We start from the raw sequence: 72,089 nt of genomic DNA, 5'->3' as shown, positions 1-72,089 counted from the left end.
CCTGTCTTGTGTCGGTGTCCTCTGACAGACACATAAAACCTGCTGAAGCCCTCTTTAGGACAATAAGTGTGCAGTGAGGTGAGACTGCAGGAGGAAAGGCATTTATCCCAGTGGAGCAGTGCTGATGACCCTCCCTGCTGACTCTCTCTTGGTCTCTTTTTCCCTAGGGTCGAATACAGGAAGCGTTTTGTCAGTTGGACAGTCGTGGGGTGGGGGGTGATTCAGGGCTTGCAGGAGGTGGACCACTGTCACACCACATGCAGCTATTTTAGGTCACAGGCTGTACTTCTGACATGTGTCTGCTGACACTACTCCCCCCTCTCCACTGGCTGGGTTGTCTCCTTGTCTCACAGGGGTAATGGCGTGTGAGACAAGTCGAGAGATGGAGAGAAAATCTGCTTTATCTGTATGTGACAGAGAGAAAACTGAGAAAGAGAGCAAACAGGAGAAAAATCGCTTTTCACTTCTGCATTTCTAGGAATTTGCAGTTTTTATGACGATGGTGTCACACACAACCAAATCCATGGGGTACTGTATTGTTTACATTTATGTTTACAAATGTTTTAATACATAGATTTTTCTGCATGTCTGGGGATGTGGACATTGTCATGTCATCAAACTGGAAACTAACTGTAAAGATGACATACAGTGCCTTGCGAAAGTATTTGCCCCCCAAGAACTTTCTGAAATTTTGCTACATTTCAGTCTTCAAACTTATAAATAAAAAACTGAAAATATTTTTCAAGAATCAACAACATGTGAGACACAATCATGAAGTGGAACCAAATTTATTTAACATTTTATATTGTGTTAACAAATAAAAAACTGAAAAGTAGGACGTGCAAAAGTATTGCCTCCCTTTGAGTTAACACTTTGTACAACCTCCTTTTGCTGCGATCACAGCCGCAAGTCTTTTTGGGTATATCTCTATAAGTTTTGCGCATCTTGAGACAAATATTTGCCCATTCCTCCTTACCAAACAACTCAAGTTCCTTAAGGTTAGATGGAGATCGTTTGTGCACAGCAATTTTCAGATCTTTCCACAGATGCTCTATTGGATTGAGGTCTGGACTTTTGCTTGGCCATCGTAACACCTTTATATAGTTAGTTTTAAACCATTCCATTGTAGATTTGAATCTATGTTTAGGATTATTGTCCTTTTGGAAGGCGAACCTCCACCCCATCCTCAGGTCTTTTGCAGACTCCAACAGATTTTCTGCCAGAATCGCCCTGTATTTGGCTCCATCCATCTTCCCATCAACTCTAAAGATCTCCCCAGTCCCTGCTGAAGAAAAGCAACCCCAGAGCATGATGCTGCCACCAACATGTTTGACAGAAGAGATGGTGTTTTCAGGGTGATGTGCAGTATTACTCTTACACAAAACGTAACATTTCGCATTCAGCCTAAAAAGTTCAATTTTGGTCTCATCTGACCAGAGCAGTTTGTTCCACATGTCATCTGTGTCTCCCATGTGGCTTCTGCAAACTCCAAATTGACCTTTTTATGGTTTTCTTTCAGAAATGGCTTTCTTCTTGCCACTCTTCCATACAGGCCAGATTTATGCAGAGTACGGCTAATAGTTGTCTTATGGACAGATTGTCCCACCTCAGCTGTGTATGTCTGCAGGTCATCCAGCTTGATCATGGACCTCTTGGTTGCTTCTCTGCTTAGTTTCTTCCTTGTTTGGGCTGAAAGTTTAGAGGGACGGCCAGGTCTTGGTAGGTTTGCAGTGGTTTTATGCTCTCTCCATTTTGATATTATTGCTCACACAGTGCTCCGGGAGATGTTTAAATATTGTGAAATCTTCTTGTATCCCAGTCCTGCTTTGAACTTTTCCACAACTGTATCCCGGACCTCCAGTGTTTGTTCTCCAGTGTTCCTTTCACAGACCTCTGAGACCATCACAGAGCAGGTGCATTGAAACTGAGACCAAATGACACACAAGTGCACTGTTTGTCATTGTTTGTCATTTAGGTCAACATTGGATCATTCAGAAGTCATCAGGGAACTTCTGGAGTCAGTTAGCTGAGCTGAGAGAACAGGGGGCCAATACTTTTGCACGTCCTACTTTTCAGTTTTTTATCTGTAAACACAATATAAAATGTTGAATAAATGCGGTTCCACTTCATGATTGTGTCTCACATGTTGTTGATTCTTGAAAAATATTTTCAGTTTTTTATCTTTAAGCGTGAAGCCTGAAATGTAGCAAAATGTCAAAAAGTTTTTGAGGGCCCAATACTTTCGCAAGGCACTGTAAATGATGATGATGTGTGACTCCACAATGAAGAACAAACACTGAAGTGGTTAAGTGGACATTCATGACGTGATATTGCAGCATGTGGCAGAAACCAGAGATGGACAGAGTACTTGACCCCAGTACTTGAGTAAGAGTACAAATACTTCTGGTCAAAATTTACTCCACTACAAGTAAGAGTAGCCGAGTCAATACATTACTTGAGTAAGAGTAAAAAAGTACTTTCTTTTAAATGTACTTAAGTATTCAAGAGTAAATGCTGTTAAATGTACTTAAAATAAAAGTAAGAGTAAGAGTAAATTCCAATTTTTTTTAATCTTTGATGAGAATGGACCTGACTGAATTACTGTCATTTTACAATTTTATATATAGTACCTTGTATCTCTTGTTTCAGAGAAAACTCTTTTAAACCACCTGCACTGATGTGCTTGCCTGTAGAACCATTATGTTATACTGTACCAAGCCTTCCCCAACATCTATAAAAATGGAAATAAAATTAATACAATCATCAAAGAGGACTATTATCTCCTTTTCACATTTTATTAAACAATTCCCCCCTTCCATACACACACAAGACCAAATGGAGCCATACAGGCCCAACCAACCTGTTTAACTGGGGACCAACTGGAACCCCTAAAGGACTCACTGGTGGACTGCTGGTTGAGAACCACTGCTTTACAACAAACTAAATCTCTGCCTTCAACAACTCAATGTTTACAGGAAGGACATTTCCCAGTACCACAATATTTGTCTCCCCCAGACTGTCTCTCCCTCCACCTGTCTGTCTGTCTGTCTGTCTGTCTTCCCCCAAATCTGTGTGTCTCCCCCTGCCCCCCAGTCTGTGTGTCTCTGTGGCCGTTTGTCCGCCAGTCTCTGTCAGTCTGTAAAATTAAGTGACAAGAGGTCTCTAGGTGTGACTTTTGTCAGTTTTTCTTCGGCAAACACAATAAGCATTTGAAAATGTACTTTTTCTTGTCTGAGTCCGCGTTGTCCTTTTTCACTTCTACAAACATATCTTTAAGATGAGGCCATGGGTTTTCTTCCTCCGCCTCATAAAACTGCTGCTCATCATGTTCATCAGATTCAACAGAGGCTTCTTCGGCAGTCGCCATTGCCACCGCGGTCTTGTTTTGAGCTGATTGAGTAGGGGATGACGTATTTCCACTTTTACGTAAATCCCAGCTGCGAACGTGTACTTCTTTGACGAACACTGCATGTGGCCAATTGCATTGGGGGGGGACAAAAAAACAACAACAGGCAAACTAAAAGTAACAAGTATTCATGAGCCTTCTCAGAAATTAACTCGAGAAAGAGTAAAAATCTTTGCCTCGGAAATGTATTCGAGTAAGAGTAATAAATATGAAAGTATTCTAGTATTTGAGTAAAGTAAAAATCCTCAGAATCTGTACTTAAGTACAGTACTTAAGTAAATTTACTCCCTTACTGTCCACCCTGGCAGAAACACATAAAGAAAATCACCGACAGATTAAAGAAATACTGAGTCTCACAAGACTTGTTGGCTTTTGAGATAAAAAAGTGTTTCATATTTTTGTATCAATCATGTGCAATGCATTCTTCAACGCCAAACAGTACCAAATACTGATGAACAACATTTCAGGTAAAATTTTGTTTCTCAATATTTAATTTTCACAGTAAATGTATATTAACCTATAGCTTTTAATAATCTGTTTACAGTCTACAGTTTTTTTTCTGATACCATCAGTAGAGTGAAAACAGTGAGCTACATCAGGCATTGCGCAGCAGTTGTGCTGCTGTTCACACACTATTCATGAGAGGCCTCGTTCTCCTCCAACTAACTCGGATTCATAAACTATTTAAGAGGCAACAATTTCCCTATCACTTCTTTTGCCCGTCAGCGCTGCTGATGCCCTGAAAGCATAGCAGACCCACCACCTAGCATCCACCTGTAGGCTCCATGAGGCCTCTGTGCAAACATACCTGTGTGATTAAGGTCAGATCCTAGACGCCAACTGCTGTATATCCTACTGCTGTGATAATAAACACTGATGGAATTTTCTTAAATCAATAGTATGAGCACTACATTGAGTCCCCCTCAGGCTCATTTTACCTGTGATCTGTACAAGACATTCTTGATCTTGCAAAATAACTTACCGGTAATTAAAATAGACACTTCCATTTAGCTTACTGTTTGCTGAGAGCTGTTCCTGCATGTTTTTTTAGACTTGCACACTCCTCACATTAAATGGAGAGCTATAATGTTTCTGTTATTGAACAACTCAAGACATTTACATAATAACAGGGTTAGTGGTGTTGGATTTAAACATGTATGAACAATGTGGCCCAACATGTGGGTTTCATTGCCTTCAACATCGACTGGCAGCATTTGTTTTCATTTTGCACCAATTATTATCGATGATAATCAATTATCAGTCATAATTACAACTTTGATGTTGATGTGATGCTTTTTTTCCAGTGTGAGGTTTGTAATTACGCTGGCACTAAATGTTGCATTACTCAAGCACATTCTCGGTGTGTGGTGGTCTCTGCTTGGGTTGTACCTTTTCTGTGATTCTCACTACTCAGTGAGATCCTGAGCCATGTTCAGTTGGATGACCTGAGGGCGCATCTTTCCTTTGTGTCGGTAAAGCTGATGTCTAAGAGGACTGTAGTCGCAGCATGAGCTTGAGTGTTTTTGCTGAGTGCTTACGAAGGATGAGGGTGATGAACTCCAACAACACATTATGGTTCTCTGCTGAAAAACGCACATATGGTCACATATGGTTTATGTGATTTGTTGCCACAAGTAACAGGGAATCAAATGTTTCACGGGTTTTGGGGTTAAGATTGAAAACATCACAGACCAATGGTTTGATTTGATCTGTTTACCTGTTGTTAGTGGCTCTGATATTCATAGATCTCTTTACTTTCCTTCACATGGTGTCCTGTTTCAGCTGTAGAGGTGAGGGAAGGAGCTCAGACATCAGGATCAGCTGACGTAGGATATCTTCTTGTTGCTTCTTTTTGGAGGTATACATTTTATCTATAGAGGGAAGAAAATATTTCTACTAGAGGAAAACCATGGAAGTATTCATATCAAACGTCAATACAATCATCCTTTACTAAATAAACGGCATTAATCATCAGTGGAGGAGTACTGAATACGTCCTGTGTTGCGATGCTTTGAATTCCTCTTGGTTGGAGTCTCCATCTGCTCGGCCACACTGAATGAGCCATTTCCCCTTTCACCTCCCGCTTTGCATAAAGCCTATAGAAATCCCAGGAACAGGCTTACACACATTTGCCTGTCACATTAAGTTGGCACCTCACTTCCCTTTGGCCCTTCAACCACTGTGACCCACCCAAACAAACGACTTGTTCATACAGCACAAAGGGCTCTGGTTCTCTGTAAGCCTTCCGGCATCATTTCACTTCTCTCTCTCTCCACTGTGACCTCCGCTAACCTTTACTTCCTCCTCTTTCTTTCCTTTTAAAAGTTACTTCATTTGTGCTGGTATTTTAGTTAAAACCAACGAATTATGTTGAATGAGAAGGTTTTTATCTTTATTTGAATTTGATAAACTTGCTATTTCAATGAATACTCTGTAACCACATCCAATGTAGTGAGGTTCTGGTTGTAAAATTTAATTAATGTCAAGAAACATAATGAAATCCTTGTTTAAAAAAAAGGGGGGGGGTCGGATGAAACAACACAATTTTTCTTTCTTAGCACCTGCATGTGAAGACTTTTCCAGAGGACTATAAAATGTAAGTGTCTTCACAGGCAAATGGTGAATCCAGTTATTCCAGCCCAGGCTCAGTTCACTGTCATCCACAGTTTCATCTCTGTATTCTCTGTTACTATCCAAAATGCAAGATGTGAAAGGTTCTAAAATCATTGGTTAGATCAAAATATGTGACAGTAATATGTAATAATATAGCTGATCTACAAGGACAGGCATATGTACCATATGTCACAGTAGGACTGTCCACACAGATACGAGAGCCTGGCCTGTTACTAAGTGGAGTTTCAAAATGATCAATAATCTTTTTCTTCTCCTTTCGGCTTTTTCCTTCAGGGGTCGCAACAGCAAATCAGTTGCCTCCATCTAACCCTGTCTTCTGCGTCCTCTTCTCTCACACCAACTACCTTCATGCCCTCTTTTACTACATCAGTAAACCTCCTTATTGGTCTTCCACTGTCTCTAGACCAAACAACATCGCTGGTCTCGCCACAATTTTGTACACCTTTCCTTTCATTTTAGATAAAACTCTTCTATCACACATCACACCTGACACTTTTCTCCACCCGTTCCATCCTGCCTGTACACGCTTCTTGACCTCTTTTCCACACTCTCCATTGCTCTGGACTGTTGATCCTAAGTACTTAAAATCCTCCACCTACTTGATCTCTTCTCCCTGTAACCTCACTCTTCCACTTGGGTCCTTCTCATTCACACACATGCACTCTGTCTTACTGTGGCTACCCTTCATTCCTCTCCTTTCCAGGACAAACCTCCACCTCTCTAGCTTCTCCTCCACCTGTTCCCTGCTCTCGCTGCAGATCACAATGTCATCAGCAAACATCAAAGTCCATGGTGATTCCTGTCTAACCTCGTCTGTCAGCCTGTCCATCACCATAGTGAACAAGAAGGGGCTCAGAGCTGATCCTTGATGCAGTCCCACCTCCACCATAAACTCCTCTGTCACACCTACAGCACATCTCACCACTGTCTTACAGTCCTCATACATGTCCTGCACTGCTCTAACATACTTCTCTGCCACTCCAGACTTCCTCATACAATACCACAGTTCATCTCTGGGCACCCTGTCATAAGCTTTCTCCAGACCTACAAAAACACAATGCAGCTCCCTCTGGCCTTCTCTGTGCTTCTCTATCAACATACTGCGTCTTTAGTACTCTTTTTTGGCATGAAACCATACTGCTGCTCATAAATGCTCAGTTCTGCCCTTAGTCTAGCTTCCACTACTCTTTCCCATAACTTCATTGTATGGCTCATCAGCTTTAGTCCTCTATAGTTGCCACAACTCAGCACATCTCCCTTGTTCTTAAAAATGGGCACCAGCACACTTCTCCTCCATTCCTCAGGCATCTTCTCAGTATTTAAGATCCTGTTGAACAACCCAGTCAGAAACTCTACCGCCACCTCTCCTAGACACTTGCATACCTCCACAGGTATATCATCAGGACCAAGTGCCTTTCCACTAGTCATCCTCTTCAATGCCCTCCTCACTTCCACCTGACTAATCTTTGCTACTTCCTGGTCCACAACAGTCACCTCTTCTAATCTTTGTTCTCTCTCATTTTCCTCGTTCACCAACTCTTCAAAGTACTCTTTCCATCTTCCCGTCACACTACTGTCACCTGTCAATAGACTTCCATCCCTATCCTTAATCACCCTAACCTGCTGCACGTCCTTCCCATCTCTGTCTCTCTGTCTTGCCAACCTGTATAGATCAGTCTCTCCCTCCTTACTGTCCAACCTAGCATACAAGTCATCGTAAGCCTTGTTTGGCCTTTGCTACCTCTACTTTCAACTTACGCTGCATCTCCCTGTACTCCTGTCTGCTCTCCTCAGTCCTCCCTGTGTCCCACTTCTTCTTAGCTAACCTCTTTCTCTGTATACACTCCTGTACCTCCTCATTCCACCACCAAGTCTCCTTATCTACTTTCCTTCCAGATGACACACCAAATACTCTCCTACCTGTCTCCCTGATCACATTAGCTGCAGTTGTCCAGTCATCTGGAAGCACCTCCCGACCACCCACAGCCTGTTTTAATTCCTCCCTAAAAGTCATGTAACAATCTTCCTTCTTCAGCTTCCACCATTTCGTCCTCTGCTCTGTCTTTGTCCTCTTCATCTTCCTCACCACCAGAGCCATCCTACACACCACCATCCTTTGCTGTTTGGCTACATTCTCGCCTACCACTAGTTTACAGTCACTGATCTCCTTCAGGTTACACCGTCTACACAAGATGTAGTCTACCTGTGTGCTCCTACCTCCACTCTTATAGGTCACCCTATGTTCTTCCCTCTTCTGGAAGAAAGTATTCACTATGGCTGTTTCGATCCTTTTTGCAAAGTCAACCACCATCTGTCCTTCTGCGTTCCTCTCCTGGATACCAAACCTGCCCATCACCTCCTCATCACTATTGTTTCCTGCACCAACATGTCTGTTGCAGTCTGCACCAATGACAACTCCCTCACTTTCAGGTATGCTCTGCATCACTTCATCAAAGTCCAACCAGAATTTCTCCGTCTCCTCCAGCTCACATCCTACCTGTGGAGCATACCCACTAACAACATTGAACATCAAATATTCGATTTCTAGCTTCAGACTCATCACTCTATCTGACAGTCTTTTTACTTCCAGGACATTTCTAGGAAACTCCTTCAAGATAACTCCTACTCCATTTCTCTTCCTATCTACACCATGATAGAACAACTTGAACCCTGCTCCTAAACTTCTAACCTTGCTACTTTTCCACCTGGTCTCCTGGATACACAGAAAGTCTAACTTCCTCTTCTGCATAATGTCAACGAACTCTATCTTTTCTTGTCATAGTTCCAACATTCAACGTCCCTACTCTCAGTCCTATACTGTTGGCGTTCATCTTCTCTCTCTTCCTACGATCACACTTTCCTTCTCTCCTTCTTCGACCAACAGTAGTCCAATTTCCACCGGCATTTGGTGAACAGCACCGCTGGTAGTCACTGTTAACCTGTGCTTCGACTGATTCGGTATGGAAGTCATAGATTTGGTTTGTATGTTTGATTTGGCAAAACTTTTACGTCAGATGCCCTTCCTGACACAACCCTCTGTATTTATCAAGGCTTGGGACCAGCACAATAAGACATTGGCTAGTGCCCTCTAGATAGATAGATAGATAGATAGATAGATAGATAGATAGATAGATAGATAGATAGATAGATAGATAGATAGATAGATAGATAGATAGATAGATAGATAGATAGATAGATAGATAGATAGATAGATAGATAGATAGATAGATACTTTATTAATCCCAGAGGAAATTGTATTATACATTTACATATACATTACAAAACTACATTCAAATGATCAATAATGATTGTAATAATGATTACCGTGTGATGAAATGTATTGTTCATTGCATAGTAGTCTTGGTTATTAAACTTTAAGTGTGTTTCTTGAACATTAATTCTTTCAAATTCAACAGTCACGATTTAATGTCGTGAGAATCATAAATCATTTTATTTAGATCAATAATAATGGTACAATGCCGTCATGAAATTATAATGACTGGCAATATACGTATGTTTGAATATACATGCATTGGGTTTGAAGTGCAAAACAAAAGATTATGAGTCATAGTATTCAACACTGAATACTGTGGAATCAATCACAATGTTTGTTTACATTAGCTTCAGGATAAAAACACGTATGTCACTTGGCTGGAAAATGATTTAATCTTCTTATTACCCATCATTTTAAAGTTTACATATCTCACCATCACTACTGTTGCTTGGAGATCAAATGTGGATGATGGTCCAGGGTAAGGAAAATGATTTGACTTCACAAAAATATGAGTTTGAGTTGGCATATCTTCTCAATACAAATGAAATGCTATGTTCTTAGTTTCTGTTCTTAAAGGTCAAATGATTAGGGGAGGAATTCATGTTATGGTGTCAGATTTAGGTCAAAAGTTGTGTATTAATAAAGTATCACCCCCTAAATAATTCATTTAGCTGGAGTTGTTTCATGTTTTGTACTCTTTTCTTTCTGTATTGGTCTCCTCCTCCAGTTTGAAGATCCCATTTCTGAAAGGCAATAAAAACACAACACCAGGTTTTTTTAGTGAGTTGTTTTCCAACACGCACTTCTGAACCCATGTGGCAATATCCTTTACACAATCATATGTTTCCAAAGTGGTGAACCTCACAACATCCTTGATTGAGTGGATTAGTCTAATCAGGTGCTTTTGAGACTTTCACAAGTTTTTTGTGTCCCCTGTCCCAACTTGTTTGAAACATGACACTGAATTAAATATTGAAAATATAGTCAAGCAAATTTAAGAATCCCGTGTGGTTCTTAAAGAACATAAGAATTGTATAACTTCTTTTTGTTAATGATACAAGAACAACAGCATGTGGATCAAATTTTGTTGATGTCCCGTTGTCTGCAGGCGGGCTCCTGCAATAGCTTCACATTGACTTGTGGATGTCTTCAGGCTGAGGTGTGACAAACATTGGGCCATGGACAACTTCCTGTTTCATGGTGAATCATCAAATTTTGCCAGGCCTCCCTGTTCTCACCTCTCTAGTTATACAACAACCTGTGATGTATTCTCATCAGTAAGGTGTTGAAATTGGCCAAATTCCTAGTTGATCAGCTACAATCCGTAGGAGGAGTTCTTCCATCTTCAAATGGTGAAACACACACACAAATTGCATAAAATGAAAGACTTTCTGTTGGGTTTAGATCATGCCCACAGAAAATGTGTTTTAATGTATTGTATCTTACATTTATCAGAATATTTCTTGCTTCTATATGAAAAAATGCAGAAAGGGCTGCTTAATTAAAATTTTCTGGAGACAGACATGGAGTCATTTTGCCAGAGTGACCCCTTACCCATATTAAATCATAATGTTTACTTTTACTGATGAGTAAAATAGTTTTCATTTTCTGAGCATTATTTGTCTGTAAACACCAGCTGTCTGTTTTAGGGTGAAAATGAAGTGTTAATGAAACAACAGATTAAAACTCACAATATTCATAATAAAGCATCATCACAGTATTACACATCCTTTGACCCAATTTGAGTTCACTGTGGCCAACAGGCCAGTGAGAGTGCATTAAATGATGAAGTATTACATTGAGACATGTTATATCTAACAATGTGCAAATCGTCATGTTTGGGGTTGATTGGTCTGTGGACAGTAGATATATAAGGCCTTCTGGTTCTATGGAAAAACATTGCAATTTGAAAATCCAAAAATTATCATCTGCTACCTTCCCTTAAGGACCACAATCCACAAATTAACATTGAAATAATTGAAAATATTTTGAGTTATCCTGGCTAAAATAATATAATACATATACACATGAAGCAAAGTGACCTAGGGTAAGTCGCGGCATTTTGCAGTCTCTGACTGTGTTGTTCTATCTGCAACAGTTGGGAAGATATTCGGTGGACGGACGGATTGACTGACGGATGAACACACAAACACTGACAATTACAATACATCACTGCTTCGGGGGATGTAATTAATAAATGTAACAAATGATAAAGTGTGAAAATAAAAGCAAAAATATCAAGCATACAGGAGCAACGTCTTTACACCATGGACAAGAACGAGATGCGGTCTCAGATGATGTTGTATCCTTCCACCAACTAGCAGTGGTGTCCTGAAGCACGACTCATAACAAGGATTTCCGCTCATATCTCAAACAAAAATATGGACCGAGCGACGTTTCGTAACTCGGGTCACTCATATGTCAAGGTACTACTGTAGCTGGAAAACCAACAGAAAATGAGTCAGACAGCATTAACGTGAAAATTATTTTGATGTAGTTTGGACTAAGGTACATGGGGATGCCTTTGAAACAATCACGTGATTTGTCAGTCAGTCATTTTCTAACCTGCTCAATCTGCTAATGCAGGTCGCGGGGGAGCCGGTGCCTATCCCGGCAGTCTCAGGGAGCGAGGCGGGGGACACGCCCGGCACGACGCCAGTGTACTATGGAGCCACATAGAGACAAACAATCATTCACACACACACTCACTGCAATTTGGGACCGGCCAATCAACCTGAAGCGCATGCTTTTGGAGGTGGGAGGAAGCCGGAGAACCCGGAGAGAACCCACGCAGACACGGGGAGAGCATGTGAACTCCGCACAGAGCAGGACTCGAACCCGGGTCCGCCGTGTTGTGAGGTGGCAGCACTAACAACTGCGCCACCGTGCGCCCCACGTGATTTGTATTTGTTCAAATGTTTTGGTAAACTGCTGGAGGATTTCCTTGTGAGCTGTTCTGAAGTGCTACTTCTGCCCTGTTGTCCTAATTATCTCTGAGGACATCCTTGTTACTGCTCCAAATGATGGAGGAGGACGGATGGAAGTTTATAATCATGTTCAATTAGGGCTCCTTCACCATTTAACTGAGCCATTACGCTGTGCTAATTATTTATTTGTACCAATTATTTGCTTTGCTGCGCTTGTTAACCCCCGCCGTCACCTTGGTGGTTAAAGCGATTGCTGTGAGGATTGTTTCAACAGTTTCACTTTAACCTATTTAATGAAAAAGGATGTTTTTTCTGTTTTCATCTGTTCTGCTCTACATCAGGTCATAACTGTGTATCACGTAATGCATTCCTTTTTCCAAGAAATGTGTTTACATCTGTTGACACTAATATTTGCTGCTTTTGGTCAAAAACACAAGAAATCTCCCAAACCTATCAGACATGATGGAAAAATTTAGCTTTAAATTACAGTAATCAGGATTGGGTGGGGCAAATGGCCCTACAGCACATCCTTCCATCCATCCATTAATCCATCCATCCGTCCATCCATCCATCCAGCCATCCATCCATCCATCCATCCATCCATCCATCTTCTCAGAGACAAGTCGACCGTACATAACACATCTAAACATTCTGAAAAGTTGTCGGATTACATCTGATGTAAACTCGTGAAGTTTGCTCCACATGTTGAGCTGTAAAGGTAAAAAAAAAAAAATTAATATCATGCTCAAAAGCCTGCTCATTGAGAGAAATGGCATCTGATATTATGATGCCCAGAATCAATAAGACTGAAATCAAATTTAACAAATAATACGATTTACCATGACCAGTGTGTAGATTTGGAGGTTAATGAAGCAGAGAGACTTAGCATTAAAGCAGTTCTCAATTATGAATCACCGCAAGACAAAAGAAAACTTCAGGAATTGCAAAACAGAGTAGAGAAGCACTGAGACAACGAAGCTGGCTGTTTTATTAAACTAAAACCTGTTTAGACTCTCTCGTCTTCCCTGTGCCAACTCCCATCTTGTATGGTTACCTATCTGTATACTTCTTTTCCTCTCTGTCATATTCTCTGCTTGACTCATGGCATGCCTTCTCTTTTACAGTTTTTTTCAGTCGCTAGCAAGCGCTTATCCATACTTCAAATACTTTTTCTAAACTCTTAACACACACTCACACCTAGAAAGCACAATTAACCAAGTGGTTAATTTTCTTCTGAAAAACACATTTTGTTAAATAAACACTAACTCTTCATTTCAAACTAGAATACATCTTTGTCTGTACACACACTTTACCAAAACACTGGATATTCCACTCAAAATGAAATTTCTGTGTCAAACAATAATGCTTGTTTTCACTTCATAAGGTACATGCAGTCAATCAAAGTACACCAGGTTTCAAAGTACTGGGTATTGTTGACATTATAAAGTTTGCATAGACTTTTATATTTCAGTTTTACTGGTATTTACATGCAAAATGTACACAAAATTTCTTGGTTGGGAATTTTATGTCCACATGCAATTTTCAGATTCAAAAGCATTCTAGTAAAGAGCAAATCAGTTTTTTTCCTTTACAGTTTATTACAGGAGGTACCGAAAAAATACTGTTTACAATATGATAGAAAAGAAAAAGCTTACAGTGAACAAAATAGCCATGAAACACACAAGAGCATTCTGAACAAAAAAACCCACAAAATTACTGTCTCTAATCTCTACGATCTCTGATATCATCCGAGGCGATGCCCCTGGGATAGAACCTCTTGGTATGCCGGATCCACCCTTGGTAATGATCAGCTGTGTGTCAATGGGGGGGCAGTGACTCAGTGGTAGAGCGGGTCGTCCAATGTTCCAAGATTGGTGGTTCGATTCCCCCTCCCACCCAAAAATACCCGGAGTGTGAGCTGACAGTGGGAGGTGTCAGCTCACCTCCAGAGCACTGCCGACGTGCCCTTGAGCAAGGCGCCGTCACCCCTTACAAGTTGCTAATTTGGGCGCAACATAAAGGAGCTGCCCACCACTCTACCCCGTACAGGACCCCTGTGTGTTTGACTGTGTGTTCAGGGCCTGTTCACACTAATATATGCACGTATGAATTACTAACACTTGAGTGGACCACTAATTTCCCTTTCAGGAATAATTGAGAATATAAAATTTTAAAAATACAAAAAAAAATTTTTTAAAAATTCAATTGTTTGTTTATCAGCTGTGATATATTGTTTTTGAACTGATATCGTTGCAGAAGCAGAGGTTTTTATACCGTATGTAAGGTTTAGAATATTGTTGTTGCTTTTGTGGGATGTTGTGTGTTGACAATCGTAAATAATAAAAAAAAAAATCCATAATTTTGTTGGGAGGTATAGCTTGTCTGTTAAGAAAATGAAAGCATTGTGGAAATATGTTCACTGACTGCATATTGAGTGAAAACAACATGAAATGTGTGAATGGTATGGCCACGAAAGAGCGATGCTGTGCTCATTGTGTTTAGAGTTTTGAAAATGTGACTGCTGTTTGGACCAGCGCTTGTTAGCGACTGGAAAAAACTGTAAATGCTCCTCATTATTTCCTTTATTTAGTCTTCATGTTTCCTTTGTTGTCCGTAGTATCCAAGTGATTTTTTTACATGTTGTTTCTGTGCTTTGAAGTGAACTGAATTGAACTGGATCGAATCGAATTGAGTTGAACTGAATTAAATTGATTTGAATTGCTATGCTAGCGGATGAAGCTGCTTAATTCCCATAAGTCTGCTGGGACAGGCTCCAGCAACCCCTGTGACCCGCGGAAGACGTGGAAATGAAGGTGAATGAATGAATGACTGAATTGAGTCATGGACAAACTGACCCAGTTTCCAGATTGCTTTGTAAAATTATTGTTCATGCTGGACCGTACCGCCAAAACACCAGCGGACCCTTTGGCTTTCTTCTACCAGGTTGAGAGACAGAAATGGTCTGGGGTGCAAATTATCTAACCAGAAATTCCTATCAGTGACAGTCAGAAAAAGAACTGAGTCGTACACTGGCAACTGCAAATTTCAGCTCAGCTTCAGAAAGCATGTGGAAAAATATGCACACTTACGCATGTATAGCTTGGCCATACGTACAGAGCCTTCAGCCCACACGGTTAGGTGAAATGCATGGCAAAGAAATTGCCCCATATTGCATGCCTGACCACCCCATCTCACTCCTCTGTCACACACAGTCAGAAATCTCAGCCTTACAGCTAGCACCCCCACAAAAGTGAAAATGAATACACTCACCACCTGTGGTGAGAGCAGAACAAGCGAGTGGGAAAGGGTGTGGGTGGGGAAGAAAAAGAAGAAGAAGGAAAAGACATGGCATCTGATCAGGGCGATGAGTCGGTAAAATTGGATTCACAGACTCTGGCATGAATTGTTGAGTAATTGTATGGAGTCCTGCACATGACAAAATACATACACCAAAAATGTGAAAGCTGCAATGTCACAATCACATCCTTGTTGTTATTGGCATGTTCGTTTATGGAACATTTTATGACAGGACCCTGTTTCACAATCATGACTGATACCAGCACAATGCCACAAATGTCCAAACTAGTTTGTCTTTTTCTCAGGTGTGTGTGGGAGTGTGTGAAATGTGAAATGTGAAAAATGAGTGTGACTGAATGTGACTGTTTCAAGTGAGGCAACTGGGTGTGTGTGTGTGTGTGTGTGTGTGTGTGTGTGTGTGTGTGTGTGTGTGTGTGTGTGTGTGTGTGTGTGTGTGTGTGTGTGTGTGTGTGTGTATGAGTGGTTTGCCAATCCATACAAATCGTGCACTGTGTCATCCCTCCCACCACTACTCCTGTTAGCAGGCCTGAAAACACAAACCACCCCGTCTGGAAACAAAGCCATTAACTCACAATGTCTCTGTCTCCTTCACACCTCTCTCCTTGGGTTTAGATCTCCCCTCCACCACATTTCACTCTTTTCATACCAGGATTTGTACTGACAAATTATTAGAAGTCTGTGTGACATAACAATCTGAGTGAGCTTTTTATCAAAAATTACACCCAATGTAACAATTTCACATATTTTACAGCAGTGACTTTTATCCTTTTTTCCCGTAACAATCCAGTTTGACTGTTTGCCAACGCAAACTAGCATCATCATGGATCCAGAACAACCAGGTTTGTATTATTGTTAAACATATTTTTAAAATATACATTTAAGGATCCCTTCAATTCATGATCACTTCCACTGTCTATAATGTACAGTGGCTAAAAAAAGTTTGGGCACCCCTGATAATTTTCCAGATTTTTCTTTATAAATCACTGGTTGTTCAGATCAGCAATTTCAGTTAAATATATTATATAGCAGACAAACACAGTGGTGTTTGAGAAGTGAAATAAAGTTTATAGGATTTACAGAAAGTGTGCAATAATTATTTAAACAAAAGTAGGCAAGTGCATAAATTTGGGCACCCTTGTTGCTTTATTGATTTGAATAACTTTAGCACTAATTATTGGAACACAAAATTTGTTTAGTAAGCTCATTAACCCATGACCTACATACAAAGGTAAAGCCAATCACGAGAAAGGGTATTTACGGTGGCCAATCGTAAGTTGTTGTCCTCTTTGCATTTTCTATGAAGAGTGGCAACAACGGAGCCTCAAAACAACTGTCAGATGACCTGAAAATAAAGATTGTTCAACATTATGGTGTAGGGGAAGGATGCATAAAACCATCTCAAAGATTTCAGCTGTCAGTTTCCACTGAGAGGAACGTAGTGAGGAAATTGTAGAACAAAGGCACAGTTCTAGTTAGGGCCTGGAGTGGCAAGCCAAGAAAAATGCCAGATAAGCGGAGGCGACGGATGGTGAAAACAGGCAAAGCAAAGTCATCCAATAGATCAGCTCCGAAGACCTACAACACGATCTTGCTGCAGATGATGCCACTGTGCATTGTTCAACTATTCAGCACACTTCGCACAAAGGGATGCTCAATGGGAGAGCGATGCAGAAGAAACTTTGTCCGTGCACATGCCACAAACAGAGTCGCTTGAGGTATGCTAAAGCACATTTGGACAAGCCAGCTTCAATTTGGAATGAGGTGCTCTGGACTGGTGAAACTAAAATTGAATGATGTGGACACAACATTGGGCGGTACGCATGACAGATGAAGAAAACAGCATTCCAAAACAAACACATGCTACTCGCAGTAAAATTTGGTAGTGTTCCTATCATGCTGTGGGGCTGTGTGTCCAATGCAGGTACTGGCAATCTTGCTAAAGCTAAAGGTTGCATGGATTCCAGTCTGTATCGGCAGATTCCTGCAAACAATGTTTAAGAATCGGAGACAAAGTTGAAGGTGGGGCTGGATACGTCATGAGGATAGCGACCCTAAGCGCTGTTCAAATTCTACTAAGGCATTCATGCAAAGGAACAAGTACAATGTTCTGGAATAGCCATCTCACTCCCGGACCTGAATATTGTCAAAAATTTGGTGGTGTGATTTAAAGCGGGCTGACCATGCTGGCAACCATCAAACCAACTGAACTGGAGTGTTATGAAGACAGAGTCAAAAATACCTTCTACTTAAATGTAGACCCTCATTGGAAGCTATATAAAAAGCATTTAGAGGCTGTTATTTCTGCAAAAACAGGCTCTACCAAATATAGATGGAATTTTTGTCTTGGGCTTGCACAAATTTATGCACCTGCCTACTTTTGTTTAAATAATTATCGCACTTTTTGTAAATCCTATAAACTTAATTTCACTTGTCAAACACCACTGTGTTCATCTGCTATATGATATATTTAACTGGAATTGTTGATCCAAACAACCAGTGGTTTATAAAGGAAAATCTGGAAAGCTATCAGGGCTGCCCAAACATTTTCACTGTACAAAAAGTTTGGGCACTGTACTTTTATAATCGCAGGCTTCCAACATTTTCAGATTGTGGAGAAAGAAAATGAAGTGCAGATGTTTCAGACAACAAACATAATTTTCAGCGAGGTCTCCATTTTAACATTTCTTTAACTCACAAAACCCACATTGTCAGACAGACCCACATTCATTGTGTTAACAATGCAACTAAAGCTAGTAGAGATTGTTCAGTGAACTTGTTAGGATTAGCTCAGTAGAGCTATCTTAACTTCAACCAATAGTGAAATGGTTACCATGCCATACCACGCATGCTTTTGTAAACAGGTCAGAACAAATTAGAAAATTGTAACTCGCTGAATTTGACTCTTTGTTCAAACATTTATATGCAAAGCAGGAGCAGACCAGACCTCCATAATCTGTAAATCCACTTCCTTAAAGGTAGATGGAGGAGAGCCAACAGAAATCAGCTCGTGGTCACGCTGAGACACGTAAAAACCTTCCAATGCCAAACCGCGTTGGCTTCCTTACACCTCCAGGCCTTCAGTGACAAACGGGAGCGGCCCAGCCTTGGTATGCTGAGAATGAAGTTTGTTATAGTTTTAAACCTTGTCTGTTTGTTAGGCACACATTAGATAAGTGTTGCTCAGGGACATTGGCCAAGATTTTAGTAGCACTGATGTAATGAGTCCATTAGCTGTACCCTACCACCAACCCTCAGAAATCTGAAGAGGTTTGAAATTCTTCTCTAATCCTCAGATATATTTTTCAGGGAGCGGCGACTTTCTGTTGCATTTAGTGCTGTAAGGCAATTAAAAAAAATAATGTAATAAATTATGGGATTTGTAATTAATTCATCAAATTAATCGCATTTTAATCTGACACAGTGGTACCTCTACTTACGAATGTCTCTACTTACGAAATTTTCTACTTACAAAATTTCTCAGCAGGAAAATATTGCCCCTAGTTACGAAAGAAATTTTGACTTACGTAAGGTAAAAATACAGTATCGGCTGATATTCGCAGCTCCCACAGGTTCCTGAATGCACCATTCTCATAGCTGCTCTGCCATTGGCTGTTACTTAGTATCTTCCTGGCATCCCATTGGCTAAGAGGGACCTCTGTGTGGAGCTAGATCGGTGTTTATGCAGGGTCCTCGTCATTCGGCCCTCGACCAGTGAGGTGTTCTGATAGTTTTATGTAAATATATTGACTTCTGAGTATTTGCTATGGACCCCAAGAAAGAGACGGAGAATAGAGGAAAAGAAAAGACGCAGAAAATAGTTTTTTTGTCCGTACAAAGTTCGTAAGGAGAGGTACCACTGTACCTGCTAAAGGTCCCCAAATAAAGAATTTGAATTATAGGACATTACAAAATGGTAGTGCATGACTATTCAATAGAAGAAGAAATTATATTTCACGCTCTGATGATGTCATGGCGGGAGCGGGACTCGAGCCACCAATGACTGGGTGATCTGTCTTCAAGACGATTGCTCTACCACTGAGCCAATGCTGCCACAATAGTGCCGTGTTTGTTCTTCTTATAAACTTTCCACCCAAAGGTCCGAGTGGGCTTGCCTCGCACTCCTGTGTCACGTCCATCTCTATTGTCAGTCACCCTGCTTTTGACTAGTGGCGTAGGTAGGAAGTGACGTGTCGCTGCAGCCTACGGGTCCCCCGATGGGCCAAATTTAAAATGATTGCGCACTGACTTGCCACTTACGATCAATTGCGTTAATTTTTACAGCGCGTTAATTTGCAGCATAATGAATTAACACGTTAAACTGACAGCCGTAGTTGCATTGCGTTGCTAAGCTCTCTGCTTCTTGTGTTTCCAGTCAAATCGTTCTTCTCATCTAATTCTCTGCAAAAACAACGACAACAAAAAAACAAAACAATAAAAGCAAACAAGAGTATTTACTTAAAGCTACTAACACAGCAAGTCATTTCTGGCAGTTTTGTAGGCAACACCTGCTGAAACACTGCCAGTCATCAATAACAAAGAAATGGGCCATTTTACAAAAACTGTTTTATTGATTTATTAACAACTGTACATTTCTTGTCAGTGCTGACAGCATTTGCTACATACTTTGGCGTGATTCAGAGAGGCTAGCACATCTCGCCCCCTTTTCTGGTGGGCGACAGACGCTGACAGGTCGTGACCACAGTGTACAAACTCAAATTATCCACTGTTGTCTTAAAGTTAACAGTTTGAGACATCTGATCTTCTAATTTGTGTTTTTCTGTTGTCACTCCCTCCTTCCTCAGGAGCACCGAGACTTCTCTCTGCCTCTCCCATCTCCCATCACGGACAAACATATTCCAGGAATATTGATATAGAGGGATTCAAACAGCTCAGCGTGGACTCTTTGAATTTAGTCTGTAGCCAAGAATTCAGTGGTGAAATTCAACATCCATGTTAAGTCAAGTTAGCAAAAAGCACATTGTTTCTCAGTCTGTACACGCTGCAGTGCTTCGGCTGCCAACTAAGGTCCATGGGTTAGGCTAAACAATAAACATTTCCAATCTCCCATATTCTAACAAGGTAAAACAGAGGAAGAGGAAGATCGCACAGACGAGAACGTACACTTTTAAAAAGGTCTTTCTGTATTCATATGAATTAAATTTACAACCTTCCTGAATGATAGCGTCCTGTTCTGTCCCAAAGTGGTCCAAACCAGCCGAGGCTCTCTGAGTCAGAGAACGAAAACGTTTTCATAGTCTGATAAGAGCACTGTGACAAAAGGCCATTTAAAAATCTCCACAAAACATCCTATTTACAAATTTCATGCTCCTCGGTTTGATTTCTCAGAAAAACAAACAAAAGCCTGAAGAATGTGCTTCAAGAAAATCAAAATGGTAAAATTGTTGAAAAAGTTTTCATCTACGTTCTGCTCTCCAGTCAAATATCAAGGCAAAGGACAGAGTGGGCCAAAAACAAATCTTCACAAGAACACCCAGGACAGGAAAATATATATATTTTTATATTTTGTATAGTATGTCTTATTTAATCCGATATGTACACTTTTCACAAGCTGACTGGGACAGAACTTTCTCTGAAACGAAGCACCGCTTCGTTGGGATCCACTCGAACACTCTAAAAGAAAGTAAAAGGCACAAAAAAATGCACCCCCCTCCCCAAAAAAAATAAAAAACAAAAACAAAAATGAAAGTCTCTCCAGAACAAACATCCTTGGAAAAGCTTCTCCAACTGATTTCCACCAGTTAAGTTTCCCGTGTCTGTAGCCGATCTCATCCTGCTGTATTCCCCAGATGGATATTTGTGAGAAAGGCAGAAGTGCTGAAGCAGAGCAGGAGCCTCTTCGTCTCTAATAGATGACCTCGTAGACGGTTGCTTTCTTGTCACCAGATCCTGTCACAATGTATTTGTCATCCGCTGAGATGTCGCAGCTCAGGACGGAGGACGACTCCTTCGACTGTGGTAAAAACACAACATGAGTCTCCATTAAATCTTCTGTGTTTCTATTACTTCTCAAGTTACAGGAGCGTAAGCTTTTATTTACTTCTGGTCATTACAGATGAATTTTGTCATGAAGGATGCTTGGAAATTAGTCGATTGGTCAATCGCTGCTTTTTGAAATCCAACACAGTTTGCATAACTACTGCTATCCAAACTGTGATGGTCTATTAAGTCGAACAGCTTCTGTGTATCTGCTTACCTGGAATATGCTGGCGCCATACGGAGTCCTCCATGCATTCAGCAGATTGTCCTTCCCTGTGCTCACAAACCATTTACCTGCAAACACAGCAGACATGGAGACTCAAACCATTTCCACTCTGGTAATTAATTAAACCACCCTCTGGTTAATTACCCATTGACTAGTTGGCCACTGATTTAATAAGTGACAGTATAAGCTAAGAAGCTGTGAGCATCAGCTGTATGTACCGGTTCTGTGGTGGCAGTGATACAAAACTGTTGAGGGGAGTCTTGTGGAGGAAATAAATACTGACAGTTGTTTCAAAATAAGTGAGATAGTAAAGCCTCATTTATCTGAGCCTTAAACTCAAACCAGCTGCTCTCCCTGGCAGGCAGAATGGTCTAAACTGTGCAAGTAATGACAACGTTTCCTCACGAGCCTTAATGTGATTACAGATACAAGCCGCTGCATGCTTTAAACTGTAAAGAGAAATCTGTCATTCTGACACAATTCAGTGCAGCAAACAAAATAGTCAAGTATTCATCAAACTCACTAGAAATTCTGAGGTAAAATAAATATCAAGAATTTCAAGCTGCTGATGTTTCAGTTTCCACAGAAACAAAATCAAATTTTTTAAGCGTTTTACACAAGAGACCAAGCCGAACTCGTCTCAACTGTGAAAATCAAGTCATCAGACAGGAACTGAAGACCTGGCTGTCGAGACAATCCTGGTTGTAACACAATGATTATCTGGAAAATAAAAGAACTGCAAAACAGACTTAACCTCAGACACCGGTGATATGGGTGGAACTGTGCAGAGTACATTTCTCTTTACCTCCTTGTCCTCGTTGGCAGCAACGGTAATGAAATAATCATTGCAGTCTGAAGATGTGTCTGACCATGACCCAGAGAGACATCTACACCGTGACACATTACTCTCTGACCATCGACAATTTAAATAGCAGTAAAGGACTAAAATATTTCTACTTTAAAAACATATTTTCCCTGTTAAATTCCTGTCCACTCTTAAAGCCTAAGAGCTGTGCTCATGCTGGTGCACACTAAGGAGCCTTTTTGCCTGGGACTTACCACAGTAGGCAAACTTGAGTGAGAGGACGCAGCTTTCATGCAGGTGCAGCTGGTACTTGTCAGGCTTGGTGTGGTGAAGAACCTCCACATTGCTGCTCTCCATACCGACAGCCAGCCATTCTCCAGTGGGACAGTAGCCCAGTGAGAAGATCTGCAACACGGATAAAGCCACACCGTCAGCTCAGGCATCATCGGCAAAAAGTGTGTATTAGTAACAAAATTGTTTCTATGATCGCTTTAAAATTAGTTTCAAAGATCGCTTTAAAAATAAGGTTGTGACCGATTTCCCCTACCTGTGAGGTAAAGTCGTGTTGCTGGAGCTGTCGTCCCTCTCTCAAATCCCAGGAGCGGACGGTGTTATCGAGCCCTCCGGTCCATAATTTGGTCCCGTCGTGGGAAATGTCGATGCAGCTGGCTCCATCTGTGTGACCCTGGAACTGCCTGGAACAAGACAAGACACCAAACATGAAGTGGAGAGCTGTGCCCGAGGAATTCAATCCGAGTGAATTAAGTTTACATTCACTCAGAATCCACCCCCACCCCCCAAAGGACTGACCTAACGAGGGTCTGGTTATGGAGGTCCCACACAGCGATGTTTCCATCTGAGCAGCAAGAGAAGCAGACCTTGGCGTCGGGGCTTATAGCCAGCGCGTAGCAGGCTGGTGCAGAGGAAGTGAGTTCGGCTTTTATGCGGGGTGTCTGCGAGGCCAGGTCCCAGATGGTGAGCGTGCTGGCCTCGCCCCCCACAATCAGGGTTCGGCCATCAGGCAGCAGCTTGCAGGAACGAATGTAGTTGTCCCTGTTCTGAAAAAAAAAAAGAAGAAAATAAAAGTTATGACACTGTCACAAGCTTGATGATTTATCATAATTTATATGTAAATTTAAAAAGATGCTAAACAGTTTAATAACAACAAATACTTTAGAAGGAAAAATTATTTAATTCCATTGTACCCGAGATTTATCGACAAAATAAAATGTTTATCAGCTGTTTATAACACAAAGTACCGTATTGGCCCGAATATAAGACGACCCTGATTATAAGACGACCCCCACTTTTTCAAGACTCAAGTTAGAAAAAAAGACTTTTTGAACACCAAATTTAATTTTTATACAAAAAATAATTACAGTACATCTCCGTACATTGCATTCTGTGACACCGTATTTCACAGCCACTTTGCAATTGTTTGAAGACTCTGCCTCATTTATCCCCACCATCTTGAAGTTTGCATCATAACTTCACCTCGGCTGCTGGTTAACCTGGCCGATCTTCAACCCACTTTTCTCCAGATTGTCGCAACGTTTCTCAATCTTCTGTTTATCTCTTCGGTTATTTTCTACTGTTTTCTTTCTTACCGCTATTTTTATTTTTCTTCTTCGTGACAGGGGTTCGCTTTGGCCTGCGGGTTAAGTTCAGCATTCACTTTAAAGACATCTGGCGCCATCTAGCGTTTTAAATGGGTATAATGGCTAGACCCCAAATGTAAGACGACCCCCACTTTTTCAGTCTTTTTCAATGCAAAAAACACCGTCTTATATTCGGGCCAATACGGTACTACTTTCTGCAGGCTATCAGTTATTCAACTCTTTAATGACAAACTTGTCAATAAAAATCAGGCTTCTAATCATGTAATTTAGCAAAATGATGACTGATCCGGTTACGGAACAGAGGATGGTGAATCAGAGAAAGATTGAGAAGTTGCAGCAGCTTACAATGAAAAAAAAATGTTTGCAAATGTCAGCTCTCACCTGAGAGCAAATATGGTGTTGCTCTGAACGAAACATCTTACAATCACACAAGAACGGAGGGAAAACAATTAATTGTCTGGAGCGTCAGAGAAAGTCCCCCAAAGGAGATCAATTTCTACAAAGCACTGGCAGTGAATGAGTTAACAGTAGCATCCTGTGTCAAACATACAACTTAAAATCTGCTGCATTGATTTTTTTTTAAAGGGCTTGTGTGATTTGGCTGTTGCATTGATAAGCGGCTGCTAATAAACATGATAAACAATGTGGATGAAAATTTTGTTCCAACTGAACAAAAGAAAGATTGGAAGCACACACCCTAATAGAGCTGTGAAGACTGAAGGATTGACTCTGTTTCATGTTATAGTGAACATGTCAGTGTTAACAAGGGCCTTTTGGAAAAAGTGGGGATGCAGCTGCTGGTCAGGCTCCAAAAGAACAGGAAGGCAGATCAATAGGAGTGAGGAAGCTCACGGTCAAATGAAAACAGCACCTGGGTGGTTTTATAAGATGCAATTGCACTCCAGACGCACCTTAAGGGTGTTGGAGACCGGATGAAACGAACGGCACCGAGTCAGAGTATCAAAATGAGAAATGGGAGGCAGTTGGGAGGAAGTAATGAGCTGGGTAAAGGCGGACAGGGTTGGCCAATCAGAACATCATTACTCAGCAGGACTTTCCCCCCCCCTCACCCAGGACTACTTCAGCACAGCAGTAAAACACTTTGCTGAATTATTCACATGTCGGCGTGCTGGGTGGGGAGGAAAACCACCCTGTGAGGTTGACTCAGGCAACATTTGATGCTCAAGAAAATCTTAATCAAGGGGAGCAATTTGCAAAGGTGTTAACATGAGCGAAACACGTTGCTGATGTGGATGGACTCTTCAGTACCAGTATACACTGTACATCGTTCACTGTAATAACACAGATGTGAAATCACATCATGACTGATATGAAAACAGCATGTTCTACTTACAAGGCAGTCGAGTTGGGACACAGGGCTCTTGCTGCCCGGTTGACTGATGTCCCAGATCTTGACACAACCCTTGCCACCGGTGTAAACGTGGCGTGTTGGGTTGCTGATGGTAACAGCACACACTACTTCCCCATGGCTAAGTGTGTTGATTTGGCGGGCGTGGCGGGGGATGCCCGGGCCTATTAAAGCATCTGGAGGGAAGGGCACGGGCTGCATCTGACCGTCTGCACTCACGTGAAAAGAATACGCTCTGCAGAAGAGGGAGGGAAAACTGGTGAGTGTGGAAAAATAAAAAGAAGTATAGGAGAAATAACTAAATGCAAAACACTCACGGTTTCCCTCCAGAAATAGACGTGAGGCTGGCTGGCAGGCCGGGAGCTCTCATGTGAGGATGAGGGTCAAATCCTGCCTGCGTGAGTAAGAAGAGCAGAGTAAAGAAACAACCCTACGAAGATAAATTAGCCTAAGCTAATATTCAAAATGAAAAAAAAAAGCTTCACTTTATCTGCCAACACCCTGAGGACATCTTGTACCATCATTTCCAGCAAGTCCCTTGAATAGAAATTCAGCTTCGCTACATACACAGAAGCTTTACACAGCGCTACAACGTCCCACTCGCTAATGCTAATGAAAGCCTGGGAGCTTTTCAAACACGGAGGCACGTTTTAGGGGTGAGAATTTTATTAAAGCCTTTGGAATGCTAACTAACTCACATCAAAGTAAAGGAGCCACTGCGTCATTGTACTTTTCTCATTTAGCACACACAACAAGCCGCAGCTAGCAAACAGAAATATTCACAATGAGTTATGGGAATACAGGATGAGTGCTTCGGTTTGGCAAAGTCAATTTGGACAAGTTTTTACAAATGAGAAACGAGCAGGATGATTCATACAGATCCTGACGATATTTCAGGTCAGCGCGATGAAAGCGGAAGATTCAAGAACGTACAAACTGAGCATGAAGGGGTGGAATAATTACAATTGGTGAGCGTCCATAGGCGGCAGCAGCTGCAGCACTCATCTGTGGTGAGATGAGACCTGGATAGACGCCTGGGCTGGTGAGGGATCCGTTCATTTCATGATGACCTATCATAGCAAAGGGGCTGGCATAGGAACCGGCGATGGACAGAGGTGTTCGTAGGGCAGGAGCAGCTGCAGAGAAAAGAACTGATTTATAGACACCCAACAGAACAAGAGACGGTTATGTCACCAAAGGGTTGCAACGAACTCACTCTACCTTCTGAACAAGACTGAAGTACGAATTATGACTGAAAGCTCCAGAATGGTGAATAATGAACTTTGATGTGAGATGGATTAGTAATTGTTTCATGAATGAACTTAATTATCTCATGAACACATTTCCAGATTGTACAGTTGATAAACTGTATTCTCCATCTATCTTTTTAGGATTTGCTGATGTCCACATTGATTCTATTTTTTTTAGACCGTCGCCTGAAAACAGGCAAGGTGTGGAACCTTAATTACAGCTGAAGCAACAGCTTATTACCTGTCAGTCAGTGACTTCATTGTGCTCTAAATAAACGTGACATTTAAGGCGTGTGAATACCTAATGCTTCCATTCCAGGCGGTTTGCCCATTGTGAGAGTTCGTAGTCCTGGTGTGGTGCTGGTTCCTGGTGTCGGGGCCTCATTTCTCGGTGTAGGTGTGTTAGACTTGAGACTTGGTGTGGACGACTTGTCATTCTAAAACAGAGACACTCTTTAAATTTGTTTCATCTTTTGACCACTTAGTTTCAAATCCATGCCAGAGTCAGAAAAGAAAAAAAATCCCCTAGTGAGTCAAATATACCCCAACTGGCATGGAAATCCAAACCAATAATCTAAATGGACGGCTCAAGGTAATCCAATCTAACACTGACACCTCATTACAGCCATGGAGTGTGTCTGTGAAGGGAGCAGAGGCATAACCCCTTGCTTAGAATGAAGGCTTGTTAACAGAGGACAGACATGCAAAGTAGTGGCCCACGTATTTCACTCATACTGAATCCATCTTTTCTTCCTCTGCAAATCGAGATCAGACTGTGGACTTTAACCTTATTACACATTCACTAATAAGGGCCAGACAGAGGTTTGGTGTCATGGGATTTGGAGAGCAGTGCAGTAGGTTATAGGTCTACTTTAATCTTTAATGAAAAGATTTATGTAAAGCAGATATATAGACTGATTCATCCTGGTTAATGAGCTTTGTGTATTGGAGAAAACAATAGTTGGAGAGGCAGAAGAGCAGACAAAGCAAGAGAAGAGGGAGAAAACAGCTCCCTTGCTGCTGTCTCTGTTATTTACAGCTGCAGGTCAAGGAAGAAATGACCACTTATTGGTTAAGCCATAAAGGAGATTGAGAGGAGCGAGCCACAGGGTTTGATTTCCTGTGAGTGCATCCACCCTCTGCCCCTTCAAGCCCCTAATAGCAGCCAACGGCTAAGCCTCCTGTGTAAGTCATTCACAGACACTCTCTTCACTTGACAAATACCCCATAGCCCATCAGCTCACCCTTCACACACCCCCCCTGCAACCTGCTTATTTCATCTTCTCACTGGTGTTTCAGGGTGCCCCCTTACACTCACATGGGCGTGGTCCTTTGCTTTGGAGGATGGTGTGCTGCCTGAGGAGGCGACAGAGGCAGGGCTATTGGGGGCAGCATCCTTCTTCAAGACGCGTGATTTATCCAGGCCGTTTTCCGGAGGCGAGTGCGCGGGGCTGACTCGGGGGGTGGCTGGATCCTACGGGGTTAAACGAGACAGACAGGGAGCGAGACTGAGCAAACAGACCGGAGGAAAGCCACTGGCATGTACATGTAGGTCAAACAAACTGGGGCCTCATGTGCAAACACAGATAAATATACCTGTGCATGCTCACGCTCCCCCCCTCAGGCACATACACACTTTCATTCACCCGTCACTCCCATTTCTCTTTGTGTTCTTTGTTTTACTTCCCGCATGAATGGCAAAAGAAATACAGCAAGTAAGCATGCACTCATGACACACACAACCAATATTATGACAGACTTTTTGGCTATGCTGTGAAAGCTGTTGAGGCTTTGACAGACTAATGACAAAAGGACAGTGTTTAGTTTCTGTGCAGCGTTCACAGGGTGGAATGTAGCCGAGCAGCTCGACTCAGATACGGTCTCACCTCGTTGGAAACATCCACCACCAAGTCATCACTTTTGTCTCCATCGCTGTCCTGGAATGAAGGAGTGACAGTCTTAGTTTAAACGATAAATTAACAGTATATACCAGGAAAGGAATCTATGACTTTAGGAATAACTGAAGAACAGATACATTTTTGAACTTGGAATCTAATTATCTCTTTATGTTTATATCATATTGAACTTAATAATATTCTGTTTGAGATTAATTACTTGGATGTACATCACATGACAGCTTTTACTACATTACCATCACATTACCACATATTAGAGCCACATTACTTATTTTTTTCTTGGAACGTACATGCCTGTAAATTAACTCATTTTTTAAATTGTGCTTGACAAATATAAGAAGAAACATGCAGGTGAGAAAGAAAAATCCAAACAAACACTCACATATCTGCTCATACTGTCTTTATCATCCACTTTGCGTTTCTTGGCGTCGAGACTATAATCTGATGAACTGCGGTGTTTCTCACTTGCCGCCCGCAGGCTGTCTGATGGCGACACCGAGTTATTCTGCCAACATCAAAGACATGCAGCCAGAATGAATCACTCTCTGGTAGGCTCTGTAAATGCTCTATCTTTATTAGCATTGTCAAAAAACTTTCAATGTACAGTATAGAACTTGACTGACAGTTACACCATGCAGAACTTCAGTTTTAGCATGTATTGTGTGGACCCATTAAATAATGTAGACCTCCTCTAGCTTTATCTCAAATACAGTATTTTCTGCACTATAAGGCGCACTGGACTATAGGTGCACCTTCAATGAATGGCCTATTTTAAAACTTTCTCATAAAAAAGCCACACTGGATTATAAAGTGCATCTGATTATAAGGTGCACCTTCAATGAATGGCCAATTTCAAAACTTTTTCACAAGTAAGGCCCACTGGATTATAAGGTGCACTGAAAATTAAAGGCTTTTAGATGTGCCTTATAGTGCGGAAAAAAATCCTTATGTGAGATGAGATTACAAATATCCTACACATCAGTAAAATTCTCTCTTGGCTCTTCCGTAAGACATAAAAAGTACACCCCGCCATGTCACTGTATATTCTAAGAATGTTTAGGGCTTAAATGAATTTAGTGACAAACCCACATAAACCAGAAAAGCCAGAAATGACCAAATGGTGGTTTTTAGTCCAGGCATGGCTCTGGAGTCTTTTCATTTGTCAGAGCAGTGACAATATTGACTGTGCAGCTAAACGCACAATGCTCCAGGACTGATTTGGGATAGAAGGTGCAGAAGAGGACAGCTTAGCCCTGCTTCTACTGCCAAGGCAAAGGAGCAAGGAAACAAACGAGGCAGCTGAGCAAACACACAAAACGCCTTTGGGGGACAAAGGCATTAACTTCCATGGTAGGTGATACACGGGGCAGACAGAGCAGGAATGGAGATTAGTGTAGAGGGAGGTCTGGAGTATTTATACTGTACAGACACACAGAAAATAATCTGGAATCATCTTTTAGATCCTTATAGTCACCTGGTCCAAGACACCCTGGAACATGCAATTAAAGCCAAAAGTTTGGAATCTTTGCCATACTTTTAATGAGAATCTCAACTACTGCTCAATTTCCTGTCAGACAGTCTAGCAGAAACTAATGACACATATGCCAGAGAGAAAAATTCAACCAATCTACAGTGACATCTCTACTTACAAATGTCTCTACTTACGAAAGAAATTTCGACTTACGTAATAAAAAAAACACAGTATCGGCTGACACTCGAATTTCCCACAGGTTCCTGAACACAACATTCTCATAGCTGCTCTGCCATTGGCTATTACCTATTACTAAGACGGATGCCCCTCCACCTCTGTGTGGAGCTAGATCGATGCTTATGGAGCATGTTCGGCACTCGGCACTCGACCCATGAGGTAGTCCGATAGTTTTGCGCAAATATAATAACTTTTTCAGCACATATTCACTATGGACCCCAAGAAAGTGATGGACAAAAGAGGAAAAGAAAAGACGAAGTAAAGAGTTTTTTTGTCCATACAAACAAAGCAAGAGACAATAGTAAAGCATGAAAAAAGGGATGAGCTTGGTTGATCTCGCCAAAGAATATGGCCGTAATGCATCTACAATCGCCACATTATTAAAACAAAAGGAAGTTTAAGGAGTTTAAGGCATCGCGTGGGTGGTTGGAGAAGTTCAAAAGGAGGACTGGAATTCACTCTGTTGTTCGGCATCGTGAGATCTGAGCATATGAACCAAAGAGGGCAAAAAACAATGGGGACAGCAGGTAAAAGGTAAATGACCATCATTTTTATTCTTTACTCTATTCTTTGTTTTTTACGTTATGCACAACTCTCATTTTTTTGTGTAATAATCTAATTGTAACATGTATTTGTCACATGTTTTGATGTATTTTTATACTTTATAAAACATTTATGTCGGAATTTTGGGGGGCTTGGAACGGATTAGGGCATTTGCATGGAAAAATCGTCTCTACTTACGTGATTTCTTCCGGAACCAATTAATTTCGTAAGTACAGGCACCACTGTAACGATCTCCGTTTGGCCAAAATCAAAGTAAACTCAAGAGCATTTAGATATCTAAAAAGCCAGTGAGGATTAGTCCTTGAGGACAGATCCGTCTGTGCAGATAAAGTTGTGTCCCATTCTTGACCTCAATCCCTGACGAAGAAACATGTTCAAGAACATTTATACGACTTGGGGTACAAAAGCAGTGGAAATTCGATCATTCCCTGGTGAATCTAAGCAGATGGAGAAACACAACAACAGGTGTACCCAGCTGTCAGACGTTACTTAACATTATGAGCCTCTAAGTAGTAAAAACAAATGGGTTTGTGTTTATTTGTATTACTTCGCAATAACCCTAGGAGTACAACTAATGGCTCAGTTAAGAAGTCTCTACAAGTTACATCTTGTAGTGATGATGATGGTGATGAGGATTTTGATGAGCTGAACCCAATGTTAAAAAATTACTTCTTCCCTTTTTCCTGCTGAAGTTCTTTTCACCCAGGACAAGTACAACTTTTAATAATTTACTTTCAAGAGGGGACCTAGTATTGTCATTAAAATGTGATTACAACTACAGATTAATATTAACAGCAACAATAAAGAAATAATATTTACTGTGATATTCTCTGAGATGGTTATCATACGGTTAAAATCTAATGCTGTTATATCCTGGTCAAGGGAAGGACACAGCTCCAGGAAATGAACAGAAGTGTAATTATATATGTGTGAGCTCCAGATTCACTGAAACTCTGAGGCAGGTCAGAGACAAAAAGGCAGAAAATGAGAGCATAGTTCATGATAATCACTGATAATACTAAAAACTAGGAAGCGAATAAAAAGACGATTGAGGGGACCCGGTCAATAGTGCAAAGACACCAAGAGAGAGAGAGAGTGTTGCCAGCAAATAAAGGAGCTATGAAAGAGGCAGAGTGAGGGGAAAATGACAGAAAGAGAGGAAGAAAGACAAGAGAGCAAAACAGGAAAAGAACTTGGCAAGCAATGAGAGCATAGCAGTGTGGCAATGAGTTCTCCCCACCAGTGGGAATGCCCGGGCAGGTTGGCACTCTCTCAGAATCTGCAAACAGGGTTTTGTAGTCTGAGCACTGGTGTGTTGGGGTAGCACTGCCAAACAGGCTGACAGGCAAGGAGGCAGGAGGAGGCAGCAGAGGGGTGAAGATGAACAAACCCTGAGGCCAGCCCACACTGTCAGGCATCTTAACAAATCCCTGCCTTCATCGCAAACACAAAGATGTGGTGAAAAGGGGAGGCAGGAGAAATAAGATGTCTAACATCTTGGACCGGGAGAGAAAAAAAGAGCAGCAGAGAGGTAAAAGCCTGAAAAGTGATTTCAAACGACCTGTGCTGGGAGAGCATCAATGAAAGAAAAAAATCACTGTGGCTGAGTGACTAAACACACTCCAGATACCGCCAGCCAACCCAGCAGCACTCTGCTGTCTCCACCACCCTCCTTCTCAGGTCAAAATAGAGAAATTAGTTGAGCTACTACTGTGGAAAAGAAATCCACTCGGGTTGGGTGTGAAGAGGTGAAGAGGTCTGACAGACAAATGTCTCCTAAAGCATTAAAGCCTGCGAATATGAGGCCGTGACTTTTAAAAGATTGCTGAGACTCAATAACCCTGCACTCACCCCCGACTCTGGTATCAGATGACCTAAGAAAACAAAGTGTGTGCGTGCGTGCGTATAAGTGTGTGTGAGACGGAGTGGATAGTGAGGGTTGGTGGAGGAATCAGGTAAGGTGGTCCTGGCAGCTCCTTGTCACCGTACAAGATGGGGGAAGAGTTTGTGTTCCCTTCAGACATGAGTGGCCTCATTGAGGATGGTCAGTCAATGGGAACCCGATCTAGACGAGCAGACCCGGCTAACTGAGAGCTTTAACGCAGTGCGATAAACAAGGACTTTAACATGAGAAGGAAAGGAGAGAGAGAGCGAGACGGTGAGAGACAGGAGTAAGTGGGCGAGGGGCAGCAGAAAATAAAGGCATGTTCAAAAGAAAAGAACGGTAGATGGAATTAAATGAAATGTAGTCAGGTGTTCAACAGTAAGTCCTTTAAATTTATGAGGGAAGTGGGGAAAGACAGTCAAAGTCGCTTTTAATTGTGCTGAAATTAAAGGAGGTATGTGACTACTAATCCCCGCCCAGTGATTGGAGTCATTTTCCACCTGGATTAGGTGGCACTGGTTTATTTGGCCAGACTTCATTATTTGATTTCAGTCAAGCCCCAGAGTACAAAAGTGTGTGTGTTCTTACACAGAGAGCATGAATTTCCATCAAACAGGGGGCTTAAATCTTTGTAAAGTATACCTAATCACCAAACACAGAGCGCCAGAGACCGGCATAGTCGAGACACACACTAGAGACGGAGAGTCAACGTACCGTGCTGGACTCGCGTTCTTTCAGGGGGATGGCCAGAGGCGAGTGAAAAGATGAGGGGCCAGGAGAGACAAAAGCAAAACACAAATTAGTATGGATGTCACCAATCAGATAACAGTAATAACATTAGCGCACACAAAGATTACTCTCCTGAATGCACCTCCTCTCACCTCCTAATAAGTTAACAGTGTGTAAATGATCCCTAATAGCTTTTATGATTGTTAAAAACACCACTTCCTGGTGTTTCTTATATCAGACAGCAGCCCTTTTTTATGAAGGATCAGACTAGTGTCCGTCCTCATTCAACATTAGCTTTTCCAATGGACCCTCTGACCTTAAAATGAGCCCTGGGACATTTGGATCAAAACCATTTGAGTTTTTACATTCACAGCTGTAGACTTGGTGAAATACTGGACGCAAACCTTTATCAATCCAATTCTGTCATGATTCCAATCGGCTCACAGAACTTTCCTTTGGGCCCATTAGAGACTGTTGAACTTGACTTTTAATGACTTTGGCTGCTCTGACCACATGCTTAACCTCTACACAGTAGGTTCAAGCTTTCTTTTCTCCTTTTTGTTCCTAATGTGAGTATTTTGTACATAAATATTTTCAGGTTGAAACAATGTGAAACACATCTATCTGGTAAAACCATTTCTTGGCTGGTCCAATCGGCTGTGGGCTTAAAGACTATCGGGGGGGTGCGGCCAGCTGTGCTCCTCACCTCTGTGCTCCAGGTCATGGTGGTTCTTCTCATCTTTCACAGGCAGGTGGGCTTGACTACCAAGAGCACCCAGCGCCAGCAGGCCAGATCCAGCACCCGTCACAGGGGGGATGCCGGGCGGCTGAAGACCTGATGGGTGTGGGGGCAACTGGACTGGGGGTCCATGGGCAGCGTGAGAGAGGTGCTGAGCCTGCAGCTGCTGCTGCTGTAAACAAATACACAAAGAGGAGACAGGACAGAGGACAAGTGGGTCGGCTGGGAAGAGAGTCCATGAATGACCACGATGCTCACGGTGTGATTTACAGCTTGTTCTGGAAGCACTAAGCTTAAGGCCAAACCCTTTATGTATAATAGCGGCCCGGCGGTGACTGCCAACACGCTGATCCAGCTCAGTTAGTCTGAAAAACAAATTCCGTTCCTGGTGGTGATGACAGTGTGGACGGTGTCCAACAGATTTCTGTGTCATAATTATTAGTGTTATTATTACTTACATGTGCATTGCAATGTGAAGAGACACAGCAATGTGCCATTTTGTCAACTTCATGCACAATCTGGCTGATTCATGCTTAACTTTTTTTTCCCCAATATGACTGGGTGAAGATGACAAATGTATGTTTATTAACTGTCAAGTATTTTCTGATCAATTAATTGGGTCATCACCTCGCTCAAGACACCAAACGTGAAATTATCACATTTTGATGAGCAGGAACCTCAGTTTTATTTTGACATTAAGCAAAGAGACAACAACTGAACTGTTTCAGCAAAAATTTGACAGAATCTGTGTTATAAAAAAGTAACAAATTATGTTTACACTTCAGACCTATGGCTCTCTTCACACTGTGCTTATCATTGGTACAGATTGATTTTTGTTTCTCAGATCATTACAAGACAATGATCAGTATGTTTCCTCTACTAGGAAATGGTAACACATTTTTGTCAGTCCAGAACACCGAGTGTTAATCATGACTGGAACACAAATCACTAGGTCCACTCTTGAAGACCTCAAAAACTTTTCGATACTCTGGAAAACCAAGCAAGCATGCCCACTCCTCCAGAAAAACCCTGTTAAGCACACATACAGTGGAGAACACACACGCCTCCCATGAGGCCATTGGTGTTTGTGTGAGCGGCAGCCAGAAGTGAGTAGTCAGACAGGAATTAAATAGCCACACAGGCAAGAGGGAAGCAAGTGCTTTAAAACAAGGTTAAATAACACTTAGTAAATCCATCAGCTGTCTCTCTCAAAAAAAAAGAAAAAAAGACACGTTATTCAGCTTGCTTGATCGTGTGCCTCTCATGTGTACTTCAATAGCCTCATCCATACGTTCATTAAAGGAGACATGGGTGTGTCCACTGGTTTTCCACATTTAAAGGTTTATTTGGCACCATTCAATCACATTATTATGCCGGACTGGACCTGAAATAATCCTACAGTGACTGTTAGCAGCTGAGGGTCGAAACTGTTCATCATTTTGAAGCAAAGGGAGTAAAAAACGAAAGGGGCAGCCAGAACAAGAAAGTGGGAGAGCGGCAAAAATCAGAAAGTAACAACAGAATGAAAGAGAGAGGGATTGAGGCAGGGATGTCCCTATTGTGTGTGCCTAATGAGGAAAAGCGTGCGGGGATCATTATCAAGAAGCCTCATTAGTGAGCTGAGGCTGAGGAGAGGAGCGAGGAGAGACGCGAGAGAAAAAACATTCTGAAAATAAATTGCTTCCAATTCAATATTCATGGATAAAGAGTTGGCTTCCTTTCACACTTATCTTTTTTCATTATGTGTAAATGCCGCTGTAGCTCAGGCAACTTCCATAGGAAACAGGCAATTAAAGTTAACTAGGCGAAGCCGACTCCCTGCAGAACAGTACTGTCAGGTGGAACAAGCATCAACAGCACCGGCACAAACCGGCTGGCAGACTAGCTTAACAAGTCTGGCAATGATCACCACATTACCTACTTATTCTGCACTTAACAGCAGCGTCTGCAGCTCATCACATTGGATTCCACTGTCTCCACAAAGATTAGACTACCATACAAAATCTAGAACCCACAATCCCGAAAAATGACGTGATTGGTTTCACTGTTAGAAAAGAACTGAGACACAAGAAAAGTTTTTGTGGTCAGACGTCATGCTGTCAAATCTAGACAGCTAGAAGTGGAACAGACAAAGGACAAAAATACCCAAACACAGTCAAATCATGCGTTGTACCAAAGGCATCATCTTCCTGCACAGACACGTGTTGCACTGCCAGCAAGCAGTTCAAAACACCATGTTAGGTAACTTCCCAGAACACTGACCATGAAAGCTGGGTAGACACTAAGAGGCGACGGCTGCTGCTGAAATAAAGGAGACATTCAACCAGAAACGGTGCAGTTAGCAAGAGGAGGATTACAAAAACAAGTCTGCATGCACTGATAATTTCACTGTCACGTTACCTGCAGATTTTTATTACTGTTTATTTTTATTTCTTAACTCGTAAACTAATCTTTCGGAAAATTATGAAGGATTCATTCAAAACCTTCAGCCTGCTGTTAACAAACACAAAGAAAGCATCACATTCACATTTGAGAGGGGATTAATTTTAAAATAGTAGCAGTAGCAGACTCACTTTTAATCAATAAAAATTAATAATGAATCCACTCTATAAATAATTACTACTACTAACTACTAATAATGAAGCTGGTCTCATTTCTATAAAACATTCTAATAAAAAAAGAAACATTTTAGTAGGATATAACAAAACATGAATGGCCCCTGGATCATCAGCTTTATACACTGACGAAACCCTAGACATTCAAATGTTTAAAATAACACGTGTGGATAATGTCACACAACATGACACATGGTCTAACAGCATAAACTTAACAGAAACACTTCACCAGGGAGGTAACTGTTGCAGACGAGTGGTGTCAAATAGAAAAGTGAACAATGTTAGTTGTGTGTTCCAGATGATCATTTCCAGAGAGGTTGAGGATAAGCAGCCGACTCATTAACTATTATCTACAGTTCAGTTGCTCGCTGTGTAGAAATCATGGAAATGATGGAGGAACAGGATGGAAATGAGTGGCTGCATGTGACACTTCAAATCAGACTCAATCATGTGTCGCGTCCAGTCAAAGCTCATGCAAACAACACGCAGGACAGAAGGGACTCGTTTGCATCCCAGCTTCCCTTCGCATTGTTCAGGATGAGTTGAAATCATGATTCTAACTAGTTTCGATAGTAATCTAAAGGCTTTCTGATATCTTGATGTCACATTCATATTTGTGTACATTTGTCTGGTTTGTGTGTCTTCTCACTAACCAGCTCTACTGATCTTCCTGCTGTAGAAAGAAATATGACCAACGTGACATATCCACCATCACGTTCCAGAGAACAATTCTTTTTGGATCTCACTTGAATGACGGGAAGCCGCTGCAGCGCCGCCTCAATCACGCCGGGGGGACACGGAGATTTATCACCTGTCACTTCGTCACCCCAGTAATTAAAGCGGTTGTTCTTCTGTGTGTGTGTGTGTGTGTGTGTGTGTGTGTGTGTGTGTGTGTGTGTGTGTGTGTGTGTGTGTGTGTGTGTGTGTGTGTGTGTGTGTGTGTGTGTGTGTGTGTTCGTATGTGTGTGTGTGTTCGTGTGTGTGTGTGAGCATGTGCTAACTGGGTCTTCTGTCTGGGCATGCCCTTCCCTAATGAAGGTGGGGTCACTCTCGCTGTCAATGAGATGGTTGGGGGGAGGGGGAACTAAAAAAAGGAAGTAATTACCTTGGAAACGGGAGGTTGTGCTCCTGGCTCATTTACTTTGATAGAATTTCCACGTCTGCCCCTCATTTTGCTTGACCCCTGACCACGGGGACTCGCTAACCACTGACTAACCACCGACCATATGGGTCCAAGTTGGCTATTTAATAACATCAACGCTTCTGGTAGTTAAATAAAACCAGACCTAGACCAAATCACTAAAAAGTAAATATGGAAGAGGTTTATTTATGTTTCAGGCTGACTACTATTAAAAGGTCATTTGATCTTAAAAACTAATTGAGAAATACGGGGCTGTTGGAAGACCCATAATGCAGCATGTACATACAAGAGTAATCACAAGTGAGAAAAATAATGTTTTTCTGAAACAATTCTTTTACATTAACAATAAAAAGGCAGTTTAATCCCTGTAAGGAACTATAATTGCAACCATGCCAACGAAGGTTTACATAAATATACCAGTTAAATAGAGTATCTAGATGGTAAGTATTATAACGTGTCAATCTTTAGTCACGATAACAGGGGTTCCGATCACAAACGCTTGTCCCAAACTGACCATTCCAAGTCCTCCTGTTATTGGTTCAGAGGTCTGGGTGGAAGCTTGTTCGCTGGAACGATTCGGTCTAATTAAAGGGCAAGCAGAGTGAAATGTGAGAAACCCTATGATCTGATCTCAGCCTGCAGTGCAGTTATTTTATATCAGATGTTCTGTGTCTCAGTCTGAAAGGAGAAAATCGGAGCAGAACCGATGTTGGAAACTCACTGTGCGCTGACAGGTCACGGTCAGGCAACAATGAGAGATTAAAGCAGTGAACACCATAGTGACGGAACATTGCAACAACACTGGAACTAAAACCAAAACATGATGAACCACAGAAGACAGGAACAAGTCTGCAAAGGTGGAGGGCATGGCATTGTTCATTATACAATAATAAATTTCAATATCCTGATTTTGACTTTCGCTTAATTTTTATCCTGAATCTTTCTCCTGTTACCTGAACACAACACTTTAGCTGAAACAGCCAGAGGAGAAATAAACCTGCAAGCATACTGCAGTACTTTTAAATAGCCTTCATGTTTGTATTCTCAGGGCCCGTCCTCCACTACACATGCAGTTTTGCCCCTGGCTCAGTCAAATAAAGGAAGAAAAGGGGGGTATACACACAGTGAGAGGCAGATTGGGAAGTCCACGTACCCCGATGATAGCATTCAGCTCAGTCATTGTCACCTGTTTGGCTCGCTCAACAGCCTGAGCAACCTGCTGTTGGTGCTGAAGGACACAAAACACAGAACTTTAGATTCCTGCTGGAAATGCATTCAATACTTAAGACTGAAATAAAACACACATTATGTTTGGCTATTTATTAACTAATAAGTGGAACAAAAAAGAAGTTGTTCCTCAGTAAGGGTGAGTGATTAAATCAATGTATTTATTACAAACTATATCGATAACATTTTTATGATTAAGATATTATCTTCAAGTCTACATAGCCATCTTTAATTAATGCCTGTCTGCTACTAAATAAGATTAACTCCCATAAATCGTACTGACGGTACTTCTGCACACTAGCCATCCTTACAATTCCCTGTTACTGGACTAAATGAATCCATTCTCATTCATAAGTGTTGAAAACTGGGGAGACGTTCACCTCTTGTGACAAGAACGGCATGATCTGAGCCAGAATAGCATTGAGACGTTTGGCAATCTCAGTCTGTAGGAGAGAGAGAGAGAACATGAGGATGGTAGTCATTCAGTAGACAGAAGGACACAGGCAACAATTTAATTAAGCAATTAAACCATGTATAAAAAAGAGGGAATTTTTTTACAGACACACAAACTAATTTAGCTTCCATTTGGATAGATCATGTATTTAACTAAATTGGGACCGCCTGAGAACAAACTTCCCTCCCTCTCTTTCCTGCCTCCATTAGAATCAGGCCTTATTTCATTAGGAGGCTGAAATATGCTAACACCATCTGGATGGGGTGACCATAATGAGGCCCATACTTCATAATTACAGCCCACAGAGAGGAGGGTGGGGCACGCTGAGGCAGACAGGTTAACTCATTGGCTCATCTGTCAGAGGCATCTTTGGTATCGACCGTGCAATATTAGCTGGGACAGTAAGAGGATACTGCAGGGCTTGACGAACATAAAGCACTTTACAGCGCTGCGTTTGGACAAATGGATCTGCTGCACTGGCCGCCTACCGCATTTGAATGTCCCAAGACATTTTGCCCAAACCCATTTCCTTTCTAAAAATCTTTACAGCCACGGGAGGGAAACGGAGGGGAGAAGGAGAACAGAGAGGGAGAAAGGTGGATAAAGTGGAAGGGGTGGGGCGACGGAGTGATGAATGGTGATGTGAAACGCTCTGATTTGACACTAGGGTAATGTAGTTTGACTGAACTGAGGGAGGTGAACTAATTGATTCTGAGGGTTTATGGGTGGAGGCCCAGCAGGTGTGTGTGTGTGTGTGGGGGGGGGGTCCTTCCTGCCGTTTTATATGCTGCTGCATTCCACTCGTTTTCTCCTTTAACCTTGTTTGACTCTGAAAGGGGGGGAGGAGGAGAAAAAAAAGTGGAAACGGATGACAGGAGGTGTCTGTAGCTTTTCGCACAGCCCTCTATGCCGTCTTTCGTTTTGAAGAAGAGGGGCAAGAGAAGAAAGGAAAGAGGGGGTGGGGGGGCAGACCTTTGCCGGCCTGTCAGGAATTATCTCACAACCCCCAGTCTGACCTTAAACGCACTAAGCTTTCTCTCTCCATCTAGCCTCCTCCTCCTCCAAACACTTCCTCACACCCCCTCCTTTCTCAACTATTCTCCTCTGTGCCCTCCCTCCTTTCTCATCCTCCTCTCTCATCTTCCCCCTCTTCTGTTGCTGGGGTAACGCTATCTGGCATGGCTGATCGTTATGTAAATTGGGCTGGGGCTCTGACCAGAACAGCCTGTAAAATCATATTAGGCGCAGCAAAGAGGCAGGTCATTAAATTGAATTTTCGGCCTGTCGATCTGATCGGCAGGGGAAATTAATGAGGGATAACTGGGAGTGGGGAGGGGGCTGCACGGCGGGCTGGCACATTGAGAAAGAAGGGGAGAGCTCTATGGAGACTCATAAACCATCATCATTAGCGGGGGCTGGATACAATGACACACAGTAGGATTAGAGTGTTTCAGCATCACACCACTTCTCTGGAAATGGCTGCAAGAGGAGCAACATGGGACTTGTAGGACACAGCGGTATGCTGATACACTCAGCTATTACAACAACATTACAAACCCTCACCGCGAACTGATTCACAAAGAAACACATCCATTTATTCATTGCAAATCACCACTAGAAATACTGTTTGAAACCAAAAACATTCATACAATCAGATGCTCTTTGTGTTCAAAACATAAAGGTTTCTTCCAGCAGTTCCTTCTGAAGGATGGGATGAGGCGGCGGTGACAGAGCTGAGAGCCTGCAGAGCCTTCGCTGATTTTAACAAGAAATGTTCCTCAAGTATTGACTACTTCTGAATTTGGAATAGGAACTTTGGAGAATATTAACTTTGTTGGGTTTTTAAAAAAAATAATTTTGCAGTGCTATTTCCATCAATATCAATTCTCACCTCTGTTAACTATAATTTAAAGGATTAAATAAAAATATCTCAGATATCAATTTGGGAAACATGATGAAAACCCGCTCAACTGATTGACCTCCATCGGCTACATCCTGTCCTTTCAAACATAATCATTCCACTCACACAAGTCCACGCCAGGTAGGACAAATAGACACATGGCTTATTTACACACCTTTTTCACCGCCTTTTATAAAAATACTGGTAACACATCAGATCTAATAACTCACAGAACTCTAGAATGATTCCCACTTCACTTCAGAGGCACTTTTTTCCACAGTGCTTTTAGTGGCAGAGACAGGCACTGGAAAGAGTTTATTATCACTTGAAGCCACTGAAAACAGAAGCCTTAGAGCCGGCAGATGCTTTTCACCACAGCTCCACAATTACAGGTACTCAGGGTTGTCTAGTAGCGCCGCAGATTTGAGAGCCTCTCTCCATTGCATTCCTCTGTCAATGGTGCGTTGAAAGCCATTTGGCTGTTTGTCGCTTCGGGCATTAGCCCCAAAGTAGAGAGCAGAGTCTCTGACGAGGATTCAATTGGCGAGGAAAACAAGGCATATGATGGGGGAGGGCAGAGACAGTTGTTCGGGAATTATCTTCTCAGAGGAAGAAAGAACCACTTAGAGATGTCTTGTTCATTACAAATGCATGAAGAATATTTTGTATTTGCCTCCTATTTTGAGCTCATGCAAACAAAACTGAGGTGACATCAATTTCTGCAGGAGAGTATGCAAGTGAGCTCATGTAGCCTATGTTTATAGATTTAATTGTGGGTTATTTATTTAACGTGCGCACACACATGTGAAATGAGTCTCTTCCATTCAACCACATTAAGAACCGACAAAGAAAACCACCCTCAGCTGGTTGCGCACACAAGCACGCAGCAGCTAATTGTGTAACACTGTTCCACCGGGCTTTCTAGCCCGGCTTTCAGAATAAAGCAGGTCTCATAGCCTCCAGTAACCTCGCCAACCTCCCTGGAGATAGTGTGTGTGTGTGTGTGTTCTCGTCGTCAGTTTGTTTTGGCTTGCAGACAGGTCGGCCATCATCACCTTGGCAAACAATTCCAGGAATCCTGTATAAATTATTCATTTGCACAAGCTCCCTTTCTGCCTCCTTCTGCTCCTCGTTTCCCCAGCTTCTTCCCTACAGGATACAGACAGGACTCTACTTGATAAAGCACTTTTGCCGTTTCCTCTGTCCACTCAACAAGTGATAATCAAAAATGACTACCTGATATGCTGCAAAAGCAGCTGATTATGATGTGTGTTCACTGATTTTTTTTTTTTTTTAATGCAGAGCAGTCGGACTCAAAGACAAAGCTGTGAGCCGTGATTTAGAACATGCATTCCAGCTGGAAGTTTCAATTTGGCGGTGAGATTTTGTGTGACACAGAAGTCTGAGATTACAGGACGCTGATGCGAAGTGGAGGACAGGTTTACGTCGCTGTACGTGGGCGTGTGGAGCCTTGTGTGCCTAAGGATAATGTTGGGAACCTCAGTTTTCTGTCACTTCCGCAGAAAATACGAGGCAGCTCTGTGTTCACTTCAGTCAAGGATTGTGATGAGAAGACCAAAATAAACATTTGTTCACGTTCCTCACACAAGCACTACGAGCAAATTCAATTGACGGATCTGTGCGCATGAAATGAGTAGATTAATGTAAGGAATTTGCATTGTGCTTACTGTGAACACAACCTTAGTGGCACAAGACCTGTTGATCGCTCCTTGCTGGGACTCATCTTTTCTACACGTTGCTTTTGTTTTTAATGTTAAGGGAGGATCTGAAATCAAAATGTATGCAAGCACTCAAACAGGGACCACCAGAGGACAAAGATGTTGAGAAACAAAGCAATAACACCGCCCCACACACACACATACACACCAACCACAGAGTCAGCAGGGCATGTTGCTGAGGCAGCCTAATGAGCTGCGCTAATTAAAATCACTTATTGACAGCAAGTGGGGGTGATTACCTCCACCCTCCATCCTCTGCCATCATAAGAAACACTGTCAAAACAAATTACCCCCGGCGGCAGCCACACACACACACACACACACACACACACACACACACACACACACACACACACACACACACACACACACACACACACACACACACACACACCATCCCTTAGCTCAACTGAAACACAGTTGCAGCGATGAAGACGTGCATCTGTTAAAACTTCAGTTGAAAAGTGTGTTTGTCCATGAATGTGACATTAATATGGAAATGACAGAAGTGTGTGTGTGTGTGTGTGTGTGTGTGTGTGTGTGTGTGTGTGTGTGTGTGTGTGTGTGTGTGTGTGTGTGTGTGTGTGTGTGTGTGTGTGTGTGTGTGTCCATTCCCACAACTTTCAATCTAGAGCAATAACAACACATAGTGAGATTATTACATCTTTTTTCCCGCTGCAATAACAGAACAAAGTGTGATGCATGCATCCATGATACGACCCCCCCACCACCAACAATCACAACAACAGGGACAACTAAGGGCTGTCTGTTTACCTCTCGCTGATGTCATCATAAGCACTTGTTCAGCAGAGATGGTGGGGGGTGCCATGCGTCATGCATTATTCAGGGTCTGGGGGGGAGGGTGCGTCGGCTCAACCGGGCTTATTGATAAACAAAGGAGATGCACAGGAGAGGGCCAGTCGATTAACCCATTTACCCCGAAGCCTCTCACTCTATTCCTGTCTCCACCCCCACCCCCAACCCCACCCCCCGTTTTGTCCACTGTCACCGGCATCCACCCATAACAACCAGTTCCTCCCCCCCCCACCCCACCCTCCATCGCCTCAATCTTCCTCTTGGTGATAAGTGCAGACACAGAAAACGCTTAAGAATTGGATGGGGGGGGTGTGTGTGTGTGGGAGGGGACAGCAAGCTGCTTCATAAACAGAAAACACTTAGTTAGCACACGCGCCTGTGCTCATACACACACACACACACACACACACATACACACACGCATGCACGCACGCCATATGCCTGCTGATGAATTGTGCAGTGTGTGTTGCTGCTGTTCCTTCTGGCCCCCCTCCCACTGATGCCATTAACATTCTGGATCTGAGGCCATGAAGCCCCCACCTGACCTCTCTGGCTCGCCGACAGACTCTCATACATCATATCACACCGCTAATGACACAAGGGCCATCATTCACGTCTCATCGTCGGACTGGAGGAGCACGTAGGGCAAGAGGAGGCAGTAAAAAGACCTGGGGGCAACAAGAGTCAGGGAAAGGAGGAGACGACGGTGATGGAGGGAAACAGATGGCAAGACAGGGTCAGAGAAAATGGAAATGGAAGTGCAGAAAGACAAAAGATGGCCATCTTGAATTCATGTTAAGCTTTTCTTCTCTCTTAATCTGACCTGATTAAAAGATTATTCAGCTGTCTGACAAGAAGGCCTAAGGTCAAATCTTCAGCTAGACGATGTTATTTAAAGGGGTGATCTGAGTGATTTTTGTAAAGTAATAATAGCTCGTATTTAGGACTACATTGATTATAAGGTGCATGATTAGTAAATGTTTTATCTTAAGTACACCAATAGTTAATAGTTACACCAACCAGCCAATTACAGCCAGCCTGCATATCTATTATCTCTTCTCTGCAATCTATTGGCAGTGCATAAAATAAAAAAAAAACTCATTAATTTCCCAAAGCCAAAAATGTTATTCTTATGTGTTGTTTAATCCCAATAGTCAAAAAAAATATTGCTTTTTATTCATGTTTAATCTTCAATCAAAATTCTTCTACATCTAGTCAGCGGTTTGATTCAGCTGTACAAAAAGAACAACTTACATTTCCAACATTCTTGTAGGAGTTTACAGACAAAACGTCTTCATAAAATGCCGTATATTTTAATGTAGAGAAATATCACAGCACCAGTTAGAGCTTTTAGCATCGTTTTTACTCAGCATGTTAAAGCCAGGAACAATGAGGTTGTATTCTTCTACACTGTTCGGTATAAAGCACATGAATAAGGAATGGGAGGACTTTGTTCATTGACCTTTCAGCTAGCAGTGGATGTAGTGACATGATGCATGGACACTTGTGTAAAAAAGATCAGCTGTAAGAAGCGGATGCATGTTAAAAAAAAATTACCTGTAAATGAAAACCTGAGGGGAAATCTCCATTCGGATGCTGTAATGTATTAAAAAGTCTGAGGGATCAGCGCTCTGTAGTTTCTATGTACAGTATCCCAAACTTCTCTACCATCAGCATTACTGATTGTTGTCAAAACATGTGACTCTTCATATCTATCTTGTAAAAGTATTAATGCTGACATGAAGGCTGGATGGGAGGATGCGGGTGCTGAATGATGTATCATTTAATCCAATGTGTGTATTTGTGCATGGGTGAAGTTTAAAAAAAATTCGCCTTTAGACTTTATCTACATTCTATTCACCCATGTTTCTTGTGAATCAGTCCTTATAAAATCACTTCACTACCCCAGGGACATTTCAGCATGCATCCCTGGTGGAGCTTTGAGCTAACTATGTGGATAGAGAGATGGTTTTCACTAACATGACAACAACCTGCCTGCAAAATCCTGGACAAAACCAGCCAAAGCCTAACTGGAAGCAGCCTAATAAAGAAACAGAAACAAAGTCACTAGAAGGGACTTTCACATCCTCCCTCCGGTCCACTGAAACCGCTTCTTGGACAGTGTAGTGGAGCTGCAGATATTTTTGCCCTTCTCTTCTGAAGAAGACTTGTGACTGCAGCTTGATGCCCAGTGCTGGGTGGCAGCTGAACTAATGAGCTTTTAGCCTGGCTGGCACGGAAGTGGCAGAGCATATGTCAAGATGTGTGTGTACTCATTCTCTCTCTCTCTCTCTCTCTCTCTCTCTCTCTCTCTCTCTCTCTCTCTCACTCACTCTCTCACTCACTCTCACACTCACTCTCACACTCACTCTCACACTCACTCTCACACTCACTCTCACACTCACTCTCACACTCACTCTCACACTCACTCACTCACTCACTCACTCACTCACTCAGACCGTCTGCCAAATACTTCACTTTAATCTTATCAAACCATCCCCATCAGGCAGCATGCCCTTCGTGTTGTTTAGCCTGTCAGCATTTTCCCCACAGGAAGCCAAAATGTGTGTGTGCCACCTGAAGCCATTTTAGGATGAGGGTAGACACTAAGGTCAGGTATGTGTGTGTTTGTGTGTCTGTCTGTAGGTGTGTTTATATTCCTCATTCACAAGGGGGGAGAAAAACAAGAGTGTTTAGTCTGTACACAGATCACCCCTGATATGGCTACATACCTGTTTGTGCATCTCAATGTTGAGCCCATAGGACATCTCATAGTACTGCAAAACAGAGAATACAGAATGTTACATAACAAAATGGTGTCTCACATAAGTTCTGTTCAGCTACGTATTTTATTTTTGTGAATCAAAGATTTAATTAGAGGATATGCAAACTTCAAGATCAAGTCTACACTTTATTCATAGTATGAAATAAAAAGAGGCCCCACGGGTTTTTGTTGCGGTTATGCCTTCCGTCCACACAACAACGCAGATATCTGGGACGAAAACGCATCTTTCTGAAAACGACGGGTCTGCATTGTCGTGTGGACACTGTAACCGCAACTTTTTCTATCCAGGGGGCATCTCCCTGCGACGAAAACCGTTGTGACATCAGTGTGTGTGACCCGTTTCTATATACACAAACAGAATGGACGGAGTCAAAACCAGCTATTTTCTGACGTATAACAGCTATACGTCAAAGATACGTAAACATGCTTGACAGTTGGATATTTGTTTGTCTGTTTCTTTCTATATGACTCATAAAGTTTATATATTTATTCATTCATTCATTCATTCATTCTGTGTCGGACCGGGACGCGATGCCTGCTGGTGGGAGAACTCTGATGGAGGTCGTCCTCCAGGAGGAACAGCGTGAAATTCCACAAGTCCCGGTCCTCTCCCCTGTCGTTCCCGGAGTTGTTCTGCTTATAAACTTGTTGATCAACACATTTATGTGGTTTCATGTGGACGGAGATTTTTTCTAAAACGCTGTCGTGTGGACGCAAATCTTTTTTATGCAGAGTGAAAAAAGTTGTGTTTTCGAAAAGATCCAGCTGGACATGGCCTAAGAAAGCAAATTTAAGACTACAAAGCCAAAATAATCTATAATAAATTGTTTTTGACTCCTTTGACATTTTAATCGATCTTCTTGAGCATCCAAACGAGAAAAAAGACAAGTTGAACACTTTCTCCAGGGGTAAAATATTAATTAAAAAACCTGACATTAACCAAATAGTTTTAGTCTTTGTTGTTCTCTGAACAAAAACAGACGACTGGATACTGTTCTGACTTCTGCTGAGTCAATTTAAAAATATATGGCTTCAAAAACGCAGTGGCTAGCAAGACCATTACTGACAACATCATCCACTGTTGATGTTGTGTCATTGGGAGGCCACACATGGACACAAACTAAATCATCTGTCTTATTATAACACACAGCACACAGCTTTTGTACTTAATAGGGGTAACATTGTACCAGGGAACACTGACATACAGTATATAACATTTAGTAAATCTCAGTTTAATGAGTGACTTTTAATCAAATTATATATACAGTAAGAGCTATTACTAGGATGTCATCTGGGACAGTCAGTTCAGAATTTCCTTTAAAGTTACAACTGGAGAACAAGGTAGATGATGAGTTACTAGAGAATAGCGTGGGTGATCAGACATTAGTGAATTAGTCCATAAAAACATGGTCTGTGAATCAATATGTTAACAAACAGATCCTGAATCACCTTCCACCAGCCAGTGAGCAGCACACAAGTACTAAAGGTGACCTCTTTCAAGTAAAGCAGAGCATCATGCTAATCCTCAACCAATGGTTTTCTTTGACTGGAAGTTGTCTTTAACTGTTTAGTACTTTAGCATTACAGCTACTCCCATTACATTCTGGGCACCGACAGGGAAAAAACTATTTAAGAAACAGACTGCTGTGTTTGGTTAGTCATTCCTTTCATGTACAAACAAGATAAACATTCACATACACAAACTAAAAAGGCGGTTTAAGTTACATAACTACTCGGATAAAAAATTATTCTCTGGCGTGCACACCGTGTAACTTTCCTTCAATAGAATGACCCTCGGTGCAGGGTTGTGTTTGCAGGAGCACAGTCTTTTTTCTTTCTCTATTTGTTTATCAGGAAAAACTGGACCAAACATGATGTCTTTTGACTGCAGTACTGAAGTCGTTTTACAATTATCCCTGTTAGAGCTTTTAGTTCTGGAATAAGTCGCCAGTAACTGCTGCCACACAAAGAACACATACTCCACTTGTGTTACAATAGAGCTGTACAGTTATATACTATTGTTCAGACTTCTCATGGACTTCTATTCTATCAGAACTAAACTATTGTTTTATTTGCTATTCATCTGCTGACTATTTCCTTATGTAATTAATTACTTATTACCAATACTATTTCAACACTTTAGAAAAGGGGATGGGCATCAACACTTCTCAGAAGCCAGCATTAGTAATAACATGTTTAGTCCAACAGTCCACATTCTGATGACGCAGTTTTCTGCCATAGAGGTCAAACAAAGGTTTCAATTGTAATCTAAAATTATGTAAATAAATGTTAAGGTTAATGTTAAATTAGTTCCTCATTTTTTTCTTGATCTACTTTAATAACGTTATATTACATCTTGTAAAAGGGTGGCAATACAACGCAAAACACCGGAGCAAACACCTGTTTGAACTCAGCACCAATTTCATTACTTTATTTGAAAGTTTCAATATTTCTCAATGTAATCTACAGAGATGGGAATTACTGTCACTAATATTGTAATATTTATTTAAATGACAACATTTGGCACTAACATATAATGTATTATCTATATAGTTGCAGAAAATCACCGCATCCCTCGTTGAGAAGCAAAATAAAATACAGGAAACCCTCTGTTTCTTGCACAAAGCCAGCAGACCAATCATTAACCCCCAGTGGGTCACGCATTCTGGGTGTGTTGGGGGGGGGGGGTAGTGGGTCACAAAGAGGACCATGGAGCAACAGAGGGACGTCAGTCACACCAATCAATAGATACATCATCCCCGGTTGTTTCAACCACTACTAAATACACCCCAACCCTTCAGCTTCTTGTCCAATGAAACACAGGTGTGAAACAACAATACCAGGTTGAGACAAATGTCAACGGTGCCTTGGTGCTGCAACACTCAAGTCAGTTGACCTGAGGCTAAAGGGAGGTGATGGTGCTAAATCTGATTCACAGCTTTATGATGGTTGCTCTTACCATGACATAGTGGCGCTGCATCTCAGTCTTTTCATTGGCCAATTTATCGTACTCCACTTTCAGGCTTTAGAAGGAAGAGACAGAAACAAATAAAAAATCAAGCTCAGTTTATTATATTTTACAACATATTATTGATTTGGTTGTATTAAGCCATGTAGAAAATACAGAACAATAATATTTATGAGTGACATCAGCGCAGATTTGGTGCATGAAGCTACAAAAATAGAACAAAACAGTAGCACTTTCCTTCTTCCTATTCTTTTCAGGAAGTCAGTGTTTTTTATAGCAGGTAAACAGCGCTGCGTGTAGTCATTACCTGTGGTACTGGGCCTGCAGGAACTGAAATTCATCTTTGATCCTATCACAAGACTCTGCCACAGTGAACTTGAAGCCAGGCTGCCCTGGCTGGTGAGGTGCCTGAAAAGTGAATATTTAGAGACACCAAAAGTGTAAATAAAGCCACAGCCTCGTTTATAATCTCATCTCCTGCTGACTTCCGTGCTTCATGTTAAACTATGCAGGATTTTTTTTTTTTCTTGGTGGCTCATCTTCAGAACCATGACTGTAAAAGCAACATGTGTAATGGCGTAAGTGAGGAACTTCATCCATACTGTTACATGACAAAGTAAAAGATGATGAGAGGGGGATAAAAAAAAAAAAAACTTCTCAGGCTGAAGATTTCTACCTATAACAAATTACGCTGAGGAAAAATCCGTTTACAGAAGCAGAGGGATGATCTGCTTTTCTGAGTCCAACCAAAAGCTCTCACGTTGTCGCCAATAAACAAGATCTCCCAGTTGGTCTCCATCCACAGTGAGGAGCCTCGGCAGCAGACCATACATAGTAAGGTGTGGAACAGAAGCTCCACTCTGATGAGCTGATTAGGCTACTTTAGAGGGTGGTGCATTTGCATACATTTACAAATAGTAACAAAGACATCTACTTACCGGATGCCGGCCTTGTGGATACATCTCGAGTCCTTTACACAAAGGGATTCGGTGTGTTTTCTCTATTTCCGTAATCCCAGTGAAGGTGCGGTAAATCACCGCCACCCCCTCCCCTGTGTATGCAGGATGGCGTCTGACAAAGCCCTGTTTTCGGCTGCGAGGCGCACACTCAGACCCCGACCACAGGACGCGTTACCTCGCCGACCTCTGCAAACAGAAGACGGACACGGCTGAGGGGCTGAAGCCGTTTGGCAGCACGCGAATCCGGGCATCTCGGATGTAAATAAACCCGCAATAGAAGCTTTGCAAACTTAACTGAACTGATAAAAATGAGAACATAAATCCACATAAATTTTCACTGCTTTCAAATATTTATTCTACCAAAATCTGAACAGTCGCACGATTTGCATTACAAAAGGGGAAACATGAGCGCCAGCAAATATGTTTGATCCGCCGAATCAAATAAATCCAAAAGTAGATAGTTTTGATCACACCCACAACGAGTCGATGCTTTGTTTTTCTCATAAATCTACGAGGCTTGTTACACAATGGGAAAAACTACACATATTGATGGTGATCGGGGAAAAAAACCCCACAAGAAACTGCCATAAAGCCACACCACCACCACCAGCAGCGGCAGCAGCAGCCGTCTTGTTAGCGGTTCTCTTCATGTCGCCCTTTTTACCTTTGTCTGGACTGACTCCTTCCCTATCCAGCACAGGTGAAGAACTAGTATCCAGACACAGAGGTTAATATCCTGACTTGTAGCCGTCACCACAGAGCGATAAAAGCTTAAAATGTCCGTCGCAGCTTCTATTTGTCACACACTTCTTCTTTGCCCCTTGAGAGTCCTATAAACCCTCGGTGATCCCGAGGCGGAGAGCGGCGCTCCGTCCGGACTAACGTCACAAAAACCCTCCGTCTGGGACGAGCTTCGCCCGCATATAACTTCGGAGAAAGCCTGAATTAGATCCAATAGTAGTGCTCGAGTCTCCCAATAAGTCCAAAGATTATTTTGCTGCAAACACCGGGGGTATTTGTTGAAAATGTCGGCCGTTGTGAAGTAGACCACTAGCTTGCTGCTCAGGGCGCCCAGTCGCTTCGCCGCGCGCGGTACCACACACAGACTGCTCGCTGACACGAGGACCCGACTGCGAGGCAGGGCCGCGCGCGCTGACCGATTGGGTTCTCCGAAGGAGTTGAGCAACGATGACCAATCAGAGCGCAGCATCCCCACGTGGGGCTTCGAATTGTCCTGCGTTCTGATTGGTCTATGAAATATGACCTCACGTATTCGCCATTTTGGATCTGAAGTGACATTCTGTGCGTTCAACAGCTTGTTCAAAACAAAGGTGCTGTATTAATTTGTATATCAGTGCTTTACGGCGGCTGGTCAAGCGGTCCAGACAACGTGAATATACCTGCTATTGTGATGACTTATAACTGTGCCGATTCTATCACAAAAAACGTGTAAACAATGAAAATAACCCCACAAGACCAAGTCGTAATTTATCAATTTAAAAAAAAAAAGAATTAAGCTGATAAATATGGTATGTGCTTCATATGTGAGCAATCAAACTAGTATTGAACAATGAGACCATGAACAACTGTTTAAAGTCTGAAACAAGAAGCTTGCAGTTCCTGTTCTTTATTCACAAGAGGGATGCCAAGAAAAAGAATAACTCCTGTTACCCTGCCAAGAAAAATAGGAGCTCATAGAAATTCGTTCAAGGACCGAAGTGCGTAGATGTGAATACCGCTTAATCTACAGCCGAGTGTCCTCTGAGTGAATTGAATTGATCGACCTATTTCTAACGAGACCTCAAGCATCTACAAGCTTTCCTATCAGCAGCACTAGGAAGACTACAACACGTCTGCGCGTCAGGATATCAGCCTATCAAGTGTTGTTCTCTATTCTCGGCCCCACGTGGGTTCTCTCTCCCACTCGTCGCTGATTTCTATCCAATAGAATCGAAGCTGTCTGGCTGCGCGGCTTCTGATTGGTTTAGCTGTGGAAAGGCTGTCAGTCAAGAGCTATCGTTGTCAATTAAACCCACGTTGGGTACGGCGCTGACAAATGCCTGTGCTACTCTCCCTCCTGCCTGCGAATAGTGCCTGGAATGGTTGCTTAATTAGCTTCGAATGGCTTTTCCTTTCAGCTCAAACAATCTGTCACTACCATGTGGTAAAAAGAGCCTTGCATAAAACAAAAGCAGGGGGAAAAAAAGTCAGTAGGGGCTAAATATCAGTTTGATTTCCCCTTCTTCATCCCCTCCTCCATGAAAACATTTTGAGCAAAACAAAGCTCTTACCTTGCTCAAACACTGGCTCGTTTCAGTGATCCCTTCCTGGCCCCAATTTTCTACTAAAATTTGATGGATTTGTTTATCCGGATGTCCGTTTCATCTTGTCTAAAATTCAAAGAAGCCGATTCTGGACCCCAAGAAAAGTTACTATGCTTTATCCATCTTAGATAATAGCTTCTCTTTTATGTTAAAGGTGAAGGAGCAAATATCACTTGGACATACAAAGTGTTGTGTAGTTACTAGAGCACAAATGAGGAACAAACAAGGGACTGCTAGTTAAACATCATATAATAAACAACTCCTAATCAAATTTTACAGAGTAACTTAAGATTGGTCAATGATTTCTTAGTGGAAAGTGAATTAAGGAGCAACTAGGAAACAAATTGGTATTAGATTAATATTTGTACAGACTTGGAGAGCCTATATTGATTAATCATCCATCAATCGTCAAACAGATTTTTCTTTGTGCCAACTAATCTTTTAATTAGCAAATAATTTAGTAATCATTGGCTATAGAGATATACATCTGGATAAGGAGTCAGTCATGAAGCAACAGGTGGTTCCCTATTTGTTCCTCGCTGACCTTCTGAACCCTGTGTGAAGTGTTTTCATGAATGTATTCCTACCACAAGGTGACTCCAGTGGCATTGCCACACATACGCGTGTCGACAAGGGAATTAAGAGCAATTTTTTAATTAACTCTGCAAAGAATGATATGAAATGCTGAATAAATTTTGACACTGACAATTTATAGTCTATTCATTCATTCATTCATTCATTCATCTTCCGAACCACTTTATCTGCTGTTGGTGACGGGGAGCCGGAGCCTATCCCAGCTGGCTCAGGGCGTGAGGCGGGGGAAACTCTGGGCGCGACGCCAGTGTGCTGTGGAGCCACTGTAGTCTAATCAAATGACGATTCATAAGACGTGAATTATAATACTATGCAAATTACATTATTCCAGCCCCCAAGCACCACAATGATGAAACCATAGATTCCTCCCAAAAAGAGGCTAAGTTTGATCTACTCATTAAATAATTACGTAGTTATGTTACATTAACTCAGGGATCATTATGAAAACTACTTTTGTAAAGATTCCAACACTTTTGTATACCTTAGACCCAAACTCAATTCTGTATTATTCATAATAGAACCAGATGCCAAAAAGTCAAGAAGTAAACTGAATTTTGAACATAACTGTTGCTAGCATGCTGCGAGCTTTAGCTGTTGCTTAGCAACAAATGCATCCCTCCTGCAGATGCTCTGACATAAGTTAGGAAAATAACTCATGTGCTGAGGGCATGTCAGGAAGCTACACGCTAACTAGGAGACTTTAACTTCTCTAAAAAATATCTTTGCCGTTCGAGGGGTAATCATGATGTGCGTGGGAGTAGACTGGAAATATCAGGAGCAACATAGAATTTAAAGTGCACACACTTGTTCTTTTATGCTGCAAATGCATTGACCAACAACACCACATTATAGATGCTAAAACCAGAATTCTCAGTATATAGCATATACTGTATAACTGTGCATAACTGTTCATATAGTCAGAAACTGAATTGCCCTAATGTGAAAAGCTCATGTTTAATTTACAACATACATTGTGGCATCAGGTTTAAGCCTAATGTAAATATGTATGGGGGTTGATTTTATCATCAGTTCACAGATAATGTTTCCTCCGGAAGATGAGTCGGACTTCACCATAAAATTAAATATTATCGGTGCAAAATTGCAATCTACTGAATTGTCATTCCTTACCAGTAATGCGTCTGATTTTCTAAGATAAAGTTGTTGCATACAGGTTAGATATATAAAGCATCTCAACAACCTCCTAAACCTACTGAGAAAACTTTTTACAGGTCATGTTTTGACAACCAAAATACACATGTTTTATATAAAGTAAGTTTTGTCCTTGTGCCTCCTGTCCTTGTGCCTCCTGATTTGTCTACAGGGATTCTACTGAGGTCTGGATAGTATATTTAAATAGTTTATGCAGCTAATCTAACAGTCATAAAACAGCAAAGTGCAGTATTTTCCTCACTGCAAGGCGCACCTAAAAGCCTACAATTTTCTCATAAACACGTAGTGCACCTTATAATCCGATGTGCCTTATATATGGATTAACATTAATATTGGTTAAAAACATGATCGCTGGAAAAAAAGCCGACAGTCTGGCCGGCAGTCATGCCGCACTCCGCCACCAGAGGAGCCCCCTTACAAGGCACTCGGGCATACGCCCCCTAAAAACGGTAGTCAAGGGGCGTCACCGAAGTGCCCACTGACCTGCTGTCTGACGGCAGAGCAGACTGCTTAGAGCAGTGGTCTCCAACCTTTTTTGTGCCATGGACCGGTTTCATCAAAGACAATATTTCCCAGACTGGCCTTCATTTGCTGTATAATCGTTCATGACGCCAGGACAGCTGTAGTCTAATAATAAATCATCAGTGGTTTTATGTGAAATGCAGACATCAACAGACAATAAACAAACAAACAAATGCCGCTTCGCAAGGACAGGAGTTTGGAAATGGAAACAGGGTTTGTGATACTTTTTGGGCGATCTCAGGATAACTGCCTTGATTTTAATCCAGTACACTGGACCGGTGGTGGGCGCTTAATTTAGCGGTAACCTGTCATGTGACCGAGACCGGTCAAGTGTGACAGATGTCACTTTTCAAAATAAAACATCTTTCCGACTCCGAAATAAATAAAACAGTAGTAATGTAAATCATTTTTAATTCTGTGCGGCCCGATACCAAATGACCCACGGACCGGTAGCGGTCCGCGGCCCGGGGGTTGGGGACCACTGTCTTAGAGCACCAGTGCCTGGCTGTGATTCCGTAGCAAAGCATAAGGAACTGTCAACAATTCTATCAAAAGTTTGACTGACTGACTGACTGATCTCAGTATTTCTCAACTACTTTGTTGCTGGAAATATCCCACTTTAAACTTAGTTGGTCTAAAAAATGCTATTGTCGAGTGTCAGTGCTGTCATCTGGAATCTAGTGACATTCCATTCTATTAGTCTGTGGATACACACGGAGAAACTGGCATAAAGGTGAATGAAAGACCCTCAAAGCTGAACTTGCAGCCTTTTCTGAAATTTCAAGAGCAGTCACTGCTAGACAAAGGTGTCAGGTGTGCTGCAATTGATTTGCAAATGTAGTTGATAGCTGAAACAACATGTTATTGTGTGTGTGTGGAGGGGGGGGGGGCATTTATACTTGTGTATTCTGTCTGGCAGCGGGAAGGGAAAAGCTGAAAGGAAAAGAAGATTCTGTCTGGCAACGACGTGCTGTGAGATTTAGGCCCCATCCACACGATAACGGATATTTTAAAAACGCAACTTTTTGTTTGCTTTTACGCCTCCCGTCCACACGACAACGCAGATATCCGGAATGAAAACGCAACTTTTTATAAACGCTGGCCGATGTGGATTTTTTTAAAAACGCTGGGTCTGCGTTGTCGTGTGGACGGCGTATCCGCAACTTTTTAATAACGCTGTGACGTCATATTATGGGCCCGTGTGTTGTGACAACAAAACAAGGAGGATTCCTATTGGATAAAATTTGACTCAATACTGCCACCACATGGTTTGGCATGCTTACAGCAGTCTTTGAAAACGCACTGCTGCATTTACGTGTGGACGGAGATTTTTTTAAAAACGCTGTCGTGTGGACGCGAGTCGTTTTCGATGCGTTTTTAAAAAGCTCCGTTTTTAAAAAAAATCCGTAATCGTGTGGACGGGGCCTCACAGCGGTGAGACACCAATGTTCAATGTTCTATGAGTAAAACAGTGTCGCATTTGCCAGTAAATTAGCAGCCTGACATTAAAAACTGGTTAAAAAAATTGTTTAGGACACACAGTGCAGCAGCAAATAGCTGCACCTCACCTCCGACTGGACTACCGATGATCAAAACAATATTTAATTAATAAACGAAGATGAATGTCGGAGCTTAAATATCTGTTTCGAGCTTCAGATCAGGAAATAATCCGCCCTGTTCGAACTGAGTGGTCCACTCATAATGAATTTAACCAATTTTTAATGTCAGGTTTTTTAATATGGCGTATTTTGCCAGACAGAGTGGCAAATACGCCACTTTGTCTGGCTCATAGAACTGACTTTTACGTCGGTGCCTCACCTCCGTGAACCTCACCACACGTCACTGAGAGCTATAGAACTAAAATCAAATTTGACTATGGTTTTAGATAATTTTGTACTACAGTATTTTGTAGTACAGTACGTTTATCAGTTAATCTCAGCAGCTAAGGAAAAAACCCGTGCGTGTTGACTTCTTTCTGGGATGGCAAAGTGATCAAGTGATCAGGTTTCCTTGATGAGGCTCAGAATGGCCTCATTGACATGAAAATACCGGCCATTCACAGCTGATTACAGGTACTCACAGTCATGAATGCTCTATCCAGTGGACGGATAGCCCAACTACTGCCACTAGTTTTTTAAATCTATTTCAAATTTTTTTATTATATGCACCTTATAATCCGGTGAGCCTTATATATGAAATAAATTACAAAATAAACAATTCATTAAAGGTGCACCTTATAATCCAGTGTGCCTTATAGTGCAGAAAACACTGTAATATAAGATATTTATCCTAAAATGCACGGGAACCTGACATTTTATTTCAACATAAGTGGAAGATAACAGCTGCCTCAAACAACAGTTACGTTAAAGTTTACCACCTGAAGTGTAGCAAATAGGAGGTTGTAGACAGCTAACTGCCACATTTTCTTTCTGTAATTTTAAAGACTGGTTAATCACTTGTGTGAACTAATTAGTAATCTATAGAGATTTAAAATCTGGAAAGCATTCATCAAATCTAAAAAAAATCCTGTATGTGTCCATGAACAAATTGTCGATTAGTGTGAACGGTTGTTTCTATCTTAAAACAGGGAACTGTTCTCCATGCATTGCATATATTCTGGTTTAAATGAGGCTTGGTTTCAATGATTAAATGTCTATGAGTCTGTGTGTTTCAGCCTATCTCAAAGATAGCCTCATTTTCAATGAGGAAGTAACTTTCTTAGCATTTTATTGCTAGTGTTGGCAAGTTTATTTCACGTTAAGAAACTTGTCTGGGCAGCCCTGACTCATGAAGTCTCACTATTTCTGCGGGTTTCAGTCAGACTCACATATTCGAAGCACTTTAGCGTCCTAAAACTGTGGCATTAAGAAGAAAATCTTGGTTTTTTAGTTCTTGTGCAAAATCAAAAGCAAGGGTCCTGTTGTTTGCTTTGAACTGAGATCCAGGGATTGTTTAGGTCCATGAATAAGGATGTAGGTTTATGGGAACTGGCAAATACATCGGCAGTCTCCACAGAACACAGACTCTGATTCAAGAACTACAAATAAACAAGTATTATCATGCAGCTTCATCTCACACATCGAGTACAGTGGATATGTCCCACACTCACACAAACACAAATGTTCACACAGAGATCCACTTTTCATCCCACTCAATAGAGAGTGGCCTAGATTAGGCAGCAACAAAGGAATTGGCTTCACCTCTGGGATAAGAGGGGCCAGTCCCCTCTTGTAGACCTCTGCTCTGTTTATTTGCACTAGAAACACAGATGCTGTGAAACTCCCACTCTGAGGCACTACACAAATATTAGGATTATTTGCAGAGGTGGTTTTAATTCTTAAGAAAGAAATGATTGGCTCTTCTCACTCCAATCATTGCAAGAGCACAGCCAATGGATTCCTTCAGCCTCCCTTAACCCCCCCCCCCCCAACTCATACCACCCTCAAAGTAAATACTGCTGATGTATATGTTCAGTGACATTACCGGCCCCTGGTCTTAGTGCTGAAGTTTTGTTTTTTTAAAGATAATGTGATACCATGAGCAGAATAAATGGGGTGTATGGTTACATCCCCGCTGATACATCTATGTTTTGAGACGAAAACGATCTCCATACTGCTAAAGATACTGTTTCATAAATAATCTTTGTCCATATGGACAATGGATGAACAGTGGCTAAAGTAGATCAGAAAATGCAATCCCATCTATTTCAGCAGCTGTATGACACCCTTCTTTTTATTTACAGTTTCATGGTTAAATCATATCACACTTTAAATATATTTTGTATGTTCGTCATTTCATACAACAATTATTTCCATAATTTGCACATAAATATGTAATTGATAACAATTACAATAATTTGTCTTGCAAAAAAGAGTCAACTTAGTAGCTTGTCCAGCAATCTTGTGCAATGTGCTGGCTGTCAGGTGTTGGTACATCAGCTAGTGCTGACATCCTCATAGGGACATCAGTGACAGCAACATTTGGGACATTTTCCATTGTTAGTGTTAAGACAACAAAGAGATGTAGGAACTGTACTGACCTGGATTCCAGCTGGATCTACCAAGCGAAGTGGTTGAAGATGGTTAGTTTGAAGATAGAGAAGTAGACATATAGACTAAATAAAAAGTGGGAAAAAACCAATGAAGGCACTCACAGATTTCATGCAATGGAAATGTGCAGGAGTTCTCAAGCACTTGATTTGAAGCTCAATTCTTCTTCAAAGCTCAATATTTGTTCAAAAATACAGCGTTATCACATTTTTTGATATTGTAAATTTTTTTTAAAAAGCAATTATCATTTCTGTCAAAAAAGTTTTCTTCTCAGAATAATTTGATTGTGTTTAAAAATCTGTACAAATACATACAGAGATTATTCATTAAGTCAGGCAATTTCAGTCACACATCACTCAGCTGCGTATTAAACTTGTCATGTCCTCTGTCAAGTTTACTTTTAATTCTATTAATTTTAAATGTTTTAATGCATTAATATATCCTGTCATTTCAGAGCTGTGTCCTCCTCCTGTAGCCACTCAGCTCATCCCCTTCACCTGTTTCCTCAGCCACTTGCAGCCCATCTCCCAATCAATCTCCACCCTATGTATACTCTGCTCAGCCCTCAGTTCCCTGCCAGATTGTTCATGTTTACCTGACTTTCCAACATTCCTATTTCCTGTCTGACTTCTTTGTATTGAACTTGCCTAATCCCTGGACTCTGCCTGTTGCCCAACCCTTATTGGATTCATTTGCCTGTTTGGACTGACCATCTGGTTTTTTGAACTCTGCTTGTTTAATTAAATCTGAACTTCAGTTCCTTCTCTTGCTACTCCTGTCATGCTTTTAGTTTATCTGCTGGTTCATCAAAAGCATGACAGAACAATCTGGCCATTATAAACCCAGCCAACAGCGACCCAGCTGAGCTGGAGCAGCCGACAAAAGTGGACATGATCCAACACCATGGTCAGCAACTTTTGCCCGAGGCAATGTAGGTACTGGTGATTGCTGTTCATTGTGAACACAGCATGTGGGCTCTCCAGAGACGACTCATGAGAGTCACTGAAACTATGACTGATTTTCTGGGTCTTAAACCATGACCAACCAAGTTTCCAGACCAGCTCTCACCTCTGATTGTCAAGAGAAACGTTTTGTGAGCCTGAGTGATGTTAGCATGTCTGAAAATACATCACATAAAAATTCATGTAGACATGCCTGGCAATACTCTTGATCAAAACATTGATAAAGGTGTTGATTTCTTTTCCTGTCAATGTACAGTACATGTGTACTGTCACATTTTCCTAATTGAGTATCTTATAAATATTTGAAAAGTATTTGATTTTCACCTGGTCCACCTCCTTAAGTGTACTGCTGTACTCGATTTTTATTCGTATGCACTAAATTTAACTATTAAATGCTGAAAAAAAGTAACTTATTTTGTAATGTTAAAGCTAAGTAGAACTTTAATGAGTTGTAAATTTAATACAGAATAGATTATAGGTCCAGAATTGGTCAGCATGTCTCATTTGTTTCTTATCAATTTAATTCTTCTGCAGAAAAACAAGGTAACAAAGAAGGCTCTAAGTTTATGTTCATCAGCCTCCTTATTGAAGCATAAATATGGCATAAATATGTCATATGGTCACAGAGTTTCATGTGGATATTAAACATAAACATGGCTGAAGGTATGTATAGTAAAACTTATTGAAAAACCAAAGCTTTTATGTCTGCAAAGGTTCTCATTCGTCCAGGTCATTGTTATCGAAAGGCGTTAAATTAAACCAACTGGACTTGTACAAAACTTTCTAAAAGGGAGCACTACAAAAAGAATTACTCTGCTCAGCCGGTTGTTTCATGAAGTGGCTCCTGCTAATAAAAACCATTAGCATATGAGAGCTTAATGACAGTCTTTGAAATTTGTAATCCAACTACCACCATTGACTCTCCTTGGCAGTCCTAATGACCATCATTGGGACAGTCAGGTGGGTCCTGGCAACAGTCGTTGGAATATGAATAGCACTGTCCACACCTCAAAGAACAGAGATAATACCAACCACCACCAGACTGAAGAGGCCTTTTGGATGAGAAGTAAAACATATTCAAGGCACACTCTACAAGATCAGTTTATTTGAGTTAATGCGTTTGAATAAAGTTTTTATAACAAATTCTGGTTCCAGCTTCTAAGGGCTTTGTTTCTTCCTAAGAAATCATGTTTAGTAACCTTTGAGAATCATGCAGTATGAAAATAAGGCAAGGCTTTGCAAAGCAATACAGCTTCTGCTGAGAGATGATGGAGATGTGGTGTGCAGAATGTGAGATGCTTGAAAATGAAGGATTGTCTAGCACTTCAAATAATGATTGTAAATTTCATCTTGGGTAAGTAGCCTCACCTTCCTGGGCTTGTTTGATTATCAGCATCCATTGGATTAATTACTTTGTCCATTCAGCATTCTACTCTTTCAACCATTCCAGTAACTTTTCCTTGGTGAAGAACAAAATGGAGCCTTGTGGTCTGGTTGGTGAGGTGGTTGCAGCAGCACTGTGAAGCACCCACTGACTAGGGATTACTGACATGCTTTCACAGGCGAGTTCAGGCCATGAAAGGAGACATTCCTCTCCACAATGGACCCAGTGTGAGTTGCGGGGGCTGTAGGCCTCTAAGTGTATCAGTGAGACTCGTCAGCCTGTAATCAATGCAAACAAGATGAAAGGGATTTATCAAAAGAGACAAACACAGACATGAGCAGCATCTGAACCAGAAAGGATGACGGCCTTTATTTGGCTGACATCCATATATTTGTTTGTCCTAATGGCTAGAGATACTGTATCTATCTGCAAAGGTAGGCCTGCACACATGTATGTCAAGAGACAAAATAGTGGAGCCTAAACACACAAAGTGTCTGTTGGTGTGTATTTCTTCATACTTATAAGAAGTAGAATTATTACAGCCAACAGTCCACTTAACAGGAAAGACGCACCAACAGAAACCACAAGTAAAAGTATTTATAATAAATGGATGCAAATAAATAAAAATGTTAAACTCTAACCACTCTGTTGAGGATGTTCAACCATTTCTTTATCAGCTATTTACATAAATCCCTCCTTGAAAGGGCCGTCTTACTCAGTAAAGAAACCTGAACGAGTTGGCAAAGCTCTTTAAAAACACAGCTGTCAATCAGGACAGTTTGTTTAGGCACTAAAGATAAATAAAAATGAAGCCATGAGATAAGACAGGAAGCTTCTCAAAGAACTTTGACCAAATTTGCTTTTGTTTCTGTCATGACACCTCTAGAATCCAACTAAAGGAATGAAGGACTGCCCTATTCCAGCTAGTACATAATGGATTAAATCTGTTCATACTGTATGTCTTCCTCAACATAATCTGTACTCTGTACAACAATAATCAGCTATATCCTAAATTGTTTAATTTTTGTATTTTTAGCCACAGTTTACTCACATTCCCCCAGTGTAGAGGTTGAACTCTGTCCACATCTGCACAATTTAGTTTTTTTCCAGTAATGGTGATGTCTGTGTCCATGGTAACAAATTTACTATTTTATTTAAATAATATCATTTGTTTTTTAGTATTGTGTTTTTGTTTGCTTTTTTTGCACTGGGAATGCAGGTTACTCATAGTGTCATTGTATTATATGGAACTTTTGTGCTGAAATATGATATTAAGCTCATGTAAGACAATCATCTGTGTCGTTGTACAGTGCAGTGTCACATTTGAAATGAGTTCACAGATGTTTATATGTTTTTTCTTTTTCAAGTTGCTCTACTGAGCACTAATGAATTCAGAATGGCTCTGCCTCTGGTACGGTCTGTGATTAATACACTCATTTATTCAACACTCATAGTGAAAAAGTCAGCAGGCCAACCCAGTGTAAGCCTCTTTAGTGGGTTGGTGTTATTTTTTGTGATTAACCACCAAGTGGCTGCTTTAAGCATCAGGTCAACAGTGACCTATCCTGTACTTCAGCTGGAGAGTGAAAGAGAACCTCTGAGGACCACTTACCTTTACCTTTCCATGCAAATGATAACAAATGCAGAGTGGCGTTTTCTACCATTACTGATATCAGTAAAAAAAAAAAAAAGTTTTCCCAGGGATATTTTTCTGCTAAAAAGTTTAGCTGGAGTTCACAAATAGGAAGAACATTATATGGAACATTTTGTTCTGCATAGAATTTGTTGGGTGCTGAGCATACGTTTGTGATGAGGCAACAGCAGCAGCTCATTAAGGGTAATGAAAGGATTGTGGATTCGTCCATCAATACACATCTATCCATCTGCTTTGTTGAAGGCGAGACAACCATAATTTTTTTCGTCTTCAGCCCCTTTTCTGCTTTGCAGGTCACGGGGGTTTTTGGAGCCTCTCTCAGTTGGCTATGGGTGAAAGGCGGGCTACAAGCCGGACATGTCGCCAGCACATCACCAGGTCATTGCGGGAAAATTGTTCAATACTACATTTGCACATATTTCAATTTAATGTGATAGTTGTTATGAATGAATGAGGAAGAATGAGGAGGTACAGGAGTGTATACAGAGAAAGAGGTTAGCTAAAAAGAAAGTAGAGGCAGCAAAGGACAAACAAGGGGCATATGATGCCTTGTATGCTAGGTTGGACAGTAATGAGGGACAGGCTGGCAAGACAGAGAGACAGAGATGGGAAGGATGTGCAGCAGGTTAGGGTGATTAAGGATAGGGATGTAAGTGTACTGACAGGTGCCAGTAGTGTGATGGGAAGATGGAAAGAATACTTTGAAGTGTTGATGAACGAGGAAAATGAGAGAGAGCAAAGACTAGAGGGGTGGCTGTTGTGGACCAGGATGTAGCAAATATGAGGATGAAGAGTGGAAAGGCACTCAGTCCTGAGGTGGCAGTAGAGTTTCTGACTTGGTTGTTCAACAGGATCTTAAATACTGAGAAGATGCCTGAGGAATGGAGGAGAAGTGTGCTGGTGCCCATTTTTAAGAACAAGAGAGATGTGCAGAGTTGTGGCAACTACAGAGGAATAAAGCTGATGAGCCATACAATGAAGTTATGGGAAAGAGTAGTGGAAGCTAGACTAAGGGCAGACGTGAGCATTTGTGAGCAGCAGTATGGTGTCTTGCCAAAAAAGAGTACTACAGATGCAGTATTTGCTTTCAGGATGTTGATAGAGAAGTATAGAGATGGCCAGAGGAAGCTTCATTGTGTTTTTGTAGATCTGGAGAAAGCTTATGACAGGGTGCCCAGAGAGGAACTGTGGTATTGTATGAGGAAGTCTGGAGTGGCAGAGAAGTATGTTAGAGCGGTGCAGGACATGTATGAGGACTGTAAGACAGTGGTGAGGTGTGCTGTAGGTGTGATAGAGGAGTTCAAGGTGGAGGTGGGACTGCATCAGGGATCAGCTCTGAGCCCCTTCTTGTTCGCTATGGTGATGGACAGGCTGAAAGATGAGGTTAGACAGGACTCTTCATGGACTATGATGTTTGCAGAGGACATTGTGATCTGCAGTGAGAGCAGGGAACAGGTGGAGGAGAAGCTAGAGAGGTGGAGATTTGTCCTGGAAAGGAGAAGAATGAAGGTTAGCTGCAGTAAGACAGAATACATGTGTGTGAATAAGAGGGACCCAAGTGCAAGAGTGAGGTTACAGGGAGAAGAGATCAAGAAGGTGTAGGATAATAAGTACTTAGGGTCAACAGTCCAGAGCAATGGAGAGTGTGGAAAAGAGGTGAAGAAGCGTGTCCAGGCAGGATGGAACGGGTGGAGGAAATTGTCAGGTGTGATGTGTGATAGAAGAGTTTCAGCTAAAATGAAAGGAAAGGTGTACAAAACTGTGGTGAGACCAGCGATGTTGTTTGGTCTACAGACAGTGTCACTGCGGAAAAGACAGGAGACAGAGCTGGAGGTAGCAGAGATGAAGATGCGAAGGTTCTCTATGGGAGTGACCAGGAAGGATAGGATCAGGAATGAGTACATCAGAGTACATCAGTTTTGGAGATAAAGTCAGAGAGGCCAGCCTCAGATGGTTTGGACATGTCCAGAGGAGAGATCGTGAATACAGTGGTACCTCTAATTACGAACATCTCTTCATACGAAATTTTCAAGTTACGAAACGCCTCAACAGGAAAATATTGGGTCTGGTTACGAAAGAAATTTCAGGATACGAAAGGTAAAAAAATGGTATGGGCTGCTACTCACAGCTCCCAAAGTTCCCTGAACGCAACATTCTTACAGCTGCTTATAGGCTATTATCTAGCATCCTGGCATCCCACTGGCGAAGAGGGACCTCTATTTGTAGCTAGATAGGTGTCTATGCAGCGTCCTCATCATTTGGCCTTCAACACATATGGTGTTCTGATAGTTTTAGGTAAATATATTACCTTTTAGAGTATTCACTATGGACCCCAAGAAAGTGATAGAGAGAAGAGGAAAAGACAAGAAGAAGAAAATAGTTTTTTTGTCCATACAAACAAAGCAAGATATAATAGAAAAGCGTGAAAAAGGGATGCGTTTGGTTGATCTTGCCAAAGAATACGGCGGTAATGCATCTACAATCGCCACATTATCACGACAAAAGGAAGCCATAAAACACCGGGAGTTTAAGGCAACTCCTCTAGAGAAGTTCAAAAGGAGGACTGGAATTCACTCTGTTGTTCGGCATGGTGAGTTAAGTAGCGCATGAACCAAAGAGGGCAAAAACAATGAGGACAGCGGTTAAAAGGTAAATGACCATCATTTTTATTCTTTACTCTATTCTTTGTCTTTTACATTACGCACAACTCTCATTTAATGTAATCTAATTTAACATGTATTTGTTACATGTTTTGATCCATTTTTATGCTTTTTAAAACATTTATTTCTGAATTTTGGGCGGCTTGGAACAGATTAGGGCATTTGCATGGAAAACGCATCTCTACTTACGGAATTTTCTACTTAAGAAATTTCTTCCAGAATCAATTAATTTCATAAGTAGAGGTACCACTGTACGTATATTGGTAGAAGGATGCTGAGTTTTGAACTGCCAGGCAGAAGGCCAAGAGGAAGACCAATGAGGAGTTTTATGGATGTAGTGAAAGAGGGCATGAAGGTAGTTGGTGTGAGAGAAGAGGATGCAGAAGACAGGGTTAGATGAGGCAACTGATTCGCTCTTGCGACCCCTGAAGGGAAAAGCCAAAAGGAAAAGAAGAAGTTGTTTTGAATGAATACCTTGTGATATTATAACTTACCTGCCCTTGACACAGTAATTTCATTACTGCCTGATTGTATTTATTTGACTACCATTCATCTCTATATAAATCTGTGGTTGCATCCAAAGTTGTGTTTATATTCCAACCTTTGACGCTCAATTGGCATTCTGTAATGATGTCATAGTTACCCTTCTTCCATGAGAGGAGAATCAAACTATCCATTAGTGCAATCAACCACTTTTCTCTGGTGGCATTTTAACTTTTAAGGAGCATCCATGGTAGTCAATGTCATAGATGATCTACAGTAGTTGTATAACCAAACACCGCAGCACTGCCATGGGCACAGTTTGTTTGTAAGACAAATCAAAAGTGTCAAGGTGAGCATTTTGCTGAATTTGCACTAAAAATGTAGTGGTCAAAACATCTTAAGCTGCAAATTACAAAACTTTCCATGGGTACACCCCTCTGCTCAGTTTACTAAACTGGGACAGATGGCCACAGCCCCCGGTTCATTGAGGAAACATTCTACTGAAGCTTTCAAACAGAGGTCCTAACAAGAAATGTGACAGTACCAATAAATGCCTCTTTCTCTTCATAAACTGTATTTAAATGGTCAAACCATAATAAGACTGGTGGGATAAATCAAGCAAATAAAAAAGAAAAAATCCTTATTTGCAGTTATCTGCGGCTCAGATGGTTAGAGTCTGTTCATCAGGAGGTCGGTGGTTTAACTACGACCCTTTAAAGTCAACATGTCACATCTGCTGAAATTTCATGATCATAATAGCCCTTGCATCAGTATATTTATGACTTGCCAGATCATCATTTTGTTGACAGAAAGCACCGTTAATTCTGGTTTAATTTTATCTGACACCAGTGACATATGAGCATTTCTTGTTCCATCGTTTGAGTGTCTTGTAAAATCAAATTATATGATAAACAGTTGTTAAAATTGCTACCCTGCAAACTGAAACTGCACATTTTTGGCAGAGTTTAACTGCATGTCTCTTGCTCCAAAATTAAATTTTAATTTGAAAGAATGGAGAAAAAAACATTTAAAGGAATGTGTGAGCAGTCTGACATGCTGACATTTAAAATGTCCTTTTTTCCATCACTCAACAGGCTATTAGAGAATTTCAGTTCATTATGGACCAGAGCAAAATAATTTCACCGAGGAAGCGAGCCCCTGCGTGTCGTGCCTTATGACAGAGGTATTTCAAAGGGAATTGTGTAGCATTTATGCTTGTTTATGGAAAATGTATAATAATGTGCATAGCCTTGTGTTTTACTTTTTCTGCATGTGGACCCACTCAGCCTTGTGAGATAAACAGAATGCAGTAAATCAGCTGAGAGATTGCAGCCAGGCCATCGATTTCATGGGTCATCAGATAAGACTGGGGCTTGCTGAGGACATGCCCTTCAGCGCTAGGCAAAGGCTATCATTTAGTCAGATCAATAGCTCTAATTACCTCACTCCACCCACTCAAATAAATTCAGAACCTTTTATTGTCTTCAAGGAGCCGAAATAGGAAAGTAGTATTGCTGACATAGTCACATGAAAGTTGCAGCATTTTTAATGAAGTAATGATTTGTTTCTGCTCCATATTTCAACTAAATGAGGACTAGATTTTTTTTTCTGTAACTCCCCATTTCAGACAGACATTACTTTCATTTCCTTTAGGGGAAAGATTTGATTCTGTCATAAGCAATCACTTGTGACTGATCCACTCCGCCTGTGGTTCAACTACAAGTGTGGTGGGGAATGCTCCTCTAGTGCAAGTAAATACGATATATAATATAGCGTTAGCAAACGCAGCCCCAGGCTCTTCCTTTACCCCATCCCTATAATCAGAGCTAGATTATAGAAGAAACCCATTTGCTTTGTTCTCCCTCTTGCTCCTGCCGTGTGCCCTGGTCAGAGGTATATAGGCTGTTATTTGATTGCTAGAATGCAGCTGTAAGGTTTTCAGACGGCTGCCTTCGCCTTCTGAGTCAGCTTCTAAGCTTTATTTAAAATATCTGTCTTCTCAATGTACAAGGTTGAATATTTTTTTTAATTATGAACTTGAGCTCAGCAGTAATTCGTAACACTCCTGTCTCATTTATCATATTTCCTGATGGGATTGTAACACCCAAGGGAGCATAGCTGGTTTTCATTTATAGCATTTCTGTACATCTATCAGCCTGTAGTAAAACATCTTTTTTAACCTAACATTTCTACTCATATAATGTAACTTAATAGATGAGAATGATGGACATGGGTATGACACCAACCACCAACCCTCTTTAATCCTGCTCACAAAGTTTTCTTCTCGCAGCTCATTTCAGAGACCAGATGTCTGAATCCCTCTCAAGATATGGAGTTTGTAAGGGAGTTCAGAGGGCTGGAAAAGGGTAGAGATAGTGATGTGTATTTCTTTTGAGTGTTGGTGCTAGCAGCTAAATTCTAAATTCACTTATCAATGAATCATTGTAGAGTGTTCCTAAAGAGCAGGAAGCAACTGTCAGAGGAAAACACTCAAACCAGCGGTTGCAAAGGTGATTTTTTTGACTATACTGGATATGATACAAGTCAGCCGGTAGAGAATAATAGGAATTGTGGGAGACTTTGCGATAGAATTTCACCCTCATTCATATTTCTGGTTAGATTGCCTCTCAGCACCACTTTTGCTTGATGTGTCATTAACTTTCCCACCTTTCACACAGGCGAACAGCACCTCATGTTAATATCTTCAAGCTGTCCACTTCAAACTAATGCTGTTGTTAGTGTTATGCCCTCCCCACTCCTCTTTTCACCTCAAACACGCTGAGTGCTGCCATCCTGCTATCAGGTTTCTCCACACTCATATCTTCACTTATCATAGGCTTGGCACACTGCCCACTGCCCATCAATTTGTCTGTCAGGCTCTCTCTCAGAAAGAGGACACAGTTCTTCAGCTCACAGTGGTACCTTCAATGTTGTGTTCAATAAGCCATGTGCAATACGACATAAACTAACAATGTTTTCCACATTATTTGATGTTCATATTAATCACTGTATGTAGTTTCTACATTTATATGCTTGAAGTTGTACAGGCAGCATGGTGGCCCAGTGGATTGGTCCTGGGTTTGATTCCAACTGGGGCATTTTTGTGTGGAGTTTGCTTGTTCTCTTCCATGTTTGCACACATTCTCTGGCTTCCTCCCACCTCCAAAAACATGTTTGTGTATGTATGGCCATGTGATGAACAGGTGACTCATCCAATGTGTACCCTGCCTCTCAACCATAGCCGCCTGGAATAGGCTCCAAGACAATCCGCAACCCATATTTCACATAAGTGGCTGAAGATAAGATGATCGTAATCGTCTGTTCTTCCATCAGGTGGTAAATGGACAAAAACACCGTTACTCTGCTGTCTACAGAAATGGGAGTGGAGTCCATGTCCTCAGTCCACTAATACTGCAGTGAGACCAAGTGAAAGGCGGAAGTGAGCTGCCCTGCTGTCATCAAAAGCTAGAGTTCCAACTTGGAGGGAATTGACAAGAGTGACAAACTGGTCTATCTGTAACGTAGTCCCATGAAATCCACATGGTGGTAAACGTCAATGAACACAATGGTTATCAGCCGCAAATGACCCATAACTCTACAAGTGGGACTGCACGACTGTTGCTGTAGATAGTCTGTCATTGAAGAACTGTTCCAGGTGTTCAGGTATGCTAGCACTCAGAGGCCTCAGCACATACCTAAGCTTGAACAGAGACACCATAGCCACACCCCATATGATTTTGTATTGTGTAAGCTGTCCCCTTTCTTGCCAGAAGGTACTTTGAAGCAGTTTCCCAAATGATTGGGCTGACTATAGTGGAGTTTGACAGGTGATCAAAGTCATCTTGATTTAAAACAGATTTTAAACATTTATAATTACATTCTCATGTTACTGAAGATGATGTTTAAGTTGCAAGATAAGTGAATATGGGGGCACGGTGGAACAGTGGGTAGCACTCTCACTGCACAGCAAGATTGTTCTGGGTTCGAGTCCTAGTCTGTGTGGAGTTTATATGTTCCCCCCAGCGTGGGTTCTCTCAGGGTTGTCTGGTTTCCTCTCACCTTCAGGAACATGCATGTTTCCAGCTACATGTGGTAGCTGGTGATATAAATGTTTTTTTGGTTGGTGCAAAATTTAAGAACCATGCAGAGATGCTACTAAAAACTGATGTTAATTTTAAACCAAACCACAGACTCTGCTAAAGAACATTGTTCAATCAGGAAACAAGAATTATTTATTCAAAAGTGAATAAAAGGGAGAGCAGGTTTCACACTGTTTCACCTCGTCTCTTTTCTAAACTAAGATGAGCATGTCAGATGATCACATTCCAGCAATAACATGAAGACAATGCCAGGTTGCTGCCAGTAGAAGTGGGATGGTTATGGGTGCAGAGAGCCATGTCCCACAGATATTCTTACCTTCCTGCCAAAAGTCAAAAGATTTCTCGCATGGCCAGTATTCCTCAACCATGACGGATGAGGAAACATCAACAATATAATTTCAAAACTATTTAAATTAAGGCAGAGGGATTAAAAGGTGTGTTACATCTAAATACTTTCTGCTTCTAATTATGTAATGTAATTAATGTGTTTGATGTAATGCAGTATATTTCCTTCTCTTGGTAGTGGGAGTGGAGGCGGTGCCCCACAGGTCACTACTGTCACATTTTTGACCACCTGGCAGGATGGTCAGGAGTATGGATTTGAAAATGCATGCATACATTTTAATGTGCTGGGAAAAATTTACGACAGCTAGCTACTCAATTATCATCAGCCATCATGTTTTTTTAAAACAAGCTTTTATTTATGATTCATGTCCGGTGTCTCTTTTTAAAAACGAAGTTCCTATTTGTATTTACCCATAGCCATATCTATGTTCATGTCTCAGTGTGTATATGTGTGTGTCTGTTCATCAAAGGTCTACCAAACTGCGCTGTCCCTATGCTGGCATGCTATCACTATGTAGGCACATATCCAAACCCACTAAACATGCCCGGCAGCTGGCCGCAGGGCCAGTGTGGCAGTTTAGCCCATAATAGAACTGATTAGAATACCAAGGGTGAGAAGCGAACCTAAAGTAGTTGTTGACAAGGGATATTAAGCAAAGTGGGGAAGTCCAGCTGCTGGGATTTGATGATGCCATCAGGGAAACATGTGCTGGCACACACATAGTGGCTCTCTTTAACACCATAGTATCAAGCAGCTGATAACTCTATCCAAGAGATGAGAGGAAGGTTACACTGTTTCACCCCACAGCTTTGGAAATGGAAATGAGAAGCAATGAAAAAGCTCAGTGAATGTAATGCATAGTTCAATCAAT

The 72,089-nt window shown here is 41.5% G+C and overlaps 1 protein-coding gene across 9 annotated transcripts; it reads right to left on the bottom strand.

Moving 5' to 3' along the window:
- Nucleotides 1-20,110: 20,110 nt before the first annotated feature.
- tle3b (TLE family member 3, transcriptional corepressor b) lies at nt 20,111-52,085 on the bottom strand. Of its 9 annotated transcripts, none has more exons than XM_068335491.1 (22): nt 51,635-52,085; nt 50,950-51,156; nt 50,319-50,419; nt 50,003-50,066; nt 46,991-47,035; nt 39,730-39,792; nt 39,246-39,350; nt 36,629-36,667; nt 34,334-34,538; nt 33,613-33,629; nt 29,124-29,246; nt 28,712-28,762; nt 28,144-28,299; nt 27,127-27,262; nt 26,539-26,711; nt 25,893-25,969; nt 25,561-25,810; nt 23,398-23,645; nt 23,135-23,282; nt 22,842-22,992; nt 21,774-21,850; nt 20,111-21,530 (listed from the first exon to the last, which is right to left on the bottom strand). In XM_068335491.1, the coding sequence occupies exons 2-22, from the start codon at nt 50,971-50,973 to the stop codon at nt 21,423-21,425; spliced, it is 2,361 nt and encodes a 786-aa protein (XP_068191592.1). In that variant the 5' UTR covers nt 50,974-51,156; nt 51,635-52,085; the 3' UTR covers nt 20,111-21,422. The 9 variants fall into 9 exon arrangements, with proteins under 9 accessions (XP_068191592.1, XP_068191228.1, XP_068191307.1 ...); XM_068335127.1 differs by having other exon boundaries at nt 33,613-33,672; nt 34,335-34,538; XM_068335206.1 differs by having other exon boundaries at nt 33,613-33,672; nt 34,335-34,538; nt 36,629-36,664.
- Between the last annotated feature and the right edge of the window lie 20,004 nt (nt 52,086-72,089).

Source organism: Antennarius striatus, chromosome 1, assembly GCF_040054535.1.
Source record: "Antennarius striatus isolate MH-2024 chromosome 1, ASM4005453v1, whole genome shotgun sequence".
In the NCBI taxonomy this organism is placed as follows: domain Eukaryota; kingdom Metazoa; phylum Chordata; class Actinopteri; order Lophiiformes; family Antennariidae; genus Antennarius; species Antennarius striatus.
The sequence above is the reverse complement of the archived record's forward strand: the minus strand, read 5'-3'. Positions and strand labels throughout refer to the sequence as shown.

Coding starts and splice junctions, on each gene's coding strand:
- tle3b (XM_068335127.1), bottom strand. CDS start 50,973: ATGTATCCACAAGGCCGGCATCCG. Junction 29,247..33,612: donor AAGAACGCGAGTCCAGCACG/GTACGTTGACTC, acceptor TGATGTTGGCAG/AATAACTCGGTGTCGCCATC. Junction 22,993..23,134: donor AACACGACTTTACCTCACAG/GTAGGGGAAATC, acceptor TCCGTGTTGCAG/ATCTTCTCACTGGGCTACTG.